Source organism: Trachinotus anak, unplaced genomic scaffold (assembly GCF_046630095.1).
Source record: "Trachinotus anak isolate AG129_WGS33_773 ecotype Australia unplaced genomic scaffold, CSIRO_AGI_Tana_v1 ptg000014l, whole genome shotgun sequence".
NCBI classification, from domain to species: Eukaryota; Metazoa; Chordata; class Actinopteri; order Carangiformes; family Carangidae; genus Trachinotus; species Trachinotus anak.
This window is the reverse complement of record NW_027273865.1, coordinates 6,334,229-6,405,421: the sequence shown is the minus strand read 5'-3', so window position 1 is coordinate 6,405,421 and position 71,193 is coordinate 6,334,229. Positions and strand designations below refer to the sequence as shown.

At 41.6% G+C, this 71,193-nt stretch overlaps 4 protein-coding genes across 6 annotated transcripts; 1 reads left to right on the top strand and 3 right to left on the bottom strand.

Annotated features, from left to right (window-relative positions):
* Nucleotides 1–14,252: 14,252 nt before the first annotated feature.
* On the bottom strand, nt 14,253–21,820 carry treh (trehalase (brush-border membrane glycoprotein)). Of its 2 annotated transcripts, XM_071496507.1 has the most exons (15): nt 21,668–21,820; nt 21,016–21,116; nt 20,792–20,939; nt 20,625–20,712; nt 20,138–20,238; nt 19,878–19,970; nt 19,563–19,679; nt 19,187–19,309; nt 19,035–19,084; nt 18,217–18,417; nt 17,895–18,112; nt 16,318–16,429; nt 15,826–15,938; nt 15,680–15,733; nt 14,253–15,321 (listed from the first exon to the last, which is right to left on the bottom strand). In XM_071496507.1, the coding sequence occupies exons 1-15, from the start codon at nt 21,748–21,750 to the stop codon at nt 15,184–15,186; spliced, it is 1,740 nt and encodes a 579-aa protein (XP_071352608.1). In that variant the 5' UTR covers nt 21,751–21,820; the 3' UTR covers nt 14,253–15,183. The 2 variants fall into 2 exon arrangements, with proteins under 2 accessions (XP_071352608.1, XP_071352609.1); XM_071496508.1 differs by lacking the exons at nt 15,680–15,733; nt 15,826–15,938 and having other exon boundaries at nt 15,054–15,321.
* A 1,636-nt stretch (nt 21,821–23,456) lies between these two features.
* ddx6 (DEAD (Asp-Glu-Ala-Asp) box helicase 6) lies at nt 23,457–33,746 on the bottom strand. The gene is made up of 14 exons (XM_071496510.1): nt 33,610–33,746; nt 32,253–32,852; nt 32,076–32,139; nt 31,417–31,521; nt 30,302–30,431; nt 29,627–29,773; nt 29,082–29,176; nt 28,844–28,966; nt 28,589–28,717; nt 28,209–28,325; nt 27,601–27,664; nt 26,606–26,707; nt 26,320–26,499; nt 23,457–25,200 (listed from the first exon to the last, which is right to left on the bottom strand). The coding sequence occupies exons 2-13, from the start codon at nt 32,447–32,449 to the stop codon at nt 26,324–26,326; spliced, it is 1,449 nt and encodes a 482-aa protein (XP_071352611.1). The 5' UTR covers nt 32,450–32,852; nt 33,610–33,746; the 3' UTR covers nt 23,457–25,200; nt 26,320–26,323.
* Nucleotides 33,747–39,948: 6,202 nt separating this feature from the next.
* cxcr5 (chemokine (C-X-C motif) receptor 5) lies at nt 39,949–42,873 on the top strand. The gene is made up of 2 exons (XM_071496511.1): nt 39,949–40,097; nt 41,654–42,873. The coding sequence occupies exons 1-2, from the start codon at nt 40,074–40,076 to the stop codon at nt 42,737–42,739; spliced, it is 1,110 nt and encodes a 369-aa protein (XP_071352612.1). The 5' UTR covers nt 39,949–40,073; the 3' UTR covers nt 42,740–42,873.
* A 743-nt stretch (nt 42,874–43,616) lies between these two features.
* Nucleotides 43,617–68,419, bottom strand: bcl9l (bcl9 like). 2 transcript variants are annotated; one of them, XM_071496504.1, is made up of 10 exons: nt 68,107–68,219; nt 53,566–53,631; nt 52,215–52,288; nt 51,546–51,958; nt 49,105–49,227; nt 48,544–48,718; nt 48,305–48,389; nt 45,550–47,950; nt 45,205–45,459; nt 43,617–44,860 (listed from the first exon to the last, which is right to left on the bottom strand). In XM_071496504.1, the coding sequence occupies exons 4-10, from the start codon at nt 51,868–51,870 to the stop codon at nt 43,668–43,670; spliced, it is 4,557 nt and encodes a 1,518-aa protein (XP_071352605.1). In that variant the 5' UTR covers nt 51,871–51,958; nt 52,215–52,288; nt 53,566–53,631; nt 68,107–68,219; the 3' UTR covers nt 43,617–43,667. The 2 variants fall into 2 exon arrangements, with proteins under 2 accessions (XP_071352605.1, XP_071352604.1); XM_071496503.1 differs by lacking the exon at nt 53,566–53,631 and having other exon boundaries at nt 68,107–68,419.
* Between the last annotated feature and the right edge of the window lie 2,774 nt (nt 68,420–71,193).

The window sequence follows — 71,193 nt, the reverse complement described above, 5'->3', positions numbered from 1 at the left end:
TTTGAGTTTGAGATGAATTTTTAGTGCTGTGTTGAAGCTTGACAGATCACAATCAACATGTAATAGAAAGTGCTGTTTTGATTCCTGCAAAGAAAACTGAGAAGAAAAATCTTGACAATTATTTGAAGGAAGATTTTTCTGTGTCACAAAGCTGCATTCTGTATTCAGTGTACGCCACCAAAAATGAATCAAAAGTTGAATAAAGAAAGACCTTGATGTGCCAGACAGTCATGAAACTCCAGTCGTTGCTATCATTGCCCAAGCCAAGGGCAACTTTATCATAAACTTATACCCAATATCTTAAAGTATCAGAGGCCATAAACTGCTGTTGGAGGGCTGAATGAGTTTTCCATATCCAGAGTAAATAACAATCAAGTCTCAAGACAGCAAAAGTGTTGTTGTGTGATATTTTGCTGCAGTGGGTAAAAGTATGGTCCCAGAACCCCTGCCGTGTCACTGAGAGAGTCTAGTCCTAATTAGTAGAAGTTAATGGACCAAACTAGTCATTTTGCATGTTTTAAACCATTTACTACATACAACTTCAACTTTATATTAGTGATAACCATTTTCCAAACAATGATGTGTTTTAGATTTTTTTATGTCTTTTTTACCTTTCAGGCTGCCATTTGTTTCCATACATGGCCTCAAAACCAGGCTCTTGAAACTTGCTTTGAGCTGTGTCATCCAGCTGTATCAAATTAATTGTGTATTAATTTGTGCCCAAAGTACATTATGTGTTAAAGCAGTGTTGACTTTTTAAAAGTCCCAGATTGTACAAAGTGAGATTTCCATGTCTTTTAGAATTAAAGTATTAAAACGCTTATTCCACAGAGAAATGCACAGAACCCATATTCAAAACTGAGCCTTATAATGAGCCATCAGGTCTTAACTCTGTAATGTCACTGCCCTCAGCCATGCCCCCAGTATGGCTCACCTGGACCCACTGTCCCACCTTGCATAATTTTCAGTGTCTATCTGAAATCTGCAATATTTTTATTTGACTCTCTGTTGAGGAATATCAATAGTGTTTTGTTCAGCTTTTCTGACTTTTAGTCTTTTTAACACTATTCTTCTACAGGTTGTTGGGTTACTCTTGTTTTGCTGTTTCCCTTTTTATCCATTGTGTTGTTTCATGCGTTACACTTGGACGGAAAACCAGCTAGTCTTCACATTTAAGGGATGGTATCCACTGCCTGGAGTCAGAGCGCTGAAAAAAGGATGAGCTGCTTGATGGTTCGTCTTTGCAGCTGCTGCCCAGACAAAGCAAATTCAATTTCAGCGCTGACTGACCATTTCCATTTGCATTTACGAGGGAGTTTTACCAAGCTACAGTAGTAGGCTACAATCTGTTACCTGTGGTTGGCCTGGCCGTGCTTCACTCAGAACACCGAGAGGCTTAGAGCCTCTTTTCTGATTGACTGACAGACAAAAAAAGAGGTGCTCTTGCTAGAGCTCCAGAGAGGCCTGAGAGGAGATGGAAAAGTTCATTGAGATGGTTTTTGGTACTTAAAAGCACAGATATCTCTTCTTATGGATATAAAACCTTTAAAAAAAACTGAATTAACTGAATTACCATGCAACATAGAAGGAGCATCAATGGATACATTATGTTCACTGTAAATGGCTTCACAACTCAAGTTTTAAGAGTCTGCTAATTGATGTACAGAAATTAATGGACTATTTATACAATTTGCAGCTAAGAAGCTAAAATGTCCATTAACACTGTCTTTAAAAGTTACGTTAATAGTTACTTTTTTTTCCACAAGAAACTCTCTAAAACAAAATGCTCTCAATAAATGTAAAAAGCAGCTTTCTATTGTATTGTGAGGCTGTTTTCCCAAAACAAACAACCCCATAGGTCGTCTCTGAGAGCAGCTTATTAAGAGCCATTGTTCCGTTTTATTGTTGGATGACCTCCAGCGGCCATAATGATGATGATGGGAGCAAAGGAGGTGTTTACCTAGCTCTCCAGCATCCTGTTATTCTGATTCTGATCCTGCCTGTTCGTGTCTTGACCTGCCTTTTTGGACTTTGGACCTTCCCTTTTGCCTGCTCCTACTGGATTTGTTTGCTACATGGATTGACTACCTGGTTTGACCTCAGCTTGTTATTAAACACTTCACCTGAACTGTTTCTGTGTTGTGCTATTGGGTTCTTGCCTGCCACTTTGTGGGACCTGACAGTACAATCTGGCCCACTGTCAGGTCCCACAAAGTGGCAGGCAAGAACCCAATAGCACGACACAGAAACAGGATGCTGGAGAGCTAGGTAAACACACTAGACAATCTGGCAAAGAACTGAGGGAAATGGACCGGTACATATACTAAGGGCTGATTGGCTGATGAGGAGCAGGTGAGTGAGGGGGCGGGGCAGGCCAGGTGAATGAAATCAGCAGGTAATGCAGAGCAGGAGGGAGTGGCAGAGTCTGAAATCACATGAGAGTTAGTGTGGCAAAACAGGAAACAGACAAATGAAAAACTAAAGCCTGGCTGAAGTTGTGACAGTATTTCCATTTTATGCTACTTTATACTTCCACTTCACTACATTTCAGCGGGAAATATTGTACTTTCTAAATTTATATGACAACTTGAGTTACTACTTACCTTTAAAAAGACAGTTTTACACATTGGGTAATATAACAAGCTTTTAAAATACAACACATTGTTTAAGATTAAACCAGTGCTCTCCAACCTTTTTGGCCCTTAAAATCTTACAAAAAGCAGTTTGTAGTCTGGGTCACATTTCAGATGTCTGGGTTGTTAACACCTCCACCAATCAGTGATTTTCCCTCTAAACTTCTCACATGGCTTCATTTCAATAATGTTCAAATTATCCAATATCTCACCAAAAATCAAAGATCAGAGAAAAATCCAAAAACTAAAAACTGATTTGTGTATCACAACCTTGTTTTTCCTTCTTTCCTCTCCCACTAATCATCTCACAACTCAGATTTATCTGCTGTCCCTGTATTTAAAACTGCATATCTTCATATACAGTTCATATACTTTACCTACAGCAGCTGCAGCAGCAACATGCTCATTACAAACTGATGCTTCAGTATTAATTGTATGATGATGTCATATATAATAATAATAATGTATCAGTCAGAGGGACCAAACTAGTTTTACTGAAGTGAAGGATCTGAACACTTCCTCCAACATTTGATTTACTACTGAATTAACTTTGGTCACCATTAATGGAGAAATGATACCATTGAGAATGAAACCTCATTAGAATGCCCCTTTTATTGCTCTAATTGTGATCATTTCTAGTGAATTGAATTTCATTTGTGTTAAACTGCTCCTAATTTTACCTGAAACCTCCTGGATCCCCCTCCAGGATCCCCTGTGGGGGTCCCCAGATCCCACTTTGCGAACCTCCCCACCCCCTATTCTCAGCTAATCTGTGAGACTAAATTATTCATATTCAAACCTGATTAGGAGCTGAGGTTGTATCACATTCAAATAGCAGTTAGTGTTGGTAACAGCCCCCATGAGGTGGTGAAAACGTCTCTCTCCCTCTCCCTGAGTTCTAGTCCTATATATTCACATCAGGCTGCCAAGGTGAGGGAGCTGAGAAGAGCCAAATAATGAAGTGTGGGAGTGAGAATGTGTCCGGGGCAGCCCTGACCACTGTTCCTCCGACTAATGGTGGCCATGTCCAGCCTCTGATTAATTAAACATCCCTTGGGGTCAGGGAGTCATGGAAGGCGATGTAATTTATCATCTGGCTGATGTGTAATGGAGTGTGGCCTACTGCAGAGTCTCTCATTAAGAGTGATAAACTCAGCCGTTGCATCCAAGGCCTCTCCACAATTCAGTGAGGCCAGGGAAGGCACGGCGCAGGGACGTGTCGTCTCACAGAACTGCTGCTATTTGCTAATGGAAACCTGACGAGTGTAATCCTAATCACCTGCTTTCACCTTGAACTGAATGGAACCATACCGGCTGTCGTCAACTTCAAGGACTTACAATATAGTCTGACTGCTTTTGGGGGATGTTTTTCCTCCAGTGGCCATTTCCAAAGTCTAGAATGAATAATATAAACACTAAATTTCAAGCACCTAAATTGCCCTTACAAACACTCCTACAAGTCAGAGTTACATTAGCTTGGATGCCAGTTACAGCAACATCCTCATGTGTGTCTGTCAGATCTCTGTTGGCAAAGATCAACTTGTGAACACTCCTCTTCTTTGATGTTGCTGTTTGTTTGGGGTTGGAATATCCAGTCATGATTTTTGAGACACTTTAGCCCCTTTGAAGCCTTACACCCAGTTTTGGCTTGTCATGTCTAAATTTCTAAACTTTTATAAACTATTTGACATAAACTTGAGCCAATAACAGACTTTTTGGCAACATGGGGGCAGTGGAAACAAGCTGTAAACAGCACTGAGTTATTATCCCTTTTTTTCAGAGATATAGCAAACATGTTAGCATGGAGTTGCCAATTTACACATCTCCAATACAGAACAACATCATCATTCGTCTGCAATTGTGTTTCTGTCTGCCAGCGAGTGCGATATTCACGCTCCTTTTAGCAGTTTTTAGTCTCCACTAACTCCTGGGAGAAATATCTGGCTGAGCAGGTAGTGTAAAGTGGGTTTTCAGAGCTTTTTCACTGAAAACATCTCCTCTCTGCAGCCAAAAACTCTGCTCTGGGAGAAATGAGAGGGACACAAATGGTGCAGTATGTAAAACCAAAATAATTAGCTAAAGGCACTATAAACCTCTGCAAAGCTTGGAGGAACTGCAGAGTCAGCTGATGATTCTCATCATGACAAGGACCCATGTTATGTTACACACTCATTTAACCAATTCTTATCATTAAAAATGTTGATTATATCTGCTTTTAACTTGCTAAACTAACATGTCAAAGATTACAATACTCCAGCTATTACATCCAAAAATGCAAAAAAGGGGATTAAGAAAAAGCAGAAGGGCTTTTTTTAACATTTCTGAATAACATGTACTAAAAACATGAACTAGCCAGCTAACAACTAACACACAGCTAACACAAATGCATACAGGCATTGGTCATTTAAGTGTTAATATGTGGCCTGGAAGCACAGATGCACCTTTTCACCATCTGGCTAATGCAACTGAACACGATCTGCAGTCAAACACAACCAAGAAGCAACAGATAGCTATCTGTTGATATACATGCACTAAATGTGTGGCTTTGAAAACTCCCAAACCAATCTACTGGCTGCCAGACCTTGTTTGTAGCTAATAAATGTAACTAATTTGTATTCAGCCTAATTCAGTCCACCTTTGTCCACTTCATACTTTGCATTCGGTGCTTCCATTATTGTGTCTACTACCTTGTATTTAGATGCTGTCTCAGAAAATTGTCTTTTTCTCTCTCTCTGGCTCATGTTCTGGATAAACAGCTGTAAGCGAAACCACAGCTAATCATCTTCCTCTGAGACAGAGACTTCCAGGCCCCAAGGAGCTGTCTAACTTGTTTAGTAACATCAGAATTTAAACATCCTTCAGTGGACTAAAGTAGAGCTCAATGATCTGACACCAGCCAACAGTCACATTTCTCTCCAAAACTTAGCTCATCTATTCTAAATAATGGAAATGAAACAATACTTCAGAGACAGAGGGATGAACTGGGACCAATATGATGTAACTATTACAAGATAAGAGACTTTGAAATCTCTTTCATCTTTGTGTAATGATGTGATGGGTGAAAATCTCACCAGTGATTGGTGGTTTTCCCCCGGTTGGGCTTGGGCACATTATCTATGATATGAATTATTGAAAATACTCATATTGGTAATTTTGCTTTTCTATGCAACCACAGATTCACCTGTTGGATCGCACGTTCTCAGCAATGACAAACTAATTAATCAAGTTTCTATTTCTCCCTTTTCATGTCGGCTCAGATCTAACTGTCAGCCCTCTCGTATGAAACTGATTACTTTGTTCATGTTTTGTACGGGTCAGAAGTGTTGCTTTTTAATATCTATTTGCACAGCAGCAAAGCACTGAGAGAGACAGAGACTTCCTGACACTCTGTAAATTAGTACAGTCTGTGATCAGCTCGTCCCTCTTGCCCTCGTTGTGTAAATGCAGCAACGTGACCTGAGGAGCAAGCCGCTGCTCATTGCCTGCCATTTTCCCGGCTTCTCCTGCTGAGCTGCGTAGGCGTGACTCAACTGAACTTCCCCCTGCCAGGCAGAGAACAGCCATGAGGCCCCGCAGCTATACTCCTGCTGGAATATCAGAGCATCTGTCCCCCCCGCGGCTTGCCTTTCAAACAGCGCAAGGCCATCTTCTCCCAGCACCAGCATTTTTCAAAGGCAGAGCCAACGCTTGGGGAATATATTATCATCACATCCCGAGCCCATCTGGTGGCGCAACACCTGGGAGGGCGTTTTTAAACTTATTCTCGAGCCCACACCAGGAGTGAAACTCTTGCACAGCAACACCACTAAAGAATCCCTCCGTCAACATGAATTAAAATTAATTTTCCTGCACCCTCTTTTCACTGTCTTTCAGAGGTGAAGAGTTAAGGTGACATCTGATAAGAAAATGGCTTTTTTTTTTTTTTTTTTGCTTCTTTTATTTGAGTTCTGATAACAGATATTAAAGAGGATGAAAAGAAGCAAGAGCTATTTCCTTGTGGCCATTGGAAAAAAAAAATCACAAAGCTGAAGCAATGAATAGCATGGTGGGTTATAATATGTCAGAAGATCTGGCAAATTTTCATTTAGAATAGATGACAATCATAGACAATAAAAGCTGTGAAACTCCAATATTTCCTTAAAATGAAATCCCCCCCTTTCTTTCCTCCTGAAGGATGTTTTGGCTGGATTTGCTGATTACATGGTTCACATAGCTTTGACAAAAGAGGAAATTGGTTTCTTCATTATTCTATTCCACGTGGACACAATGGGTCTCAAGTGGACAAAGATGGTCTTGACCTGACCTTCGTAAATATTCAGATGTTGTGCATCCCTAATGAGGGACATGAAACAAAGGGAGGAGTGACAGAAATCACCTCAGCACATCTGTGTGTGTTTTTTTTTCTGGACAGAGAATAATTTAGCTTCCTTATCACCTGGGTGTGTGTTTTAATTACAGTATGATGCAGTCCACACGTGAACACAGAAACATATATTTGTTCATTAACAGATACACAAGACTAGAGCACTGATTGTGTATTGATTACCTGAACTGGAATAGAAATCATTTGTCGTATAATTCACTTTGATTTATTTCTCGCTGTGTGAAATGAAGGATCTACGTGCAGGTATGCTGTTAGTTCAGACGTGTTGGAATACAAATCAGATGTCAGGACTGACATCAGTCAGGAATCACTTTTCTTATGCATGCTTCTGTATGTTTATACATATAAACTGTGTGCAGTTCTTCTATCCTGTTGTGTCTTCGTGTTCCCGTTATTCACGCTCTACCAATTAGATTTTGCCAAGTCTGTTGTGAACCAACGCTGCTGTCAGATGTTAAAAATGTTTCCTCTCTGCTGTTTCTAGGTGTCAGCTCTGGGCTACACTTACGTGACTCACCTCCTTTGTTCATCATGAGCCAAAGTGGAATAGAGCTCCTGGTGCTGTTCAACATGCTCGTCAGGAAGTCCTGATCCAGCTCTATCCAGCCTTTCAATTGAAGATCAACACGAGGAGGAGTGCCTTCACTCAACACAGGGTCATCAACGTGTTCCCCCACAACACACTCTGGTTTAATTGTAACTTTGGCTCTTGTCTCTATTAGCTAAAACATTGCACTCACCAGTTCTATTTGTTGAGACACTGCCAACACTGATGGCCGCCATGTTTTTTTCTTTTGTTTTTATTGAGTGACTCATTTCTCTTTTTTTTTCTTTGTTTTTTTTGTTTGTTTTTTCCCAATAATATTAGTTTTTTATGGAGCAAATTTTAGGTAGTGTAATTATCTCAGCAGCTGCTTTTCTTCCCATCATTTGCAACAGTTTTAAGTCTGTTTAAGTAGAAGTGGACTGGGTCTGAGGCGCAGTCTGTGCTCCAATGATGCAGTTATTTGGGCATCCAGCAGCAGCAAGGGTTTTGATGAAAAATGTAGAAGAGGGATGGAGAAAGTGGACATCCCCGTCTTATCTCTCTGTGCAAAGCAAAGCCTGCTGATTAGTCCTGTCACTGTGGCGATTAGTGAGTTGCACATTAGCTTTAAAGTGATAATAAATCACTTACAGATCTGTGCATTGAGACAAACAGAACCTTTTCTGCGTCTAATAAGTAAACTGTTTCGTTGCCGGCCTATGTGTGAACACTGTCTCCCTGCATGTGTTCATACTGGTCTTCATGTATCATAAATGTTGTAATGGTGTCAATTCTATCAGGAAGAGCTTTAATAATCATTTCCCTGTCTGTGTTAATTAAAATTAATAGGCAATAGCTGGAAGGAGGGAGGTATCTTTGTCAGGTATTAGCAGTGATGTGATTCTGGTAACATTCAGGTATGATGGGATTTTACAGTTGTGCCTCATTTTTTTGTTTTATTATAGTAAAATGAGGGGAAATTATTTGCCTGAAATGTTTAAACATCACCTGTGGTATATTTGATATCACTTGTTCAGGAAATGAACAACCTGCTGTATGAATATCAAAGTAGCAGCCCCTAGCTATTATGTAACACTGCACATTAGCAACATACATCATAAGATCTCGCATCTTTTGTCCTTTGTGCAACACAAGTGTGTCTTGTAAATAAAGTCTAAATATTATTCGCACAATACCCATTATAAAATTATGCATTTTTGAAATACAATAAAGCAGACGTGTACACTATGACCCTTTGTAATGTATGTTGAGGTAACATGGGACTGTTCTCAGTTTGAAATGAAAAACCCGGCACTGAGGGAATACAGTCTCTGGGAATCAGTGCACTCTTAGACGCCATATGCTCAGTTTATTCACCACCAGTGTGCAGATTCCAGTGGGATGAAATCATTCATTCTCCATGGGGTCCAGTCACTGAAGAGTATCTGTTTATGTCTCTGCACTAATGTCAAAAACACTGTCACACGTTGCTGTGTACCGGTGCCAACGACTCTCCTCTTTCCTGTTGGAATGTAAATGTAATTCTGATCTGAGTCGAATCTGAATTTTAATGTTAAATTCAACCAAAAATAAACAAGAAGGATGTTGATAATCAAGCGTGTTACTTAAACCTAGAGAGGAGAACAGTGGAGCCTCTGTGTTGGCTGAAGAGGCCTTTTTAAATACAAGTGGTCTGTCTGTCATCTTCCTCTTATTACCTCTGTATTTATCACTGGGAGACAGACTGAATGAATATCGACTAGGCCTGGAATAACAGCTTACAAAGCACAAAGTCTGGGCTATTCAAATATTGCTCCCCTGCAAACGCAGACTCATGAGCTCCACTGAATCCTCCTCCCAATAATTTAATTTCCCTCCTCCTTTCCCTCCACTCCTCCTCATGCGTCCTCACTTCTCCGATCCTTTCTCGTCTGCGGAGCTGTGAACCCGGTGTTCTTTCCCTCAGGATCTCCCACCATATGCCGCTCTATCCTTCCTACTTTCAGCATCACACTTCCCTGCTATGGAATTAATATTTCACAGGCGGCTCCTCAGCCATTTTTCTTGCTGACGAATTGGAGGTGGAAAGAAAGTTTCCGACCAGCCACAGAACAATAAATATTAAAGTGTTTCCCTTGGAAGTTCTCCAATCTTGCGATCCTTATGTACACTGTCAAACACATGCTCTCGTGCCATTTCTCTCTTCCCCTGTCTTACTCTCGCTGCTTATCTATCCATCTATCCCTCCCATCTCATCTGCTGCACCATCTGTGCAGCTGTAATAAGCAAGACTCCTCATGTGCTCTCTTTCACTCCCTTGCTTTCTCTTCCCTCCTGATTCTGGCTCATCCCCCTCTCCAGGCATGGCCTCCCCTGCCTGGCTGTTTGACTGACTTGTCTGCATCCCACGATGGAGGTACCACGCAGTCAGACTCGCTGCATGCAAAAACGGTTTAGACGCTGTTGTCACACACTACGTTCCTGCCATCACGCAGCAAGACCCGCCAGTTGACACAACGCCGCTTTCATCTTTCGGTGAAAGAAAGGCTGCAGGCGTAAAAGTGATAACCTTACGAGTGCTCTCGCTGTGGCACGTACAAGACACACGATCACTCTCAATTACTCCGGCAAAACAAAACCATCTCCCTCTCATGGCGAAGAGCATGCAGCCCCTATATCTGACAATTCAAGTCCTCACCACCAGCACACTATCGATCTGAGTCAGCCATCACACCGACATCCCACTCAGCTGGATAATGGAAAAATCAGTGTAACATATTGTGTGCGATTCTCTTATGGCTTATGGATCAAACACAACAAAAGCATCTTCCAAGACAAACTCAGAGTATATGATTAGTTTTTTTATTTAACAATGTAAAGTGTCTGGTAAGAGCCTTCCATCAATAGGCAAGGACACTGTGCCACACTGCAAATGCTGATGGGCTTTTGTGGTGTCCATAATGATCGTATGTCCACCAGAACAAAGTGGTATGAGTGGGGAAAACACAGCATATTCTTCAATACAACAAAGAGCTCTGCTGCCTCTCAGAGGCATGTTTGGGCCAGAATCCTAAATACGTTGGACAAAAGATTTAAAAAAAAAAAAAAAAGAAGAAATGTGCTTTTATCCCTCTGAGATGTCAGGATAATTTTAGTTAAAATGAGATTGTCCGACCAAAACAAGCTGAACATAACAGCTGCACAATAAGGGTATGTTGAGCCCTTTCATTCATTTATTTTTTGTATAAATTTATTTTTCTTATTTTAATTTTCAAATTAAGCGGGATTCAAAGAAAGTGTGTTTTCAGGGCTTTTGGTGTGTGTGACAAAGGCCTTTCTCCCTTATCAGTCTGTTATTTTGAGACATGATACTAGTTAGAAAAGATGTCAGAAAAGTTTTGTTTATTTCACACAGGAGTTGGCTTTAATTGTGTGTCCTTTTCTTGTTGCTTTAAAGTGGGCGAGGCGCAGTTGGAGAAATGTGGTATTTCATGCAACTGTTCGCCCATCAGTTTTTAGTTAGATATGAAATAATGCGACAACAGATGTGGAGTTGTTTGCTTGTGTTGTGAGCGCTGTCAATTAAATCCAATCAAATCACGCCCACACAGATTAGCTGAATTTTTGAATGTTGAAGTCTTAATAGCTATGGATGTTTTTATGAATTTAAATTGTTGCATATTTAATCATAAATATTGGCATAGAGAAAAATACTTTACATTTTCACCCACATTTTCACTGTGGTTTCAAATACTGACAGACTGAGATGTTGAGCCATTTATTTGAAACATAAAGCCAGAATGTATTCATAGCTGCATTTGAAAATATCTCACAGAAATAGATAAGAGCCAGCTAGGAGTCTTGTGAACTGCATAAGCAAGGTGAATTGTTTTTGATACAGGCTTTTTTTTTTTTTGAGAGAGAGATTTTTCCCTGTCTCAAGTTCAAGGTTGCAGATCAGCTGAGACAATATTACATTTTCTCCCTTTAGGTTGGATTTTAAAATCTCCTTTTAAGTGGGAGAAATTCTATAGGAATGATTTGGCCAGAGTTATTGATTATAAAAAGCCTGATATCTCCGGACAGTGCAGAATCAATATTACTAAGCTATCTCATATCTATCTGTAGAACGCCTCCAGTTAGCCAATCCTTCCAGTTTAGAGGTCAAGGAGTTGGTCAAATCTCCAAACAATTTAGCTGCTAAGCCGGAGACAAAGCAATTTTTTGAGGAGGCCACGGTCATAATTAGGGAAATATATTACACAGGAAGACAGGCGTGATCCCTCAATGAGTTATTGATTAGAGTGCATTGAATGGGAGTCAGTAGTAGCTGAGGAACCACCTCTGGCTCTCTGATTCACCATCAGAGGACAGACAGCCAGCCTCCCTGCACGTCCCCACCGTGGGTCTTCACAGACTGCAGAGATGAGGGTGGGTGGGGAAGGGGGATTATCCTGGCAGTGCGGAGCAGGGTTCCTGCAGCACCGAGCAGGACTCAGCGGCACCACGAGGACTCAGTGGATAATGAGCAGTCTTTATGATGTGTGCTGCAGGGGCTAGTGAAGGCTGAGCCAGGGAACAGTAATGAAGCACAGGCCTCCATCTAAAGCAACATAGACATCCACAGATATGAATCCACCTCTATTGTCCTCCGTGCCGCGGATTTTTTTTTTTCCACTTTCACTACTCTTTCATAAGACTTCACATATTTCTGCACAATATTCTGCATCTTATTCTCATCATGGAAATCAGGGAAAGCCTCAAATGTCACCAGCATGTACCGTACATACAGTCAAGATGATGGCGAGATCATTAAATTAAATATCCTCTTGTCTGTAAACTAAACCTTGAGATCCTGGGCTTGATTAAAGATGTGAAGCACTTTCAGGACTGAAAAACAAGTTTGCATAGGGACATGTTAGTTTGTATGCAGTGGCAGTTACTGGATGACTGGTGAGGACAAGACACCCTGACCTTTATGTCCACAACAACATGTAATGCACTTGTCACTGCTGCTTTACAATTCATGGGCCGCTCGAGGAACGTGCTTCTCAGAATAACGTCCTCACATTTATGTAATTAAATGTGCACGCACGCACGCACACACACACACACACACACACACACACACAACACAGCGTAGTTTCACCTCATCACCACTTAAGTGCCGGACAACTTCTTCCACACTTTACAGCTCAATCTCATTAACTGAACACAACACATTTCTGCTAAAACGGCATGGTAATGTGTGAGTTATCAAAAGGAGCAGGTTCTACTTGAGTTACTGCTGTCAGCCAGGGCTGAAGACATAATGACTGCTGCCCGCTGCTTAAACCTCTCTAAACACAGTATCACACACACGGCTGCTACTGTATGGGTGCCACAGTTATGCACGGCGGTGAAATAAATGCCACTGATATGACTTGTAGATGGAGGCTCGCAATAGCATATTACTAGAGTGTGATCTGCAGGGTTGCACGGGCCGCTGCACCTATTGGCCCTTTGCCCATTTAAGTTGCACAGTCAATCTGTTGTGTTCACTCAGGCTAAAGAGAGAGATGCAGTGAAATCCCTGCCTGGGCTTCGTATCTTCACAGCCAAGAGGAATCCAATTTCTCCTTTAAGAGGCAAATTTCTAATCACTGTTTTTTTGCCAATCATTTGAATATCTATATGGACTTAATTTCATGGTTGACCTGCACATCAACATGGAAGTAAGCAGAAGTGGCAAAGACAGAATGACTTCCTCTGTACAATCAGAAATGGGGGGAAAAAAATGCTGACTCGTCTTTGTTTCTTTTTGAATTAACAGTTCATTTGTGTGAGTTACAATCAAATGTTTACAATGACTTCATGAAGTTTCAGGCCCTGACTTTTTTTTTAGAGTCTGAATTCAAACTGAAGTGAGGTTACTGGTCAAGTAAGAGGTTACTTCTTTCTTTGTATTAAGGCCCATCACTGGGGTAAGCCAATGATAGGATTTTATGTTGTCACCGGCTGGACCACATTACACACTTGTTTGTTATCTCAGTTTGATTGCGGGTTAAAAGCTTACATCTATGGCAAAAACTGGAGAATCCAAATGGATATCTGTTTAGCAACAGGAACAATTAAGAGGAGAGAGAGTCAAGGGACAGACGGTGAATCGACAGGTGGTCTCCTCCGTCCAACAAAAAAGGAAAAACTGAGCTTCCCTGCTTTCAGTTCAGTTCTGAATGTTTGATTGTTATGATAAAGAAAAAGTGCTCTGAGAACGTATCATTTGGCTTCTGTATTGTTATGGGGCCGGATGTGGGCTGCCAACATTTTTGAGATTTTCAAGTGGGCCATGAGCTGGAAAAGGTTGGGAACCACTGATCTAAACACAATAACCCATAATGTCAAACTTTAAATGTCAAACTGTGTGACTGTGGTGGCCTTTAGGTGCAAGGCTCAATATTTCACAAAATGGGAAAATCTTGGTCCTGAGCATGTTTGTCATTGAGTCACGTCAGGCCGCCAGTCCCATGCTGGATTCAAATTTCTTTCACATGCACCAGGGATTCACACAAAACAACACATGCATGTAATCCAGTGTAAATTAATCTCATTGGTATCAGCCTCACTGTTTATTGTTCCTTCTCTTTACATTGTGTCAGAGCTGTATTCAGTCACCACTAATGCAAACCCAACATCCTACGGCTGCTGTTTAATATTAAAGCTTTACAACTGCAGGAGTATGGGAGGGCTTTTATTTTTGAAGCAGCCACAAGAAACACAATTTATTTTTCACCGCGATCAGCAATGTTGGGTCCTCTGCTTGTTTGCACCACACACTGCACATCTGTTCTATGTATCTATGAGGAGGAACAAATGTAATTTTCACATGCAGTGTTACGTGTCGTCTAATGACTTATGTGTTGAAGTTTTTCACAAATGCAGCATTTTGGTAACAAACCGTTTATGCGTGATAAAAGGGCTATGACCAAAACACTGCATTTTAAATAGACCAAACATGAACTGTGTGCAGGAGCTTACCACTATACAGTATAGTATTTAACATCTGACATTATACCACCAACACAATCTAAAAGTCTTTGGTCGACTTGTACAAATTGAATGAAAATGTCTTGAGGAGTCAAATAAAATAAAGGCTGCTATGTTTTAAACATCATTAATGCATTTTACTTCTCAGTTTATTTCTCATGAACTCATTTACAATGCAAAACAGAAAGCCTCAGCGGGAGTTAGGGTACAGTAGAGCAATAAACTTTGTAATTAAATTAGGGTGAATAACTTTTTGTAATGTCACCTCAATATCTGGGACAACTAAATGTTGCGATCCGAGCAGCAGCGAGCACCAACAGCCTGCATTACTAGAGTCCAGAAGTGCCTAAACGCTCTGCATCTTCTCATAATGCCAGAGATGATGTAGCCTACCTCCGAGGATAAATACTAAAATATCCATCAAAGGGACTCTGAGTTATGATAAATTATATCTTGTTCCCTCTGCAAATAAAAGTGATCAGGAAAAACATCAGATTTTTAATGTCATTCTGTATTTGTTTTGAAGTCTTGTCATTGGACAGGAGCGACGTAGTGCAGTGAGACCGAGGATAATAAAACCCAGCCTCCTGTCAGGCTCAGTTGTCACCTCTGATTCACTGAAGCATGAGAGTGGCTGAGATGACCAAAGGCAGCAGGAGACCAGAAGACACACGCCTGCTTCCTGAGGTGAGAATCGCCCCATACTGGTCCAGGAGCTGCAAGGCCACGCCATTGGTCCAACCAAAGCCCAGCTACAGGAAGGGCAACGCAGCGGAGCATAAGAGATGTTTTTAATTTTGTTTGCAACATTAGCAAAGCAGCAAAACATGGTGTTAAAATCCAGAGATGAAACACACTAAGAAAGAAAACAAGCGATTACTTTGCCAACGGAAACAGCAAGAAAATCAAAGTGAAAAGAAGATATGAAAATGCAAAATGCAAAAGTAGTAAAGAGGGGTGAGTATGTGTGCAGGGGCACGCAAATGTGTTTGTCAAGTTAAGAAGCGGAGGTGAGGTAAAAAAGAATTGACAAGGCTTTGCATGAAACTTGGAAGGACTAGTGACTATAAGCACATTAGTTTTACATCATCAGCACATGAAAGGAAATACCTGAACTTCATATTCTCCTCCACCACCGGGTTTGCCATCTCCGTTCACATCGTACTGTCAGGAGGAAGCATATCACAGAGTCTGAGCCAGCTGTGCTATCGCTGCGCAACACAAGCCCTGAACCACCAAAACCTGAAAAGACTCACCTTTTCAAACATGGCGTCATACTTAACGTACGCCAACCAGTTTGTCTTGATCCAACGCTGGGCCAAATCAAATGCAAGTTGTTTAGCATCCTCTGAAGGCAGTTTGGATAAACCTGGAAATACAAGAGGATTTCAAAGAAGAAAAGCATCTTAAACATGAGGCTGCTCAAAGGGACAGTGTTAGAAGTAACTAGTTTTTCACTGCGTTGGCTCCAGCAGACTGGATACTGAGTATGTGGCGAATTTATGGCCCTGTTTGGTCTGATTCCTGGTAATACATGCCCCCCCCCCCCCCTTAAACCTGAAGGTCAGTAGTCTTAAACTGGTTTGTTTCGTTTCTAATCCAGTGTGCTGGAGCAAGCAGAAATAAAGCACTACCCCACCACCACTGTGCATTCTCAGAAAATCTTATGCAAAACATCACAGCAACATAACAGTGAATCATCACTATGGGTTTCAGGAAACTGAGGCAGGTAATTCATGACCGCCTACCACTGATGAGCATGTGTTGTAAAGGAGGCCATGCGTTAGGATAGTCCCACTGCTGCCCAGACGCTCTCAGAGATGTTGGAACTCCGTTGGGGAACTGTAGAGCACCACTCCCCTGTACAGACACGAAGAGCAAAGAGCAAGCAGAGGGATGAAACCTGTGCAGTCTGTGTGTGCCATCTGCTGGAGCGAATGAGCACTGTTCACAGAGCATGTTACTCTGTTTCAAAGGAGTGGGGGCCCCTGAGCAGAGGGGAGGGTTCACAGCTCAGAAAGCTGGTGGGGAAATCAGATGAGCAACAGTCTCTCCTCCCTCAATAAATGTCAAGAAGCTCTTGAGCAAAATATTTAAAGGCTGAACTGTGGAGTGGGGCGGCAGCGGCCAACAGCTGTGTGCAGGGGTGGATATGTGCAGCTGTGTTGACATTTGTGGAAAAAAAAAAAGTCATCAAAGCTTACTCAACCTTATCTTGATAAATACAGGCTAAAGGGTTATTTCACACAAATAACGTAAACACAGAATTTCTCACTTACCCCCTAATGGTATCTAGCCACACAGCTTTGCTTTTGAAGTATTCTACTGCCACCCATTGGTAATTTCTTTTTTTTTAATCTGGAGCCACCTTCCACTGAAGAAATAGTCCCCATTACAAGCTCTTCACATTCTGTTCTGTGATTCATCCACAGTCACTAGAGCATTGATTGTGTAAAAACAAGTTGCTGGTAAAATTCTTTGACATGTAGTTTTCAGTGCGTGGATGGACCTCAAACAAAACCCTGCACTCTTCCAGTAGACCGGGGCAGAGACAAATACCTTGAAACCAGCTTTCAAATAAAACCAAACCTGCAGTAGAGAATCTGCAGCAAGGTTATTACCATTAACTATAACTAACGGAATAATGAAAACATTTTTGTTAACTGGAATAAAAAGAGGCTTTTTTTAAAAAAACGATAACTAACTGAAACTGTATTGAGTGTATTAAATTAAACTTAGAGAAGATTATAGAGAAAATGTCTACTCTTTGTCAATTCATGTCATACAAAAGCCAACAGTATACAGTCCACAGTATTTTTGGGGGGATAGGAAATCTATCTTTTTATCTTTTTGTGTCCAGTTTAATTTTGCTGGTTAATGACACAAACACACATCTTTTACAGTTGTCTTTTGTGGATGGTTCATCTTCATCTGTCCTAAATCAATATAATGATATGATGTTTTTATCACACAATACTTTTTCTGACCTTTTTGAATCTCATCCCCATATTACAAAAAATAAATAGAACTATGAACACTGAAACTAATAAAAACCAAACTAAGCATTCCCCCCACAAAATGTTTTTTTTAACTAATTAGAAATTTTCAAAAGCTCATTTGAAATTGATCAAAGAGCCAAAATAAAATTAAAATTAAAACTTGTGTTAACCTTGATCTGCAGAGCCAGGTACCATTCGAGATGAGTGTGAAAAATGTGCATATTTTGTAATTTGGATGAGCTGAGCCTTAAAATAAACAAAATGATCTATTCTTCCACATTTATTTGAGAATTGAGAGTGGAACGAAGCCTATAAAGTCCACCAACCTTCAGGTACTGTACCGCCTTCTCTCCCATCTCAGGCCGAGAATAGCACTGAGCCCAAACAGGTGCCAGGTTAGAGGGGTAAAACTCAAAGTGTTTCGATTGTGTCATCAGGTTGTAGTCGAACCATGCCCCCCTCTCAGCATCCCACAGCACAGACTCCATCGCCCCCAGCCTGCGGGCCGCAGCCTGGTCGTACAGTGCAGCTGAGTCACCATCACCTGTCAGGAAACAGCACATCACGATTATGTAACACCAGTTAGGAGCTAAATGCAGTATGCAGACCAAAGTTAGTTCCAAGGTCAAAGGCTGCTGATGCACTCACCCAGTATCCTGTGAAATGAAGCGAGAGTTTTCTCGTTGAGGCACAGCAGAGCGTTGAGGTCGGTGGGCAGGATCTGACTGGTGCGGGTCTCTCTGAGGGTGCCGTTGTTGTGGCCGTCACCATCGATATACCAGCGGGATGTGAAGTCCCAACCCGACTCTGCACCGGCTTTCAGATCCATCCACAGCTGCTCTTTGTGGTCTGAGGGCGAGAGGAAACATGACGTCACTGTTAGAGACACAACAAATCAGCATCTAAAATTTTGCACCTACTCATGCAGACGTCTTGTTTCTTAACAGGATGTGAGGAAGTAAGTTATGCAGCCACTGAATAACATTTTCCAATTCTCTCTTAAAGCGGAGGAAATAACTGAACGACCTTGACAATCTTAAATAAAAGGCAACAATCTTCAGAAATGAGCGAAATCACATTTTGGTGACAGAAATGTTTTACTGAACAAAAACAGAATATTTTCCCTGCAAACCGCCTTCCGTAAAAGCGTGGTCAATATGTTCTGAGGTGCTGTGAAAGAATGGATGTGTTTAATATCAAATATTTATTGCAATGTGGTACTGTGGTACAGAGCAAATTTGTTGCGCACAGATCATCCTTGAATCCAGGGAAATATATTCCACTTTTCTGCAGAGGAGCAATTATAAAATACAGCGCATTCATTCCAGGACTAAACACCTCACAGCGTTATCTGTTTGTTTTTTTTCTTTCATGGAATGAAATGACTGTAGCAGAGTAATATTTCTCATGCTCACAAAGGGGCGTTCATTCACCCACCAATGATATGAACACTAATAAGACATTACCATCAGTGAGTCCTTCAACTAATTCCAGATCATCTGTGTAGGATTCAGGCCTGGAAAGAACAAAAGACATGTTAGTGCAGGTGAAGGAACAACCCACAATACCCATCTTCTTCAGCTGTTTTTATTATTCAATAAATGTGTGTCAGACGTACCTGGGCAAGCCCACCGGCACATGATACCGATTCAGCACGTGCTCTTTCCCGTTTACTTTCACAGCCACAGAGCGGTTCTGCATCCAAAAGCCATACTCCTGCTCCAGAGCTGGCAGAGCTGCTCTAAACCAGCAGGAAGCAATGTTTCCATTCAGAATACTTTCCACCGTCTTTGATATCATTACACACAAAAGTTGGGGTGTCACGTTCTAATTAAGCATGTTAGGAAAAATAAAAAACACTGGGGGCACAGAGAGACACAAGCACTGAGGTTTTTGATGTTCACTGCGCCCTTTTTACTATTCTGGGGGAGACGCGAGGCCGCTGAAGAATGATAATGTGTCTGGCAGGCCATCAGCTCGGGCCTAAATATCACCTGAGGAAATCTTTATCCTTGGTTGCTTGATAGTAGCTCTCCACCATTAGAGTGAGGAATGGAGGCTGACTGCGCCTTTCATAGTAAATCCGTCCGCCATTTGGAATGAAGCCATATCTGCAGGAGAGTGATAGAAAAAATCTTTTATTCCCCAAATCTTGAAATCACCCCCAAGAGCTCCATTTTCCGAAGTGTACGACTCAGGCTGCTAAATGACTAATTATTCCAAATGAATGCCCGAATTATCTGCAGCGAGCTGGACTTTTTTTTTTCTTTCTCAGTGCTATAAAAGATGAAAGGTGCTGTAAGGATCACCTGTTGACAAGGTAGAGGAAGTTTTGAATCATCCCATAGGCTGTGTCTGTCATCTCTGACAGCAGGAGCCCGTTGATGACCCAGTAGGAGTCCCTGTTGGACACAAAGGCAGCTCACATCACTGTCTGCACACGGCCCTGAGGTGGGCTCTCATCAGAGACCCCAGGCTGGGTCTGGCTGTGATCTCTCCTCACTCTGACCTGGTGAGACTCGACTTTAGCTGTCAGACAGCTGAGCGACAGGCTTCATCATTCACTCACCAATAGTAGAGTTCCCTGAAGCGCCCCCCAGGCACAACAACAGGGTGTGGGGTATATATCTGTGAGTAGAGCTCTGGGTGATCTTTAACTCCGGCATGTATCTGCAGGAGAAATCAGTTTTTTTTTAAATTTAAAACTCTCAGACTCTGCTACATGTAGGTGGATGTTTGAAAATGACAGGAACATGTGTTTGAAAAGCCTCATTATTAGGGCTGCAACTGACGATTACCGTACTTTGGTTATTGATTAATGTGAATATTCATTGAGTTTACAAAATATTAGAAAATAGTGAATAATGTGCATCACCATTTCCTAACTCCCGAGATGACATATTGAAATTCTTTTTGTCTAAGCAATAGCCCAGACTCCAAATATGTTCAGGTTAATATCACAGAAAACCCTCAAAAATTCACCCTGGAGAATCAAACTTGTGAATTTTGAGCATTTTTGCCTTAATAAATTATTTTTCAATTTGAATCTTCGTCACCTTCCTGCCGAGAGACTTCCACAGATGATGGATTTTTTCAGCCCAATCACGTAGTTTTTGGTCTTCTATTCCCTCCAGGAACTTTGGCCTGCATATAAAAGTCAACTCATGTCAACCACGCACTAATTAAAATACAGTACAGGAGTCCTCAGACCGCTGGATCTCACTTGTCATGCCAGTCTGGTGGCGTCCATGACTCCAACTCAGTCCCTGGTTTCTCAAAGTACACGTGGAGGAACTCCTGCAGTTTGGCAGGTGGGACGGTCGTGTTTGGCATTTCATTTGAAAGGTTGTAAAAAGCCGACAACACAATATCTGCAGGGAACAGGAGCAAACTCATAATGTACTCGTAAACAATAAAATAAAAAAATAAAGATTTACTTTGACTTACCAGGCGCTGCCTTCAGCTTCATGTCAACAAAGTACTTGTCATCATCAAACAGTTTAGCTTCTTGTACCTGATGCAAGATGGGCCCAGCACAGTATATTTGACTGGGGTAAAATTTAAGAGTTGTGAATTATTAAACAGACATCATAAAGGCCATATGCTTATGATTACAATACACTGCCATCTTGTCGCAGAGTCCTGCAGGGAAGCAATAAAACCATATCTACATCTCTTAAAATATACAGGTGAGGCCAAAGTTCTGCTCACAACTCAATATCTGCTAAAGATCATTATACAACACATTGTTTTGTTTACTGGCTGCAGTAGGTGGTGGATTCAACACATTTTTTACATTATATATAAATATATACCTCTATAAAAAGAAATTCAAATACAGTATATGTAGGAAAACCTCTTCAAGACCAGAATTCATGAGTCACAGTATTTCATACATAACAGATCAATTACTTATGGTGACAAATACAAAATTAAAAAGAAAGTTAGACAAATAGAAAGACAAACCAATTGATCAGTCTCACTTATGTGAATTAGCAAGAACTTTCTTATGGAATCAACTAAAGTTCAAGAGGAGGTCGTCTCAAAACAGTCTCTCGCAGACACAAAATATTTGAAAGAAAAACGTCATATATCTCACCTGTCACATGGTGGTGGAAGAGCACTCTTTACACTGGCCAAAAGAGCAACTGATGAAAAGCAGAATACCATCAATCCATGCATCTTGAGCTATAAACTGAAGTGACACCAGAGAACAAGTAAGACGATCTCAGAACTGCCTCTAGGTCAGAGTTTATATAAACACGTCAACTCGTCACACCACAACAGCAGCGACATACTGACACCTAGCTTTGAAAGAACTGTGTCAGGACACTGCAGCGGTGGGGCAAGGAAAACAAAACACAGAGGATGGACACAATAAATTTCAGTGAGCTTTATTGTCAACAAAACGTCCCCAATAATATTCATGACATTCTTTAAACTTAAGTCCATTGTAAAACTAGCTTCACTGAAAAATCTGCCAATTAAGTCATGACCAATTTTCTGACCAAAAAACAAAAATGAACTCAGGCTTTAAATTCTTCACTTAAATTTGGATACTTTTTAAATAACGTGTACTCCACTTGAACATTTCATTTGAAAAAAAAGAAAGAATCCAAATCTAAGGGCAACTTTTTTTAAACCTTTTTATACCCATTATCATAACTTTGGATCATAAGATCATGTCATACTGTTTTTGTAATGCCCAAAGGCTCCTCCCCATGTTTTTACTGATGCATCAGTTATGAGAGAAATCCCTCAGAGAGAAATCTCTCTCATATCCTCCTCAACAGATAAGTGATGGAAAGGCCAATTTTTTTACACAAAAACTGTGTGGTCATAATTGTTTCACAACTATCAAGAGAGGATGAACATCTGCATCAGGGCAGCAAGTGCACTAATTTAACCACCCCACAATTTTAAAAAGACCTGAAAGAATGAGACAATTTGGTTACACAACCTATCAAATTAGTCACCGAATCTAGGGCAAGATGCTCTTGTCTCAGTCTTCAAGGTTCTCAAGTTGACAGCCACTGGCAGTAAAGCAGCGTCCCATCAAAAGGTAGCAATACACCAAACCTTGAAAGAGCCTTGATTTTAGCCTTGAAAGCATTTGCAATTACTGCCAGTGGGCTGACAAAAAAAAAAACAAAAAAAAAAACAAAAAAAAAAACAGACAGCTGCCAGGTGCCTGCACAATGAGATCCCTGTTCACTTAACTAATGCATAATTAATTTGGATACTTTTGACAGAGGCCTCCCACCCAAAAAACAAAAAAAGAATTCTGAACAGCCGAATTAGATGTGCATGTATTTCAGGGACAACAGCAGAATTAAGGGAACAGGGATCACAGTCCTAACCAATGAGAAATAAAAGGGAAGTCTTTTAACTAATCAACATTTACACTTATCTTTTAAAAAGAGCTTAAATTAAATGTGCGGTAACACTTCTCATTGATTAGAACAGTCAAGAGAGCATCTCACCATCATAAAGGGAACCTCATTCACAAAAAGGTTCTGACCAAACAAATGGTCAGAGGACCTTAATGCAAATTAAGGCTGTCATGTTGCATAAAAATGCAGAAGGTAAACCCAAAATATTTAACCCAAACCCAAAATATCAAAGCAATAGAGGGCAGAAAAATAAGCCATAAACTCAGCAGTCTGAGGTGCCCACATTTTTTTCCTTTTTTTTTTTAAACAAGCAGTCCGACTAACAGTAATTTTGTGATCCTTCATGCCCATTCCCCCTCCATGGCAATTTTTTTTAATGGTCTGCACCAACATACACTTCTCTTCCCTCTGGACATGAGTGTACAAAAAGCAGTGCAGTCAGTGTTATTGCCTGAACCCATCTCTGTGCGCTAAGTGCAGCCCAACCTGCTCAGGTTGTTTTTTTTTTAGCAAAGCATCTTTTGTTAGCTGCTTTTAGGAAAGCCAACTAACTTGCAATGCACAGAGAATGAATTCCTGCTACATTTTAGGTCAGATGGTTCATTTTGATGCATTTGGCCAACATTCTTCAAAAAGGGGGGAAAATAAAACCACAGCATTCTACCCAACATTTGTGAAGTAATATAGCTGTGCTTGAAGAGCACAGATCAACGTAACAGCTAATGCCTCCCCCCGAAAACTAATTCTTTGCCAATTCAGCTGCACTGCAGCGAGTAGAACTACATGATAGAATAATATTTTCTCTTCCAATAACAACACTCATTTTAACTGGCGATCTGAGAGTGTGTCTCAAGAGTCAGTTTCACAAGTTAAGGCTGGTGACAACAAAGATTTCATTACTCAAATGCACAAGCTTGACAAAGCCATCTGCCTAGAGCACTTGTTAACACTGGTAGCAGGAGAACGTGGGCAACAGTTTAAACAATCTCAGTTTAAGTGCAGCTTTGAAGAATTGCACTAGCCATCAAATTTGGAGGGGCTAAAAAATTATCAGTGATGAACTCTGCCTCCAAAAACATTTCATGCACAAGGTCATTTAAATGTTTTAGTTTCTAATAAATTCTGCAATTTTTAAAATTATAAATAAAGTCACAGGCCAATATTGCAGATCAAACAAACTGGCAGTTAAAGAAACAGTCTCCAGTGCTAACAAGAGAGAAGGGGGGAAAAGAGCTTTGCAGTTTGTCAGCCAGCCTTTTGAACTTGTTTAAAACAATCTTAAAATGAAGGTATTTACACAAGGTGTATGGTGCACCCCACTTCTGCTGCACGTCTCGCAGAATTATGTATGGCCATCCATAGGAAGGTGAAACACAGGACAAAAAAGAAAAAAGCATTCCCTCCAATTATGCTCCACCAAAACAGGAATCCTCATGACTCATGGTGTTGAGGGGCTGCTTATTCATTTTTAGTGTTCTGATGCTGAAGACAGAGGAAAGGGTCTGGGTCTTTTAGAAGCACAAGCTTCTTCACAAGCGACTGGACAGTCTGGCTGTCTCTTGGAAAAAAATCCAGCATCACTGTCCATGGAAATCCAAGTGTGTCCTCATTTATCAGCCAGACTCAAGTGCAGCTAAACCAGCAAAACAGATCAATCAGACCAGCCTCCCTCCTAATTATCTCCATTCCTTGCGAACGGATGACAACCAAAAACAATTATGCATTCACCTGTGTGGTCAGACATTAAATTAGTGTAAAGACTTTTCAATTAGGTGAATGTGTGTGTGGTATGAAGTGAGCAAGATGGTGGATAATGCAGAGTTATTACTTTAGAACGAGTTGAACTGCTTGTTAAGGCACTTGATACAAATTGGTTAAAACTTCCAAAATAAAACGTGGAGAATGGAGGGTGTCGTACAGGGGTCTGTAGGTGCTGGCTTTGTGTCAATGGTGGATATGAATCGTCACAATGTGCATTGATATTTTCAACTTGGTCCCATGCTTTCCTCCTGGTGCTTACGTCTTCAGATGTGGTGGTGCAGCACAGAGCCCTATAAAAAGGCAAATGAGTTCTTCCGAAAAGCGTCCATCAAAATACACATTCCTTATGGTGGCATCCAAAAAAGGAAGACAGACAGAAACTGTACATTTAAGAAAAAAAAAACAAAAAAAAACTCCAAGACAGGGGGGTGGGTGGGGGATGAAAAAAGGTACAAAGGGGAATGGAGGATGGACTGATCTGGAGAGAGAAAGAAAATTGTGAATTTAAGTTAGATTGTATTCAAGTAACTGTTAGTCAAGCTCTATTTACATTAGTCTAGGCTGCTTAAAGTCCTTCAGATGAACATACTCATTCTAACTTTTATTTATTGCTGTATAGTGAAATCATTCCCACACCATGTGTCCCTTAATATAATTGATAAAAAGAAAGTAAAGCTGGCAGAAGTTAACAATCATGATCAAATACTGATCCTATCTTTACTGTACTGTTCTGTAAATGAACCCTTTGGAATCATCTTCATTTATGTATTAAATTTAGTCTTTAAATATGGTCAGATCTTCACCTAAGTCACAATTATGTCACTAATGTTATGTTACAAATCATTGTCTCGTTTTTGTCCATAATGAAGACATCATTTAAATGTGCTTTTTCCAAAAGTATATGAAGTCCTGTCAGATCAGACCCAGTATCAGCAAATATCCAATACTGAAAAGAACTACCTTGATGAATGATCCTAGAATTAGTTCTAGACCCCCCACCCCAACAGTAAACTTGAACATGACAGAGAAAATCTATCCTGCAGCAGTACAAAATGAGTGTCTAAATCAAGGGCTCCTGGACCCAAAGCCAAACACCTTCTGTCAGGTGAGTTTTGGGCACAATCTTTCAAGTACAAAAACTGCAGCCTCGTCACAGCACAGTAACAAATAGATTAATAGACAGTTCCAGAACAACTGCAGCTATTGCTCCATTTCCTACATCTCTCCTGTCATCACTGCAGATCACATTTCTCATGTCTTGGTAACACCTTTCTCACAGGGGACATTTTTACCTGGCACAGCAGAAAAAGCATTGTCTAGGTAATGACAGCAATGATGGCTAAATTAGATTTAGTTGTGCCAGTAAGCTCTACCAACGACCCTGCGTGAGCAATAACAATGTGCCAGCACAGCAAAATGTACCACCTGCCATAAATCAGTCCAGTGATTAAATCTGCTGTTCTGGACTGTGTGTTGAAGTGGCTACAGTGACATCACTAGACAGACAATGAGGAAACAGAAAAGCAGTGAAGTCATCCTGGAATTATTCTGAAAAAGTCAGTACTTGTGTGTATTACTAGTCAGTGTCTGTACTCACTGGCTCATGGCTTGACTTCTTCGCCACTCTCACTGTGGTACTCTGCCACGTATAAGCTCTTGTCAATGATGCCAGGGATGGGCTTGATCTCTGTTCCAAGCTGCTCCTCAATTCCTTTCAGGTTGAAGCGATCATCGTAAGTGATGAGGTTGATGGCAAGACCCAAATGTCCAAATCGGCCTGGATATTAAGGAAGCGAGGGTTGAATTGTTTTTATTTGCCAAACAATAATTCTTTGTACAAAAGAGGAGGCTCAAAAAAACAAATATTGGATATGGGCTCTTACCAGATCTACCAATGCGATGAAGGTACGTTTCTCCCAGCTTGGGAAAGTCAAAATTGATCACAACATTCACAGCTTGAATGTCAATTCCTCTTGTGAAGAGGTCTAGAGGAAACAGAGCAAGAAATCAAATCCTACACCAACATATTATTTGACCAAAATGTTCCATTACCTGCAGAGTAATAAACAGTAGTTAATTTCAACCCACACAAGCCACTACAAACTGAAAGTAAAAGATCTAAACAATACAGTTTTGTTGCCAACACCATGACACAATGAATGTGAACACACCTGTATCGAGAGTACAGTGTGTACTTGCATGCATGTTTTGTCACAACCATACAGAGTCCTACTTTCGTTTCACTTTATCTCACAATCCTATCATGGTAGCAAAACTCTCCATTTACCAAAACCAAAGACAACAGCACACTCCAAACAAAACTGTGTGCTCTCATCAGCACCATGAGCCCATTGTAGACAAACCGTGGCACAGTAAAAGGATTTGTGGCAGCCTCATCTTGTTTAGGTCTCTATTCTGCCTTCTGCCTGAAATTTCATTGTTATCCTATCTATATGTCCTGCTACAGTACTACATCTTGTTGATTTGTCTTTTGTGGCTGATATTTTTCTCTGTGGGCTTATATTAAGACAAGAACCAGAGCCAGAACCGTTAGGTCAGCTCAATGCCATTATGTCATCACATAACTATTAAACAAGAACTGATATTCATAATGAAGAGGAGTCAGTTATTTTACTAACTAGACAAATATTACATCTGTTAATTCATACACATCCAGGTCACCTGTAGTCTGACTGAAAATAGTCACATCATTTGAACTATGAGCTCAACAGTGAAGTTTCATGTGCATCGCCACATAACGGCTCGAGGTGGCGCAGAGCAAGTATGGCGGTGATAACATGTAAGCAGTCTCACGTTAGCTGCCTGTTGCAAAAACGTTTTGTGCTTGTAAAAGCAGATGTACATGTCTACCACTTACCAGTGCAGACAAGGTTCCGACACAGGCCGTTTCTGAAGTCGTGGAACACACGGTTGCGATGCTCCTGGAGAGCAGAAAACAGCAAAGTTCATTTAGAAGCCACACTCACTCATATGCAAGCATCTGCATCACATTAAGATACACAGCTGCATGTAGCATAAGCCGCATAAGAACGGTACTGTTCAGTACTGCTTGTGTGTAGCTACACTGTTTTGCAGCTCAGCTTTTACTGTATATAGTCAAGTTGTACAGGCAATAACAAAGCTGTATGGTGAATACATTAATCTTCAGTGCTGTAACAGTAGATGACAACACGGGACAGTCCAAAAGCTGTTGTTTGTACATGTTGTTCAGTTACCCAGGTGTCAACACGGCTGTTTCTCATCATGAAAAAAAACTGGCAATGGCAGCGGTAGTCCAGAAATAGAGCTCTGGCGTGAACTGTAGCTGCGCATCAAGTAAAGGCACATGTATGTCTACTCGATGCACCTCTTTCATGCACACTGAAAGTAATAGTAGCAGCTGTTCTGGCATGCATCCATTGCCACCTGTGTATTTTGGTCTTAAGCTGGTAAACAAGTACTTCTGAGGCAGTACTTTGAGCTGACCTGTCTCATCTTGGCATGGATATAGAAACATGAATAACCAAGCTGGGAGATCTTCTTGGCAAGAAGCTCCACTCTCTGAGAGGAGTTGCAGAAGATTATAGACTGGTTGATCTGGAGCTGAAAAAAGAACATCAAATCCTGGTGAAATCATTGCTTGAGCTGTGAGGTTTCCAGCCATCTGTTGCAAGTATCCAATAATAAACATTTATAATGTCCAATACAATATAAAATGTTAGAAAATGCAGTATTTATGACATCATTCTTGCACAAAGTTTGCATTAAAAGCCTGCAGTTTGCTTGGACTTTTTCATTGCTCTATTCGTGACACAGCTGAAGTTAATTATAAACTGCATCATGAAGTGAACAAAGGCAACACTTACCCTGGAGAACAAGGTGTTAAGGCAATGGACCTTTTGCCTTTCAGTTACATAAGCATAATACTGAGTCACACCCTTCAGCGTAAGCTCCTCCATTAGGTTGATCTCATAGGGTTTCTGCAAGTGGGCATTCTACAACATAGGTCAAAAAGGGGAGTTATATTCTAGTTGTCCTACACATTATAAAGATAGATATGTTTATCAGCTAATGGAAAATGATGACACAAATAATGAAATTAAAATATGCAAATAATGTACCATGAACTTCTGCACGCTGAGAGGGAAGGTTGCAGAATAAAGCAGAATCTGCCTCTGTTTGGGCAAGAAGCCCAGTATCTCCTCCATCATGACCACAAAGTCCTGAGACAGAAGTTTGTCAGCCTGTTGACCAGAAAGACATAAGGAGGAAAGATTTATTGAGAGTTATTTACAGCAACATGTCATTCGTTTATTTATAAACAATACAGGTGAAACAGAACAAAAAAAATTAACTTACTTCATCCAGAACAATCATCTGCACTTGATTGACTTTAGCCACTCCTTTCTTAATGAGGTCTAAAATCCTCCCAGGAGTGGCAATGACCACATGTACTATGAAACAAAAACATTGGTAGAAAAAATTACACAAGATTTGATTTAAAGAATGGCAGTGTTATGTTCAGTGCAGCAGTATGTATATATCCATCATATGGGCCTCAAAATGCATCTACTGTATGCCTATAACCTTAGTCTTAGTCTGCTGCACAGATCTCAGTCCAGTGCCCAGAGATATAAAATATTATGCCTACTTTTGACAGGAAGCACAGAACAGATGGGGATCTCCATTTGCTTGCACTGCCTATTATGTAATAATCAATCAACGCAGACACATTCATTGACTTTTGCCTAACAGGAATGAGAGCTTAAGTGCCAACATTAATATTTTAGTCTTTAGTAAGTCATTCAAGATAGATATTATCAACACAGTATTTAGCATGGAGACAGGCACAGCAATCATCCATCTCCACATCAGGGTAATCTAATTAAAATTGTGAAGTTTACCTGTTTCATCGAGTCTCATGATGTCATCACGTAGGTTGGTTCCACCCGTGGTTGCCATTACCTTTACTCCACCCATGTGTTTGCTGACCTGGATACATATTTGGCTTACTTGCAGAGCCAGTTCTCTGGTGGGCACTATGACCACAGCTGGGAAAACAGACAGTCTTGTGAGTATTTACCTATTTATTAAGCCTCAGCCATCTTAGGCTGAATTTAGACACATGAGCAAAGCTTATCCAAACCATTAAAACAATCCAGTCACAACAATGAGAGGTAGAAACTACACTGAAGCTTGACGCACATAATTCTTTTATTACATACATTTCCAGAGTAAGGTGTTTTACAGTGAATGATCGCTTGATTGATAATTACTCTGTTTGAATATAGTCAAACATAGGGTAAATAGGGTAACTACTAACAATTATTTTCATCAAGGACTCGTCTTTAGGCCATTCGGTGTACTATCACAGAAGCTTATGAAAACCAGGAAATACTGACATTTGAGAAGTTGGAACATAAATAAACAAACAACCAACAGCAAGGAATGGCTTTGAATGATTAGCTGTGCTTGGTATAGATTTTATTCTCATTCTGTAATTTGTTTCATCTTTCATGACTGAGATTAGGCAAGACTCAAGTGTCATCTTTCTGGCATGAGTAAACTAGCTCTCTCACCTTGTATGCAGTCCTTCTTCAGGTCAATGCGTTCAAGTAAGGGAATGAGGTAGGCTCCACTCTTTCCCGTGCCATTCTTGGCTCTGGCCAAAATATCCCTTCCTGACAGTGCAATGGGAATGCTTTCCTCCTGCACAAAAAGCAGTGATAACATTAACACTGAATACTACTTTGTATGGCTGAGTAAAGTCAGCGCATTTTGGCATCTACAAATTATGTCTCCTCTAACAAAATATGTTCAAAGATTCTTTGCATTCTCACTTAAATGTATTACATGTAGAATGATTGGATGAAAAGTAAATGATTAATTTTTCAAGTCACAGTTCATTAGTTAAAAGAGCAACAGAGCACACAAAGCCAATCATGTGTGCCTGAGAGAGAAGTGAAACTTAACTGGTCATTATTTATGTAATTACCACAGTAATGGTAATTTTATTTAAGATTTATCAGTGAAGCAAAAGGAATGGAGGCTGCGGCTTAAGCACAGCGGCGCTTTGGCCTTGATGCCAAGGCTAGCATGCTAAAATGCACACAATGATAATGCAAGCATGTTAATCTTTAGCAGGTATAATATTTACCACATTCACCAACTTGGTTTAACATTTGATAAATTATAAGAAGCAGAGCTGAGGCTGACGGAAATGTCAGTTTTTTTAAGGCATGTGGTTATAAATCAAAACAGTGTAGAAAAATGAAATTTACCTGATGGCAGCCAATACAGGCAAAGTCAGGTTACACTAGAGATAACAATTCTATAAATCTGGGAACCATGAATGGCTGTACAAAATGTTGTGCCAATCAAAATACAGAGATACAGGAACTTCAAATGCATTGCATAAAATCCTGTTCACTATATTTCACATCATTTAATGTAGTGTGACAGAGTGAGACAATTAGTGATAGACTGCAATTATTTTGAGTGTTTTATTAATCAAAGTATTTCATGTTTTAATTTAGCAAAGGTACCATAGAACATTTTGGTGAAGTGTCAAGGTCAAGGCACTGGAATGGCTGCCAGGATAATACACCCAACTCTAAAATTATGAAACCATGCACTTCCTTGAACACACTGACACCTTCTTGTTCAGCTGTCAAAGAGTTGAGCCTGAATCTACCTGGATTGGAGATGGCTTTTCCCAGCCCATCTCAAAGATTCCCATGAGCAGCTCCCTCTTTAGGCAATAATCTTCAAACTCATTGCCTTTTGTTGCAGTCACATCCTGTAATTGTCAAAAAACAAGTATTAATCAAAATTGTAAAATGCTGAGTACTGTTCCACCGAAAAAGACAAGATATTTTTTTTAATACACATAATACAGAAAAGACATTTCTGTAAATTTGGAGAAGAGTAGCAAGTTTCTATTACAGCTTGAGTAGAAGCAATGTTAACCATAACTGTGAGCACATCAGTGGCACTATTACCACATAATGGTTAATGCATACATATTGCAAGGAGTTAATTTCTAAATAAAACACAAGGCAAATGCATTGTTCGACACCTTGTTCATAATAATAGTATGTACAGTAAAGCCCCATGCTTTATAAAGATAGCCAAGAAATATTTACTAGCATGGTTGAAAGATCTGCAAAATCAGAGAACTCATTGGGGAATTTCTCAAAATGCTTAATGAACACTTAATATAATAAAGACTGAAAAACAGTGACATAATTTGAAAGAGGATCTTTCAAAAGCACAAGTAACAGTAAACAGGTATCTGCAATTGCTACATTCAAATTAGATGGATTTCAGATCAGTAACAGGTCTTGTACCAACCGAAGTTTTCATCCTCATGTCCTTAGGGGGCAATTTTAAATTTTTCTTCCAGTCATCTCCAGGCCTGCAAAGAGCAAAGTTATTAAGCAAAAATCACAAAGAATTGACAATAATAATTGTGCCAACATGCATATAAACAAGTACAAATTCTTGGCTTTCCACTATCAAATGACTTACTTGATGACAGCGTTAGTTGTTGGGGCTGGCTGGGTATTACCATTGTTAATTGTGCCTTTCATCTGGTTAAGCTGCTGTTGTTGAGGGCCTCCTCCACCTCCACCTGGTGCTCCAGCAGGCTTCACTGAGCCTCTGAGCTGTCCGTTCTGATTAGACAAGCCCAAAATCACTGGGTTCTCTGTCCTGGCGGTACTCATGTTTACTTTGCTTAACTTTTCTGTTCCAATTGCAATGAAACTCTCAACAGTCTCTGGATGAAGTGAGTCCCCTTGACTGGGACCACTCAAGATTGTCTTTCCCTCTTGATACTTTAATACTTATCTAAATGTTAAGTGTCCAAATCTTCTGTCTCAGCAGGTTCTTCAGCAATATTGTTTCTTTGACATCAGGTATCAAGAAACAAAGTCCTCTCTTCACTTTTTAGAAGACTCCTAAGCATAGATTCCTGTGGCAAATTAGGTCTTAGCATAGATGTAATCTGCGAATGTTATCTGGAAAACCACACACCAGGAGGGTTTAACTAGCATTGGCCGGCTGTTCAGCTAGCCATCTCATTTAGCCAAACTGAGCCGCCGCGTCCTTACTGAGGTTCTTCCAACCCTGAAACATAAGAGACACAATGTCAAAAACCCCATTCCAGACGAAAAAATTATATACCTGATTGAACTTGTGAGGCAAAAGACGATATGTTGTACTGGGAGGCTTATCAAATCAACATTTAGCTCAATCAATAGCTGTAACAGTACTGGCTGGCCTACGTCAAAAGTTAGCCGACGCAGAGGTGGGTGTTATTTCGTTAACCTTTGCTAACAATGTAGAAACTGCGTCGTTATACGGACATTAAAGCTCATCCGTTATTACCTGTACAGTTACCCCAGACTATGCAGTCTGGGAAGACTAGTGTACAAATACACTAATACGTGACTGACCAGGAGCACGCCGCGTCTATTTAATCCACCTAACTAGAAGGCAACTAGCGTTGAGCTACCGTTCTGCTAGCCACCGACATCTGGCCAACTAGCAAGCCTTAGCGTCATGCTAATGTTGTGCGACGGTAAGATGCCGGATTCAGACAAAATTAAAGCCAGCCGGTACGCTATAACTATAGTGGCAATATCATGATATAATCCCAATGTTAACTTAAAAACAAGACTAGATATCCACCACCAACGAATATCAGCTACTCCAGCCGATTCAGTTGCCGTGCTAGGTCTGCTAGCAAGCTAACATTAACTGGCTAACGATGGCGGAATAACATTAACAGTTCACGTTAATCGTAGAAGTTACCAAGATATATATGTATAATTGATAAAGAACTACCTACAAGTAGCAATAGTTTAGATGTAAATGCATTTACCTCGGATAACTGAAATAACCGGTCTCTTCTGTGGCGTTTGAAAGGTGTAATCAATTTTTAGCTGACTACGAAACACTCTTGTCAACCAGCCGTTCAAGATGGCTTCCACTCGTATTTGAACCCGCCCCCCATCCAGCTAATCAGCTGATTTCATTTCAAATCAAGGTCTTACCTTAACCCTTAAATGGGTTCTGTGTCCTGGGGGGTATAGTCATTTGACAGGCATAGGAGATGGAGGGAGAAGCATTAAGTTGGTACATCTTCAAATTTTGAGAAACACTGAATTGGGGATGGATCAGGGACTCAGGTCATGTGACCTCATGCCAAAATTAAAAAATATACCCATCAGTTGTATCAAAATCCAAAATGGAAACATATGGGGACATAAACACCGGCCATATGGTAAGTTTTGTTATTTTCAATCTTTATTGTACTTTGGGCAGTATTTTGGTTGATAAAGTATAGGTTGTTGAGAACATTTTTATTTGTTCTTGTTGAAAAGTAATCTAATCAGGCGTTGAATGTCTTTATCCTGGAGGATCAACTGGACCAAATCACCCAGATGTGGGTGTAAAACAAGAATAGTTACAAACAGATATAGGCTATGTTTGTTTTGAGCCCTATACTCTACAAATAATAAATAATATATAGGTGTGAAATACTGGTGACTCTTTATTTTTCTCTCAAGTGAGTAATATCAGAATCAGAATCAGTTTTATTGCCAAGTATGTTTTCACATACAAGGAATTTTTTCTGGTGATTGGTGCAATTGAGGATCAGGGGGATCAGCAACAGTGGGGCTCTCTAGCCTTGTTGATAAGGCTAATAGCAGATGGGAAGAAGCTATTTTTGTGGCGAGAGGTTTTGGTCCTGAAGGACCGCAGCCTCCTGCCAGAGGGGAGTGACTCAAAGAGTTTGTGTCCAGGGTGGGAGGAGTCAGCTACAATCTTCCTTGCACGCCTCAGAGTCCTTGAGGTGTACAGGTCCTGGAGGGATGGAAGATTGCAGCCAATCACCTTCTCAGCAGAGTGGATGATACGCTGCAGTCTGTTATTGTCCCTCTCCGTGGCAGCAGCGTACCAGATGGTGATGGAGGAGGTGAAGATGGACTCAATGATGGAGGTGTAGAAGTTCACCATCATAGTCCTTGGCAGGTTGAACTTCTTCAATTGCCTCAGGAAATACATCCTCTGCTGAGCTTTCTTGATGAGGGATCTGATGTTCAGCTCCCATTTAAGATCCTCTGTGATGGTGGTTCCCAAGAAGCGGAAATGCTCCACGGTAGCCACGAGGGAGTCACACAGGGTGATGGGGATGGGTGGGGCTGGGCTCTTCCTGAAGTCCACTATCATTTCCACTGTCTTCAGAGCGTTTAGCTCTAGGTTGTTCTGCCTGCACCAGGTCACCAGACGGTCAGTCTCCCACCTGTAGGCAGACTCATCGCCATCAGAGATGAGTCCAATGAGAGTGGTGTCGTCTGCAAACTTCATGAGCTTGACAGACTGATGGCTGGAGGTGCAGGTGTTGGTGTACAGGGAGAAGAGCAGAGGAGAAAGAACGCAGCCTTGCGGGGACCCAGTGCTGATGGTCTGGGAGTCAGACACGTGCTTTCCTAGCTTCACATGCTGCCTCCTGTCAGACAGGAAGTCGGTGATCCACCTGCAGGTGGAGTCAGGCACGCTCAGCTGGGAGAGCTTGTCCTGCAGCAGAGCCGGGATGATGGTGTTGAAGGCAGAGCTGAAGTCCACAAACAGGATCCTGGCATAGGTCCCTGAGGAGTCCAGGTGCTGGAGGATGAAGTGGAGAGCCATGTTGACGGCGTCATCTACAGACCTGTTGGCTCTGTAGGCGAACTGCAGGGGGTCCAGGAGTGGGTCAGTGATGGATTTGAGGTGGGACAGGACAAGGTGCTCAAATGATTTCATGACCACAGAGGTCAGGGCAATGGGTCTGTAGTCATTTAGACCTGTGGGCCTTGATTTTTTGGGGACAGGGATGATGGTGGAGGATTTGAAGCAGGCTGGCACGTGGCAGGTCTCCAGTGAGGTGTTGAAGATGTCCGTGAACACCGGAGACAGCTGATCAGCACAGTGCTTCAGGGATGATGGAGAGACAGAGTCAGGACCGGCTGCTTTGCGGGGGTTCTGCTTCTTAAAAAGCCTGTTGACATCTCTCTCCAGGATAGAGAGAGACGTTCCTTTGGTAGGGGAGGAGGAGGGGGGTTCTGATGTGGCTCTGATGTGGAGGTTAGTGTCAGGCTTGTCCCACTGTCTTTCAAAGCGGCAGAAGAACTCATTCAGATCGTTGGCCAGACGGAAGTCGTTAATGGAGTGGGGGGGTTTAGGTTTGTAGTTTGTGATCTTTCTGAGCCCTTTCCAGACAGAAGCAGAGTCATTGGCTGAGAACTGGAGCTGAAGTTTCTCAGAGTACAGACGTTTAGCTTCTCTCACCGCCTTGCTAAACCTGTACTTGGACTCTTTAAACCTGTCCCTGTCCCCACTCCTGAAAGCTTCCTCCTTTTGCCTCCTGAGCTGACTGAGCTTAGCTGTGAACCAGGGTTTGTCATTGTTATAACTCACCCTGGTGCGTGATGGGATACAGCAGTCCTCACAGAACCTGATGTATGACGTCACAGCCTCTGTGAACTCATCCAGACTGTTGGAAGCAGTCCTGAACACTTCCCAGTTAGTGCAGTCCAAACATGCCCGCAGATCCTCTATGGCTTCACTGCTGCACTGCTTCGATGTCCTCACAACAGGTTTACACAGTTTTAGTTTCTGCCTGTATGTGGGAATCAGGTGGACCATGACATGGTCAGAGTGGCCCAGTGCAGCCCGGGGGACGGCGTGATAAGCACCACTGATTGTGGTGTAACAGTGGTCCAGAGTGTTCCCCTCTCTGGTCGGGCAATTAACAAACTGTCTGTATTTGGGCAGTTCGTGGCTGAGGTCACCTTTGTTAAAGTCACCAAGGACAATAACTAAGGAGTCCGGGTTGGTCCGCTCCACACACAGTATCTGATCGGCGAGCGCCCGCTGTGCCTCCTGCACGTTGGCCTGTGGTGGGATGTAAACACCGACCAGGATGATTGAGGTGAACTCACGGGGGGAGTAGAAGGGCCTGCAGTTTATGATGAAAGTCTCCAGGTCAGGAGAACAGTGCTGCAGCATCACTGTCACGTCTCTGCACCAGCCACTGTTAGCATTAAAGCAGATTCCTCCACCATATTGATTAATTCACCAATATACACAGGTTTTCAGGGAATTTCTGTCAGCAGTTTATGTAGTTCGAGAAAGAGATAGATCTGTACTTTTGCTTTTCGTTTAGCAGATTCAGAGGAGGGAAGTAAGAAGACAAGGAAGATGTGCTGTATACAGTGGGACAGTGTGAGGATGGCAACAGCAGCAGTGACGATTTGAATGGCAGTAAACCAAAATGAACTGGGAGGATGTTTAGGTAATGATGAGACGAGTAATACAAATTGCTATGTGGAAGATGCTGTGGTTTTGCTGTACATATTGTGCTGTATGTGTCTGTCTGCAATAATACATAATGTGGAGTATTGTGATGTATGTTAATGAGAGGATTGAAGGGACAGGAATGGAGCCTTCCCCATCTCTCTCACACTCTCACTCTCACTCTCAGCCTCACACACACACAGACACACACACACACACAAACACACAAAGAGAGTTATGTTTCCCTGACTTCAGAGGACATCACACTGATTTACTTTCATTTCCTGGAGAATTACTCTTCACCTTAACCATTCGACTTGCCTAACCAAAGCCATTACCCTGACCATAAACCTAGCCTTACTCTAAACTCAAAACATGTCTTTACCTGTATAAAAACAGGAATAATAGGTTTTGTTTATTCATGTTAATAGTCCATTGTTTAATCAAAGAGTTGATTTGTGTCCTGCTTTCAATACATACGTGAAAAAATAGTTCAATATTGTTCAGGGTTTTTTTAACCTTTTTTTTTTTTTAAACTTTTTATGCAAAACTCTTAAGAACACAGCTAATTAACTGCTTATAAAATGTTTCAAAAGTTGGCACTTGAACTAATCAAAAAGGAGAAAATGTTAACTTTAAACCTTAAATGGGCAATTTATCTCAGGAGATACAGAGTGTGAATTGGGAAATAAATAAAATAAATAAATAAATCATATTTTGAAAAAATGTTTGAAATTGTGTCATTTTACCCAAGAAAGCCATTTATTTATTTATTTATTTATTTATTTATTTATTTATTTATACATGCTTGCAAAGCACTAGCTCAAAATTATTTGGCCATAAGTTGTCCAAACAGTTCAGTTAGTAAGTGAATGTAATATGATAACAGTGAATATCTCCCTATAATGTATTTTAAGGCAGTATGTAATGAGCTTGTATGTAATGAGCTTTGTGGAACTAAAGGTACATGAACACCCTCAAATCTGGTCTTGTTAATTTCTACAAGCTTCATCACCTCATCAACAGAATCCCTGCCCCCACCCTTTTATCTGCTGTTGATTATATTTTAAATGCTTATAGGTTGTATTTGTCTAGCTACAATCAAAGTTACATATGACTAACTCTTGTTTTGACATTGGCGGAAGCCCCCTACCCGCAAAATCAAACTGCCGACTAATATTCTGATTTTTAACTGTGAATCATGTTGATTGCCATCAGTTCATATTCTTGTTTTTGAGTCATCTTATGAAAACTAAACAAACACACTCAAAACAAGAATTGTTGAAGTGAAATGTTCTTTAACTGCTAACAGACTCCTTCCAGTAGTTATAATCTACTATTTAAGACAGTAAAGCATAATTCTAACATTTTCTAAGCCTCAGCTGCAGCATCTGGTATTTAATAGCAAGAAGTTCTAAGACATTGAGTAACATGGATCTGCTTCCTATAAGATTCAACTACAAGATTTTTTAGATTGTTATAAATTTAAGAAACATAACCCACAAATGACAGAAACTTGATTTACTGATCCGTTACATGCACCTTAACAGATGCGGGTTTGTTACATCAGGTGTGAAATGCTTCTTTCCTGTTGACTCATCAAGGAAATAAGCGAGGATGAAATTCACAGCAGTACATCCTACATGTTTATAATTTAAATAGAGCAGGGTGGCATGTTCCAGTTTTCTCATTTTTCACAGGTTTGAACAGCTTGAAATTCATTTATCATCACACTGATGTAGAAGGTAAAGAACACATATGCAACTATAACTGATTATACCTAATTCCAAATCACAGTTGGTTTACCACAGCATATCATTGCTTGCAATATGAATCAAAAGTATAAACTTACTGTAGAGAAAATAACTTTATAAAATGCTTTTAAAACATTCTCATACAGGAACAGGTCCAGGCCCACTGACACTGATGGCAGCAGCAATTCAACTCTAATTAGTATGTATAGTTTTAAACTTTAAAAAGACAATAAATGATAGGCTGTATTTGTCTTGATAAAATCAAAGCAAAATATGACTAACTCTTGACGGAAGGCCACCCACACAGTGAAACCGAAGAGGCGAATAAAATCTTTGTTTTTAACTGTAAATCATATTAAGGGAAATCAAGTCATTTTCAGTAAACAGTTTCATTTCTGTGGAAAACAATCTGTAATCCCAGCTGCACATAAAAACCATATAATCCATTTTATTTATCTTTTTAAATATAAGCTGAAAGGGGGGGGTATAAGTGATTTTCTTGTTGCATTCTGAAAGTCAACCAAAAAAATGAATCATTTTGGTATTACCCCTACAATTATTCTAGTGTCTATGTTTGTATCGATGCAAGATATGTTGTTTCTGTCCCTGTCACACAGTAAATGCATAAATGTATACATACAGCGCATACATCTCCTACATAAACGATGACAAAGTATTTAAAGCCCAATACAACCACAGTCTGACCTGCTGGACCTGCTCTCTGTGGCTTTCCTCACCCATATTTATCTGGTGAACCAACCTGCTACTTAAGTAAATTAGACTTTCTGGTCATAAGCCCATCACTCTTGACCAGTATCTCCAAGATATTTTTGTGAAATTATTATAATGAGCTTAGGTTAAGTTTTTCCTCCATTATGTTTTTGTGATAAATGTCGCTGTCAAAAACACAGAACTGAGTCCCGTGACAAAGCTGGATGATGACGGGTGATGTTGCCCAAATAAATCTTAGCAGTCTGGTTTAATTGACTGTTGTTTGTCAGAAGTTAAAATATATTGTAGGGTGGAGTTACATTGACCTTACTTACTGCTGTTGCTTGCCTACTAGAGAGAGCCTGCTATGAAGCTCTTGTCTGTCTGCTTGTTTTTACTACATGCATCCTGGGCAGCAACAAAGCTACCGGCAAAGAAATCAGCAAAGCAAATGTAGAAGAAGCAGCACTAACAGGAAGTGCAACACATTTCAGCACACTGGAGTGGGAGATATACATTCAAGTGACCACGATTTACCCACATGGCTGTAACAATCACTTTTGAGGTAAGACATAGTTAAAAAACTGTGAAAGTGAAAGGTAAATTTCTGTACAACTATTGTGTCTTAAAGGGGTTTATTATATCAGCATATATAGAGGGTCATTTAATTTAATTTTAGATATTCAAATGTATCATGTGTGCACCTTCAGTTTGAAACTTCTATAACCATAAAGCAATGAGGGTTACAGTAAACAACAGGTTAAGTCTTATTGTGTTTTAGTCTGTAGTCAAGTGTTCTTTAACTGCTAATGGACTCCTTCCAGTAGTTATAATCTACTATTTAAGACAGTAAATTCTAACATTTTCTAAGCCTCAGCTGCAGCATTTAATAAGAAGTTTAATAACAAGAAGTTTTAATGCAATGAGCAACATGGAGCTGCTTCGTATGATTAAGATTCAACTACAGGATTTTTTAAATTGTTGAGAAACATAACCCACAAATGACAGAAACTTGATTTACTGATCCGTTAAATGCACCTTAACAGATGCGGGTTTGTTACATCGGGGGCAAACTGCTTCTTTCCTGTTGATTCACCAGGGAAATAAGTGAGGAAGAAATCATGAAAGTAAACCAGGGTGATAAGTTCCATTTTTCTAATATTTCATAGGTTTCAAATTGCTTGAAATTCATTTATCATCACACTGATGTAGAAGATAAAGAACACATATGCAACTATATCTGTGATTATTTCTAATTACAAATCACAGTGGTTTACCACAACACATCATCAGTCTGGTAATCTACATTCCTTGTAATATGAATCAAAAGCATAAACTTATTTTAGAGAAAATTACTATAAAATGCTGTTAAAATGTTCACATATGGGAACAGGTCCAGATCCAGTAATAACACTGACTCTAATGGCAGTGGCAATTCCACTCTAATTAGTTTCTTATAGTTCGAACTCCAAAATTTTGTTTTATTTGAACTGATTTTTCCACTTTCCATTAAAAGAGGGGAAACTGTTTTATAGAAAAAATGAATATACCTAAAAATCATAATAATATTAACTCGTCTGTCTTATTCAAAAACATTATTTTTTCTAGTTTAGTTCTAGTTGTCTAGTTTTTCAAGTTTACATGATAATACTGGTTATGGCGCAGAGTACATCCTGCCGCTAATATTACCATGAAAAAGTGGCAATTCATTTTACACAGAACACTTTGCAATGGTAAAATTATCAATATATTTGTACAACATTACCATTTATCTATATTTTATAATATGAACATAAGTGGACGTATTCTGGTGTTTTATGGTTCACTGCTTTAACATTGCAATGTGTGACTTCACCAGATATAAAAATAACTTTGTTGTTGCCTGGGAAAAAAGTCATTACTATTCATTACTGCTATTATTATACAGCCAAAGTGGAGTGTTTCACCATATCTGCTTTCTGAGTCACTGTGTAGGGGAAGTGAAAAATCTGGACTATTCATTATTTCCTGCATAACAAATTGACTAAGAAATCTGCACAAGACCATGGCACGCAAAGTGATTCTCTAACTGTGATGAGGTAATTAAATCTACCCTCACCCCCTACCTTTTATATTTTGAAGGTGACAGGCACTGGAGACCCTGACAATTCCATCGACTTCAGTGATTTTAACTTAACATTCAATCACCCTGAAGGCTACATCTGCGATGAGGAGAAACTGGGCCTGCAGACCTTCGATGCTGTGTTCCAGCCTGTGCTTCACAGCTTGATCTTCCTGCTGGGTGTGGTAGGGAATGGCCTGATGATAACCGTCCTCCTGAGACGATGGCGCCTCCTGCGCATTACTGAGATCTACCTACTGCACCTTGCCCTGGCTGACCTTATGCTCCTTTTCACATTCCCTTTCAGTTTGGTTGACAAAGTCTATGGTTGGCTATTTGGGGAGTTCCTCTGCAAGCTGATTGGCCTGATAGAAAATCTTAACCTCCTCTGTGGGAGTTTCCTGCTAGCTTGCATTGGGTTTGATCGGTATTTGGCTATTGTTCATGCTATTCCTAGCATGCGAAGTCGACGTCAACGAACAGTGCATCTAACATGTATTGTACTGTGGCTGGTCTGTTTGGGTTTATCAATGCCAAATGTTGTGTTTCTTGCGGTGACTGAGGGACACACAAACACATCTCAGCTCTCCTGCTTCTATTATAATTATGAAATCAATGCACACAACTGGGTTTTGACCAAAAGAGTCTTAGATCACGTTTGCTTTTTCGTACCTCTGGCTATCATGAGTTACTGCTACACAGCATTGATAGCTACTTTGTGCAACAGCCAGAAAAGCCAAGCAAAGCATGCAGCCATTCGACTGGCTTTACTTGTCACTCTTGTCTTTTGCTTCTGTTGGCTCCCATATAATATCACCTTAGTGACACAAACTATGGTTGACCTGAAGCATACGTCATTTGAAGAATGTAAATCTTACGGCCTACTGCAAGCAGCCCTTGACGTTACAAAGAGCCTGGGTTTGTCACACTGCTGCCTGAACCCTTTCCTGTATGCCTTTGTTGGGGTGCAGTTTCGCAATGAGTTAATTCGGTTACTTTGTGAACTGGGCTGCAGACATGTGTGTCTGCCTTTCATCAGAGCTCAGGGTCGCGGTCGACCATCCATTTCTGATGGAGCAACAACCACCAGTGCAACCTTCATCTAATAAACTCTTATACAATGTCAGCTGTAACTAAGATGCTTCTGTTCTGTTATATATTTCGCTTGTAATGAACGGAAAATGTTTTATCAGATGTTTGACCATGTATTACCCACTGCTAACTTGATTGCAAGATGTTTTATTTACCCATTCAAGAAAAAAAAAATGTTATTGTTGGCTGAAACCAGTTTTTGCTTGTATTTTAGCAACTGCTAATTGAATTTAATAAAGATATCATATATTACACAACAACCATGTCTCCTTGTCAGTGTTATCAAACAACAGTAATTGACAACACAATAACCAAAACTAAAACCACCTTAGAGATCAGTATTATTCTATTTTTTTATATTCTATTAAAACACAGTTATACAGAACAACTGCAAACAATCACAAATTGCATCTTATATACAGCAAGTATATATTATATTACACACACATACACATACACACACATACATACATACATATAATACATCATATGTATATATGTATATTAGATATACACACAGAGATATATATGTGTGTGTATGTGTGTGTGTGTGTGTAACTTCTTTGCACAACAGTTTGGTAGTTGGAGAAAATAAATCAATGATTTCAAAACAAATAGAAATTTGAGGCACTCCTCTCCCGACCGCCACTCTGTTCCCACAACAAGTACACACATCTTTGAAATATACATATTTTACAGTATTTTAGAAAATGGCTTCAGATTTGTTATTGAACCATGATACAGTGCTTTTAAATATTAAATTTTTTAATCAGTTGTAATCCAAAATTTTAAGATTATCACTGATATATTGTTTTTACATTCCTCTTTTCAAACTGCAAGAATAACATTAATGAAAAAAATTGGACACAATGGGAAGTTAATCTAGTGGACACATTTTTTCCTTTTTTTTTTTTTTTTTTTTTACAGTTTATGTGAGCTGGATCAGAATGGCATATTGGCCATGCCTCCAGGGCCATAGCCAATGGGACTGTCCAGAGACATTCCCCGCTGTCTGAGAGACTGAGGGCCCATCATACCAGACTGCGGGTGGGGGGGGCCCATCATTGGGCCCTGAGGGGACATTAGAGGACCCTGGGGGCCGAAGGGATCTCCTGGAATTGACATGCTTCGCTGCTTAGCCTGCATCATCATAATGTTTTGCTGTGCCATCAGATTGTGTGGATGCTGCTGGGAGGGCATCATGCCAGGGTATGGATTGGAAGGATGGTGGAGAAGGCTGTTGGCCATCATGGCTTGCTGTTGCTGGAGTTGCTGCTGGGGAACCATGCCTGTCCTTCCCATCATATGTCCAGGGGGGCACATGGGCCCCATGCCCCCACCAGAAACCATACCCCTAGAGCCCCCCTGAGGAATTCCCATACTTTGGCGTATCCCACCATGTGAGGGGTGAGGTGGCAGCTGCTGTTCATCCATCATATTCTGTAGGTTTGCTAAGTGGGGGTTGGATGAAGGACCGCTGTTGTGCGGCGGGCCAGAAGAAGACAGCTGTTTGAGGAGCTGCTGTGGAGTAGGTTGCTGGGATGGTGGCCCCTGATGTGGATTCTGATGTGGCTCACTCTTGGGGAAATACTGAAGAGTGCTACTGGGCTTATCAGAAGGAATGATGCGGGAGAGATCAAACTCAGGGATCCCCGTATGAGTGGGTCGTATAACTTCACTTAGATCTGGGCCTTCCCCCATGGGCAGAGAGGCAAATGAGTCTGAAGGGTGAGAGGGGCGCTGGTGAGGATGACCCTTGCTAAGCAGGTGTAACTGCTGGGGTGACAGAATATCCTCATTAGCCTGAGAGAAATTCTGTGACATTCCTCCAATAGGTGAGTGCATGGGTCCATGAGATGGTAGCTGCATGCGAGGAAAACCTGCCATTTGATTTTGAGACATGGGTGAAACATTGCAGGGCTCCATTCCATCAGGTGCGCCTCCCCCCATCATGGCAGAATTCATGGCAGGCATACCCATTTGGTTTGGGGAGGAAAGCACAGGTCCTGAGGCGTCATGTGACAGGTGCTGCTGAGCTTGGCCTACAATACCCATGGGGCTTTGTGGATCACTGTGAGGACCAATGGAGCCTTGGGAGACTAGTATCTGGGCGGTCTGGGGGTTCCCCATGTTTCCTGGTGATAAAACAAGGCCAGCATGTGAAAAAAAATCCCACTAACATCACATTAACATTTGAAAATAGACTCCCCCTTTTCACAACCCATTAGACTTATGAAATATTAACTGAATGTCTTCATATTTTCGAACAGCACTACTGCCATAAGAGGGTCCAGACTGAGAGAAGGTTTTTATAGGCAAAACAACACACATTTAAGATTTAACACATGCCATTCAGTCAGTCTTTCTCTGATAATATGAAAATATTTAAAAATGGCACATTGAACCACCTTCCTCTCTGCATACTGCCTAACTATAAGGAGTTTTCTGTCTATGTCACAATATGTCCAAATTTTCATACCTCCAATGCTAACACCAGATAGAAGAGGTCGATCAGGCAGCATCTCATCATCAGAAGTGGCAATTGTTTTGATTGCATCATGGTAGAGAGGAGTAGAACTGGGCATGGCATATTTGGACATCTGAGACATGATAAGGGATAAAGGATTCTGAGATGGAGGAGCATCGGGAGAGGAAGTAAATGGCATGCTAGGATTCATAGAGCCTGGCTGGCTAATGGGGGTAGAGTTGGAACTCCTCGGGGGAAGTGATTGCCCTGCAAAGAACATAAAAGATTATTAATGTCATAGCAATATGAGGAACAGCATGAATGATCTGATGTGTGATTTGACTGTCTAGAGTGTACCTGTCTCAGTGGAACTACTTCCTCCATTGCCCACTACTTTCCCACTGGTTGGACCACCTGGACTTGGAAGAGCTGTTTTAGGAGACGTCCAACCTGGAGAACCCACAGCCATGACTGGGGACTTCAGTCGTCCAGGAGAGGCAGATGGAGAGTGCAACCCGAGGTTGGAAGACCCTATTACCTGGGGAGACTTCATGGAAGAAGAGGAAGGAGTCCCAGCACCAGACGCAGGAGGAAGAGGGGGGTGATGCCCTGCGGAGATCTGTGAGGGTGACTTGAGTGCTGGAGCAGAGGGGGAAGGCAGAAGAGGAGAAGACTCTTGGTTGAGGGATGGTGACTTGAGCTGATGAGGAGGAGGCACTGAAGGAGAGGTCAAGGGGTTAACATTGATTGATAGATCAGAGGAGTGCCTAGGACCAAGGTCTGCTCCCCTGAGGCCTCCAGTCATTGGCATGTGACTAAGCCGTGATGTAACCCCCATTTGATTAGGACCTTGCTGGTCAGGCCCAAACATTGCAGGGCCTGGTTGTTGAAGATAGGGCCCTTCCACCTGTCCTCCAGAGAAGGGACCTTGATTGGGAAACTGAAAGGGGCCTTCAGGTCCTGGGATCATTCCCTTATTTCCTCCCCTTCCGTTCTGTGAAGCCCTGATTCGTGAAATTTCTCCAGGGCTGAACATCTCACATAAAGGCCCCCCTCCTGCAGAACCTCCTCGGAGCTTCTGAGCTAGCATCATCTGCTGTTGATGCTGAGCATTCATCTGTGGGTTAATGTTCATTGTGAGGTTACTCCCCAGTGGAGAATCCACCAAGTCTCTCATCTGAGGACCCCCTCCAGGAGAACTCATAATTTCCCGTGAACCAGGAAAGTCCATCGGATCACCTCGAGTGGAGGGTGGGCCCCGGCCCATTCCCAAATTGGAAAAGTCTGGGCCCCCAGGATTCTCCATAATTCTTGAGCCCAGATTGTCCTGTTGATGCTGTTTTGCTAATCTTTCAAGTTCAAACCTGGGAAGGCCCTGCATTTGCTGTTTCTCCATGATGCGGAACATTTCTTCACGTGTTAACAGATGCTCTGGGTCCCCCTGTAAGTGCTGAGGATGTCCAGTTGGGTAGCAGCCATGAAAAGGACCTCCACCACCTATGTCATCTAGCCAGATCATCCCCGGTCTGGCGGGCCTTTGAGGTCCTAGACCCTCCATTGATAAAATTCCCCCTGGACTACCAGGAAACCCTCCTCCTCCAGGTGGCCCTCTCTGCATTTGTCCCGGGAACCTTGGCCCACGGGGTCCCTCTTGGTGCATGTCTATCATTCGTACATTTCCACCCATTCCTCCTCCCATCATATTGCCAGGACCCCACTGCTGGTCTCCAGGCTTGCTGTGGTAGGGAGGAGGGGGTCCTCTTATCATCATGGGACCTCCATGCATGCCCATCTCATTCACCATCCTGAAGTGCTGGGGATGTGTGGGGGGTTGCATTTCCTGTTGTCGTCTTTTCTCTTGGTAGTATTCTTCCTTAAGTTTCCTCCATGCCATTTGCTCTGGGGTCAGCCCTTCTGATCCATGTAAGGGACCCATGTTGACCCCAGGTGAAGACAGCTGGTGATGTGGGTGTTGTGGTAGGTTATGGTGAGAGTCCATTTGAGGGCTGTCAAGGGCATGTCCACCAAGGGACTGTGTTTGAGAAATTATGGACTGGAGAGGTTCTTCATATTTCTTCATACCTCCCATTGGAGCCATAGCTGATGATAGCACATTGCCACTACTGCAATTTCCAGAGTTATTAGTACCATTGTCACTGTCCTCAAGAATTCCACTCCTATCACTGTTGTTGTTATTATTTAGGTTGGAGGAGTTATTAGTAGCATTATTGTTGGAGCCTCCTGTGTCTCCAGGGCCTCCACTTGCCCCACTGCGCAGAAGCAGTCTCTCTATGTCTCTCAGTGTCTGCAAAGAGCGCTCCCTATGTTCCAGCTGCTCTTTGGAAAGACCATCTGTGTTCCCTGGGCCACTCCTCTGGCCCATATCACTCTGTAGATGTGCAGATAGAATGGAGGGACTCTTTGAGGGAGAGACAGTAGCAACAGGAAGAGGCATACCCCCTGCGCCCTCCCCATCTCCAGCTCCTGGGACTGGGCCTACAGGTGTGGTCGTGCCTCCTCCCTCTGACCTATGGGCAACAATGCTATTATTGCTGGAGGCTCCTCCGGACCTGGTCTGAGAGGATTCATTATCTGAGTGTCCTGCTGATGACGGTGTCCCTGCAGGATGCAGTGGGCCTCCGACTCCTGCAGAGGATGGCCGCGGAGTTCCACTTTGGGATTTAGGGGTGCCTGTGGGTGGAGAACTACTGGAGTTTACCTTCTCAGATATGTTAGGAAGCTTCCCTGATGGGTGGCCCTGTGGCAGACAAAAGAAGAAAAATAAACAAGTTCAGACGATTTAAAAAGTAGTAGTTGTTATAATATAATATATTATTGTTATTGTTATTATTATTATTATTATTATATTATCATTTATTGCCTATCAATTTGCCTAAACAACACATAGTGCACTTAACTTTCTCAGTACAGCAGTCATAACAATCGCTAATGGAAACAGGAACAAGGAGGTATCTGAGACCAAAATAGCTAAACAAATTAACCTTCCCACATACTTGCACCTGTGTGGAACATACATTTACTCCTCTGTGGTTAAACAGGTTCAACACAAACTTAACAGGTTTTATTTGCCACTGAGCTATGGATGTCTGACCTGCTCCAACTTGGTGCGTGGAACATTTTGCTGGTGAAACAGAAGAATGGAATCGGTCTGTCCTTTCATCACTGCCTCTGCAGCACTGTCAAACATATGGAGGAATAATACAAGCTAAATGATGACTGCAGCTGCATAATTCAGCACTGAAGTGGACAAAATCAAGTTTGTTGAAATGATAAGGAAAATCTAGACATGTGTACTTTTTATGTGAAAAATCACCTGCAAATGGATCTCACCTGTTGGCTAGGCTGGTTGTGAAAACATACACCACTTGCTGTGAAGACTGAGGTGGCTCTGCTTTTAGCCCTGGTCCCGCTCCACATCCCATCACAGGACCCCCAGGTTCAGACATGGGCCCTGCAGACAGACGATCAGAGAGCCCCTGGATAGGACCTGCCAGCCCACGCTCCCCTGAGAAAAATCAGCAGCACACTGGATTAATTGGTCTAAAGTGGTCTCCTCATTTACAATTGTAATACCAGTGCATCCTTTTGTCTACATCTAAACACTAGATGGAGCTAAAACACACGTAAAGTCAAATCAGTGGAAAGGGATGGTGTGGCATTCCAGGCTGATATCCTCTTCCTTTCAGTGTAAGTGCAGGATCTGAGAGCAGCAATGGATAATTTATGGCTTTAACCTGTTGTTTTCATAGAAAATAAAATTGAGACACGGCTTGGGATTTCTATGAGTAATTCAAATAGCCTTCACAGTTATGGCCCACAATGACACAATTGTTAGAGAGGACTGCGCTACATTCAATACGTTTCTTCCCCTGTGGACGTAGACAGACTCACGGTGGGTCGTAGTGTGCGGCTTGTCTTCATCTTCCTCTGTGTCAGGTCCAGAGCACCATTCATCTCCACTGTACGGCTGTTTCTTCTCCAGAACACAGCGCCGCTTACTGCGCATAACACCCTCTATAGAATAATACACACACATCAAAACCATCATAGTACTGTCCTTATAAAGAGGTTTACCTGTTTTTTGGGGGGTTTTTTTTTTACATTTACCACAGATCGTCTAGACCTGCCACTGCATTTTCCAGAACCAGAGGCTAATGTGCTACTCTCTGTTTTAATGCAGTTTGCTTTATCCGCTGGAAGTTTAGCTTACACCTGCCTTGACAAATGTAATGCATCACTTCAAATGAACACAATGTTAAATGCCAGAATCATTTTAAATCACTCATCAAATGGTCTTCGTTAAAAACTGTAATTAACCACATCAAAGAGTCACGTTAGTAAAATATACCATAGTCATGTCATGAAAAATAATAGATGTTAACCAGAGCTACCATTTGTCTCAGCTAGCCAATTTTCTTCTTTTTTTAAAAAACACTGGAAACATGGTTTTTGCGCCTGTGTTTGAACCATGTCCTCTACAAACATGCTCCTGCTAATGTGACCAGAGAGTATGCTCATACTTTCATGGAGAAATGTGACATGAAACTCCAAAAACAGCAATGGCAAATATGTAAACGTTCTCTTTCTGTCTGTGTTAAAAGTGAAACAATCAAAAGCACTGAAATTCACAAACTGAGCTGACTAAGTTTACTAAAGTAGAAGAAGTACACACCTGAAAAATCAAAACTAAAGGTAAAGGTAAAAATAAAACTCAGGATCATTTGCAGTTCTACTCATCTTTGTATAGGCTTTCTCTTTTTTCCCCCTCATCAATATGCCATGCATGCTAATCACATCTACAGATGCAATGTTTTGAGAATCATGTGCTGAGCCTTTCTCACACGGTGCACTAATAAGTTTGAGGATGCACAAGCTGCTGTGTGCAAACAGCTGCAAGAAAAATGCTGCAGCCTTCACACTTCCACAAGGCACCCAGTTTCAGAATAAGACAACAGAATCAGCTTCTGACAGGAAATACAACAGTGGGTTTTAAACTCCAGACGGTGACAGGAAAATAAACAGACTGGCAATAATACGATTTGTGTCCCATAGGCTCTATGAACCAGTCAGTGAAGATTTTTCAGGTTCATTAGTCAACATGTTACTGACTTTGTGGCAGAAAACTGCCGTCAAATGAACACATCTGGTGAGCTTGGGTAACCACAGATTTAAAAGACTGAGAATGTACAGTAAGAGAGGAAGCCTGCAGTGACAGTACAGAGAAAATGACAGCAGAGGGAGGACTGCTGCCTCCAGAGGCCACAGAAGCAATATGAAGCTGTGTGAAAGTACACAGAGCTGACCTCTTGTTTTCTGTCAGTGTTTTTGTAACCGCCAGCTTTCTGGTTTATCTTAACAAAAAACGTCAGCCATAGAGCCTGAGCAGACCATTTGCCACCACCTCTACAGGTTTCCAGGTTTCTTAGCGGGGTGATTTTGCATTTCATTTGAATGCACTTTTGTTTTTCCAACACACAGAAATTAGATCACGGGGAACGAGACAGACAGACGGAGAGGGGAGCATGGAGGGGAGGTCAAACGGAGCCCGAAGGAGTTTGCCTTCAAACGATCCACCCTGTCTTTCATTCTCTCCCTCTTTCAGCCTCTGTCAGCCTTTGTGTTGGAACCACACCTCTCTCTCTCTCTCTCTCTCTCTCTCCCTCACTCTCGCTCTCTCTTTCAGTGAGTCAAGTTGTGTGTGTGTGTGTATGTTTTTGTAAATGTGTGTGTTTGAAGAGGAGGTTCATGTCATGCACAGGAAGCCCAGATGAGTTTCACAAAATCACATTAATGTCATCTGCAGTTTAACCCTCACGTGAACTGGTCTAAATAAGTAACAGCAAAGAAATGCAAATAAAACACCTTGTACTGAACCACAAGAACACTAATATTTACAGAGACACTCACAGCAGGGAACTGTAGGCCTTTCCACCCACTTATCATCTCCTGCTTTAACAACAACCTCTCTGCGCTTACTAAGTTTTCAAAAGCTCATGACCTGGCTCTCCCTCTGAGCCCAGATGCTTTTTCATCTGAGAAACGTCACTGCAGCACAGGCATGACACAAACTATCAAAAGCCAGGGGGAAATTCTGACGCTTCACTAAAAGGTCAGGGCATTTCAGCGCGAGAGAAAACAAGTTCTTCTGTCCTCTCAGTCCTTGCATTCACTTCCTGCTGTGGAGGCGGTGAATGCGCGTAATCTGGTATTTCGGGTAAAGATTTGGCTGATAGGAAGGTAAAGGAAGTGAACTTCTGCTTACTTAGAACAGAAACACACTGTCTATATGTCCCAGATGCTGACGCAGTTTCTTCTGTGCATGCGTGCCTTACCTCCTTTGGCATCTGTCTCCAGGGCTGGAGGAATGGCATTTCTCGATTCACCAGAGTCAATGGAGACGCTTCGCTCCCGCTTGGATTTGGTTTTCAGCATCCCTCCGACGCCGCTCACTGATTTGCTGAGTGCCTTTAGCCCAGGGTTGCCCGGGGAGATCTGGTTGGTTTTGACTCCATGGCTCCCGGCAGCGACGCACTTTGAACCGAGGTGGCCAGCAGCTGCCGGCTGCTGCTGAGCCTGCTGGTTTACCCCCGGTATTTGGGATCGGCTGTCACTGGTGACCTGCTTGCCATGATTGGCCAGTTTATTGTCTTGGTGCATTTGATTAGCTGGTGATTGAGGTGGAGGTCCGGTATGGAGAATAGCTGTGCCTCTTTGTCAGTGGAGCTCACATTGCTTACAGGCGACACTGGTGGGGAAAAGAAAAATCATCAGTATTTCAGACAAAAAATCTGTGTTGGGCCCTTAAGTTGAAAGTCAAATTGAGATGGACCACTGCACAAGCAGCGATTTGGAAATGTAAAATAATTGATCGGAAAATGTTTTGCTTATTTTTTCTAAGAATAAATCTTGAACCTTGAGCGTGTGCTGAGTGGACGATCAGCAGCACACTCCGGTTCCAAGTTATCAGGCTTTAAGGCAAACTATTTGGCCTGTTCCCTCACCTCATCTCACCCAGATGTTCAGATGACACACTGCCATGCTGCTCTCCAGTACACTTCACTGACCACACATGGACCTGGGGGACAACAAGAGAGTAATATCATCAGTGGAGGCAGATAGCAACCTTTACAGTCAGTGCTATCTGTCAGTGTGTGTGTGTGTGTGTGTCTTCAGCCCGTGGGTCAACATCAACTTCATGAGCAGAGACAGAAAAGAGAGAGACGAGGCCAAAAGATTGACAAGAGAGCGAGGCCACAGTCGCTGTGAGTTAACTGTCCCTTTAAGGGGAAAGAGAGCAAAGAGTGAGCCCAAGCTGGGGGAGGGACCTGCAACTCAGAGAGAAGTAGCTCAGCAGCGTTTTAGGTCCCTCCCCCTACCAAACACTTCACAAACCACAAAAACACCACACATTCCACAACACTGTCTGTAGCAATACCTGTGACTCCCTCCCTCACTTTCTCAGCTTCACACTCAGAGTTTAAACACAGACAGACAGAAAAGTCATTACCTGCTTTTTCAGATTTCAGTTTAGGCCTATTTAGATTCACCACAAACTAAAGTGTTCATTGGTATTGCCGGTATTTGTTGTTAATCTAGTTCAGAGTGAAAGCACAGATGACGAGGCCTTCACCTCAGCTCTCCGCCTCGAGCTTTACCGGTGAAGCTCCCAGCTGAGCAGGATTCAAGCTCAGCATTAAGAATGAAGGACTCTTATCAACACATGAGGCTTCATTCTGGGTTCAAGTCCATAGCTGCAAGCTGACGCCCTCATGACACCGCCACCTGCCTGTGTCCATAACCCCCAGCTTCTGATTTTAACCTTTTGGGACTGGGGGGCTCTTCTCTTCTGTGTGTTGAAGAATTTGCGTGCAGTTTCACAAAGTAGTCATCTTGCCGTCTCTCCCTCAAAAGCTGCTTGTGCACAGAGCATTAAACAGCTCTTCAGTATTTGCAGGTCTCAACAAGACCCTTCCACACCTGTTGCTAGTGAACAATAGTTGGTCAAAACAGTCATCAGAGCCGGTTCAAAAACATCCAGCCCAGATATTTGGCTGACATAATGCAGATCTCGTGTAAATATTTCCACTGGGTTCCATTTTTGGCCAATGACACAAGCCAACCACTGCACACGGCACAGTCGGTCAGGTCAGCTGTCCCCGCTCCAACAGAACCATCTGCACCACTCACTCACCTTGACAGGTAATGGTAAACACAATGCCGCAATTAGTCATTAACTAACACCGGCTTGAGTCAGCACAGAGAGGTCCCTTGTTCGCTGGCTGAGGAGTTCATCACTCATTAACTCAAACGGGGACAGTCAGACATCAGCCCTGTTGACAAAGTGTGACTCACTTGCTTTGTGCAAAACAAAGAGGAGGCAGATTAGTCGCGTGGTGAGACGCTGACCTTCGAGTGGACCTGTAAGAAAAGATAGTGGATATCAAGCAGACTGGCAGTCATCTATGTTGTGTTTGAAGAAGTCAGGTGCAGCCCAGTTTGGACTGTAAAAGCACTTCACAGCAGGTAGTAAATGTTGTCTCTCGCTTTAATAAACCTGGAGTGGACCTCACTCTGCCATTATCCCCACTCCATGCCACATCTATGGGGCCTACAGTTAAGCAATCAGCCACAAGGAACATCACAGCGACTTTAGAACAGCGAACAGCTGAAGCCTTTTTCAGACTGGTTGAGTTGTGAGTGGATTTTAGGTTCTGTGAGGTGATAACATATTTATTACAACTATTCAAACCAATCTGCCCTCAATGAACATCATGAGATGTAATAAATTATGCATCTTGACCTTATAATGTTTAACTCATTTATTTACCTTTGTTTATTCCAGTGAATCCCACTGAGATAGAAATCTCATTTTCAACAGACACTTAACTTAAAGCATAATTAAAACAATTGACCATGTAGCCTGAACTGTTCTAATAACTGAGCAGGCTTCAAAAATTATTTTATTTGGAAGAATCTCAAGACCCAATTTGTGTTACAACATTTGGAGAAAAGTGTTCCAGTGCACTGCAGACAGGAGGACACGACTAAAAACCAGAAAAGTTTATATTAGATTAGACCTGTGACACGGGAGGTCTGGTTTAAGATTTCAAAAATAATAATTTGAGAGTACAAACATTATAATATAATATACTTGAGTAAACAGTTGAAGTATTTTGAAGGTACAAGTTATGAACACACAGCTGCTCTCCTTTCTATCATACCTATTATGCAACAGCTTAAAACAACTGGTTGCACCAGTGATGATTGAGGTGTGTCACTGTGAAGGGTGTGAGCATGTTGTACCTCATGTTTGTGTTTCATGTCGATCAATTTGTTTCCATTTTTACACCGAGGTTGAATTACATGCACTGTGATTCAGTGCTGTAAAACTGAATCACAATATGCCCAGCGCTTTCTATTGAGCAGCAGCACAGGCACAAGCTAAATCTGATTCTCATTGTTGTTTATAAAGAAGCGCTGATTAATCAGAGGCACCTGGAGCACCACGACTAAACTGAACTGATGTCATCTGCATTCATTAGATCCTGACCTCGACACAGCGACACAACCACACAGAGTAATGATTGGTGCTTAATTATGGTGACATTTGAGTGATGAATTGGATCAAATCAACCTGACTGCCGTGCAATTAATTTGCAATAAAATCAAGGTTGTAAAATCACAGTTAATGTCCCTTAAGGGAGGTGCTCTCCCTTTCCCTCGCCCTTTATCCACTCAAACAGTTTCTGCCAAACCAGGTGCGAACATTCATTTTCAGTCTAGCTCTTGTGTTCATGTTGACAGGGTTGCAGCTCTCCATCTGCCTCACAGGCTGTAGCTTTCCTTGTCAAACGGGGTCTCCTCTAGTTTCTTTTTTAATGGTTTCACAACTTGTCAATGGCAAAATATGTTGTTCTCATATATTTGCATTTGCAGGTACAGAACACTAATTGCACTTTTTCACCAGAAAGGAACAGAGGTCAAATGACCGATATCCAAGATCAGACATAAAAGTCTTTTTGAAGAATTTCTCACCCAAGTTGAGCTGATCAAGGGGCTTCAGGCCCCCGCAACCCCGAAAAGGAGGCGTGAAGCATCACCCACCAATTACTGAGAAAACACATTAAAAAGAAACCGTGTTAATAATTTCTCGCTCTGCTAAAAGCCCGAAAAATAATTACAGCCAAACTAAAGCAGGATGACATTTTGACTCTTGGATTTACTCAAATGTACACTGCCCAGTAAATAACAAGACTCTGACCTGCAAGCTCACAGCAGCTCGACAAAAATAAGCACTTAATAATAAGGCACGAACAGATGGGTGCAGGACTGCAAAGTACTCTGTTGGTTCATTGTAACAAGTGTAAGTAAATAATGCTGTATTGTATTATTAGACCAAGGCAGGTCTTTTTTTTTTCTCAAAGTCTACTGCTCTATTAAAGCTGTTAAAATGCTCAAATTAAACCTGTGAAGTCTCTAAAGTGGACTGAGGTAACAACAGTGGTAGATCCAAGATTTAAGGACCAGCTGTGTCTGTCCAGGGCACAGCGAGGACGTGAGGACGAGAAGCTGAATGATGCAGAACCAACGAAGGAGATGCTCATCATGTGGTGACACTCTGTTTAATGTCGAGGAGCAGACGCTGGACACGAGCAGAGCAGAGCCCACTGTCAGTCCACTGAAGGGGTGATCTGCACATGCAGATGCAAATCTTTATTCTTATATTAATAATTTGTGTGCATGATTTACAAGGAACTATTTCTTGTCATGTACAATAGTGTGTTTCACTGGCAGCAACCTCAGTATGTCACTGCATGTCAGTCCAAAATAAAATAGAACTGTATTAAACCCATTTGTGGCATCAAGAGAAAAGTGTGTCAAGGAGACAAAGACAAATGGAGTCAGTGAAATAAAGGCATCACTCAACTAAAACATAGGTGCTAGCTTGCTGCTGACACTCTTGAGTGCTCCTCCCTGACTGTCCAGATTACAATTTATAACTTCAGTCTGTACTGCTGAGCAACTGATGGTATTCATTTTAGGAAATTAATGAATGAATATTAGGGCTTAACAATTATTTGAAAGATTATCGAAACTGCAATATGTCCAAGTGCAACATCCAAATGGCAGGAGCTGCAATTGTTTTGATAAAAAGGTCAAATGTGTCACAATACGCCATAAATGAAGCATTGTGGTGCTATAGAGATGCCCCGACCCACAAATCATATCCTCCAGATTAAAGGGATCATCCTTGTTTGGTACAAGCCCCAACAAAGATCACATTATCATCATTTTTTACATTTTTTTAATTGAAAATGAAATTAAAAAAAATGAACACTCCACCTGAATTTTGAAATCTGCATTTTGTATATCGTTTAGCCCTGATCAATATTAATAAAAAATATATCTAAGGGCACAAATGGTTACAGTAATTTAGGGACACACAATAAAAAAATGTTAGCCTTTATACAAACCTCTGTGAAGCCTGAGTCATCTGACAAGAGCAACAAACAAGTGTTTCTGATCAGCCATTTAAATCAAACACACGTGTAGTGCTCTGATCCAGACTGAAATAGCGTCTCTTACGTGAACTGTCTCAATCAAATGTGTCAGTGTACTAATGCTGTGAAAATTAGGCTCTTAGCTAAAACTGAAGTAGTCTAATACAACAGTGTTGCAATAGATCAAGTGTCTGTTGAAACTGTTTCTGTTGAGGCTGTATTAAAGACGTGGCAATGATTCAGTTTGAGGCTTACAGTGCATCAGAGTGACGTGTCATATTCAGTCTACCCTTAAAGATGTAAACAGGACAAAATACTATAAACATCTCCAGGGTTCGATCCCCGATTCCCTACAGCATGAAATATGTGACCTGGCAGCTGAGAGACAGACGCTGATGGTCTGCTTACTTCTTGTAACTAACCCTGACTACAGACGGCTTTGTGCCTTAAATTGAATGTAATACTGTTACATTCATCAGCAGCCTGGGCTGTGCAGAGGGTGCACAGCAAAAGACATGGAAAGAAAAACAGCTGCCAGCTCCACTTAAATCTCCAGCATGTCTCACACCACTACTGAACTGAACATTTTTCACCACCAAGGGCGTCACTTCAAGGTGGAGCCAGTTCTAAAAAAAGATGTCTCCATCTGAGGCAGCAGAGATAATGGCTGTTTGCTGGGATCAAATGCTATCAAACAAGGTGGTGCCTTTGGTTGCAACAAAACAAAAAAAAAGTTATTGTCTTACACCAGGCAGAGCGAGGTGTGTTCAGTTAATACAGACGTGCGGACCATTCAACTCTTATTCATGACAGTTTATTACTGCTAAACTTCATGATGTACAGTCCAGCTGATACCTGTTGATTATGTGGAGCATTTTTGTGTCATTCACACTTTAATCCTGACTACCACACAATGATCCAATGTCTTCGGTGTCTCAGCCTCAAAGCTCCTCACAGTCCAAATCTCTGCTGATATGGTTTTGCAATATCCACCACCAGTCGCTGTTAGCTCCCTCAGCTCTCTGTTGACTTACAGCAGCGGCTCATTCTGCCTTATTTGCTAAATCTGCTCGACAGTTGTGGTTCATAGAAAATGAATCTGTCTTGTGGACAAATTAACATGTTGTTGTCCATTAAAGGTCTTCCCCTCTGTGGTCTGAGTTACCAGAGCTTTTATCAATAACAGCTCAAAAGAAATGATCTAATTGGCTGTTTTTTAACCATTTATTTCAAACAGGGGAGCCAGTGGTAAAACAGAAATACATGGGCTTGCATTACCACTTTCATGCCTTGGTGTGCACTGCTTCGACTTATCGACTTCGTTCAAGGTCCAATAACAACAATCAACAAATGTGTTAGGGCATAAAATCGTCTCCATTTCCCTTTTCTCTCATTTAACATTTTCACAAGTTGTTTTGGGAAACAAATTCAATTTGACTGTTGGGCCTTGTCCAGATGCATCCAATCACCGCTCCAAACAAATTAGGGAAATAATTCAATGAGTTTTAAAATCCATAGCATATGGTCTTTCCATATGAAGCCAGTTCATTGATGGCCACAATGGTAAGTACATATACACACAAAGCAGTCCAACACACACATACGCATGCCCCCGCATTCCTTCACCATCAAGGGAACCAAAGATCAGTGTTCTGAGTTAAGGCCTAGAGGTTCAATAAATGATTTCAATGAATATGCCAAAAGGTGTTTGCCTTTGACTGTGGAAAACACTGATGTTCTGTTAATTTTCTTCAGCTGACCATCCAGGGGTGATGTATTCTAAAACTCATGGGTGATTTGCAACTGTAATACGTGTGTGTGTGTGTGTGTGTGTGTGTGTGTGTGTGCGTGTGTGTGTGTGTGTGTGTGTGTGTGTGTGTGTGTGTGTGTGTGTGTGTGTGTGTGTGTCAGTTTGCCTACGGTAAGAGGTTGAGCTCCTATTTAGTCCCATTGGGTCACACAGTACTCTGTATTTTTAGAGCGAGCTGGTATTAATAGACCCAGAGAGCCCTGGGAAGTCAGGGCCAGGAGTGAGAACAAAATACGGAGCCAAGTCCAAAACACAGGAGCCACAGTGCTGCTCTGTGGATCAACACCAGTAAACACTGAGGCCAAAGTGTTTAACAGTACTGATGAATGAATAATGTGTATGACGCAGGAGGCCACACAGTCACACAGAGACGCACAGTTGGGACTTTTTTTTTTGACATCAGCTGGTTAACAAACTGCATTTGCACATGGCGCCAGTCGAAACGTAGCCTTAGAGAAGGAAAATTAGTTAAATGTGCTTGGCCACGCTGCGCGGTGACTTAGGATAAGGCCATGGCTAACACAACGTGTATGACTGTTAACAAAATTAATCCTCAGTGAAGGACTAATCGAAGTCAAAACATGTCCTGCCAAGTTCTCCTTCAGTTTTTATTAATATTAATGGAGATATAATGGTACAGCCGCCACAAACATCCATGTCAGGTTCACCAGAGGACATTTGTTAGTTTCTGGTTGTTGGTTTGGGTTGTGTGACGATCTGCTGGATGCTGGAAGTTTAGCTTTGTCAAAAGTCTATGAAAGAGGTCATCTACTGAAATGCAACAGGAACCAAACATAAGAATTATGTTAATAACACTGTTCTGCAGGAATATTACAGCGATTTCTCCAAAGAGCTGGTGGACAAATGACTGATTAAGAGAATCACCACCTTAGGATAACTATAATATGTTTTTAAAAGGTCTTATCCACCCCAATCAAAAATAAATTTAGTTAAATTGGCTCATTTAAGTTCTCTCTGATTAATGTCCGACATCGGTTTCCTGAAACGTCTTTTTGTCTTCACTGCAAATGAGTTCTCACCACCTAAGGCACAGTTTCCACTCAGCGTTATCATCAATATGTTACAACATATTTCCATGCTTCATCTGAATGTCTCGCAGACATCCTCCAGAATGACTGCATGTACACACTGTGCATTTCACTGATGCTTTATTTTGAATAAAACCTGCAGTGGGACTTTTTCAGCAGAAAACTGAGGCTGAAACTTGTGGTTTTTAAAATGATGACAAAGTCCCTGATTCTGAGTTGCATTTCCAAGAACAATCCACTCAGGACTTTTACACTCACAATCCTGAGCTGCACAAACATTTCCCTGAATCTAATTCTGCAGTAGAAAGGATGAAGTCTTTAAGCACCTCAGGTGGCAGACAATTCATTTTCCACTGGCCACAAATTCACTACTTACTTAACTACTTAAATTAACTACTGACTGAGCGGTTTTGTTTGTGTCAGGATGCATAAAAAAGTTAACACACAGCTCTAGTTTAGCAGAACCTGCTAAAACCGAATAAGACAAAACACCTCTGACAGGTTTTTGCTCGCCTGCTTTGATGTTGCCTGTCTGTTATGTGGGTTGTGTGGCTGCTGTAACGACTCCTTTCGTGTCCACACACAAAGGTTTGAAACAAGCCCAAAATTGTCACCCCTGTCACCACTGACCACTTTTCACTGAGTTAGACTTACTGCACATTTCACTGAGTATCTGCTGTGAATCTACCTGTGGGCCTTCTTCAATCAATTAATCTGCTCTAAATTGGACCAGGATGCATTTTATGAAATGTAATGTGACATGGACAGCTTTAAAGTCTTTCATGTTGCAACTTAGAAATAACCATTGAAGCAGCTGTGAGAGAACAATTTGCCTGCCACACACACTGTGATACAGTGTAATAAAATTAGGGGGGAAAAGCTGTGAATGGGATCATTTCTCCAAACTGTCTTGCTACCATAAAAATGTATTTTTAGTCAGTGGTTGGGCTCAACACATATCAAAAATTGAACCTTACAATACTTCAGTATATAAAGCTAACAAATATCTCAGAAGACTAGTGGCTTAAAGTTCCTCTCCAGACATGTTGTAAACTGCAATTAATATTTTGTTTCACATGGTCTCCCACTGGGTCTGGAAGCACATCTACGTACTTCCTCATTGAGAAATCTGGATCAGGCCTTGTGCCCCGCACACCACCGCTGCTTGTTCCAGCAGTGCATCAAGATGGTTAGTGGAGGAAACATCAGTAAGACTCAGCCACATGTTTGAGCCTCGGGTGTTTTTGAGGAGTTTATTCTGACAAAAACCGGCAACTAGAAGACGTTTCGGATCGGTAAGAGTAGTTATTTGGTTATGTTGTTTGTTAGCTTGTAACTGGCAGTGGCTGACACAGTGTTAGTGGCTGTGCTAATGCAAACGCTCACTCCCTCTACTGACAAGGTTTCAGTGACCGGTGAAAGAGCAGCTTGTATCATGATGAAAAAACACATATGAGCCTCAGTCAGACCCAGACTCAGATGAGGAGTCTGTTGTGACCAAAAACAGTGATTAGCCGAAGTATTAGAATGATTAGCATAGTTAGCATCTTTTATTTATTTATGTTGTTTGTTAGCTTGTTGCGAGCAGTGACTGACACAGTGTTAGTGGTTGTGCTAATGCAAACTCTGGCTCTCTGTACAGACAAGGCTTCGGGTTTATTTTTCCCACCTCCCGTCCCTGCAAGTTGACGGGATTGGTTCCTTAGGTTTTATGATGTATGACTCGCTGGCTGAATCTGTTGTTATGAGACATTGGATTACTGCAGTGCCAAGGTGGAAATACTCAGTCATGGTCTGACTGATTATTTCACTCATGATATGTCTTATATTATATAAAAAACATCATATAGACATTTTAACAGGGTTAAAAACTTGATTTTCATTGGAGGGGGACTTAATTGAAACTGAAAAAAGGTCTCTCTGTTTCTCCGCAGCAACACAGAAAAGAAAGCTAAGACTGGACAACTGTTGGTATAAGGAGTTTAATTTACATTAGACCTGTGGACAGAAAACACAGTAGCGTACTGTCACTGTCTCCTGTGGTTCAGCTGTTCTTGATTGAATTAAAATCACCGCACTTCATGTTTGAGAGGAAAAACACAAAGTTGAAATTTAAGGCAAGCACAGAACAGTTCTGTCAGCTGTGCTTCTGTCGTAGGGGTGGAATTGATTTGCAAGCCATGCAACTTTAGCAACATCAACAAGGATGATGACAGGCGAGCAGTGCTAGGTTTAAAGATGTTGAATCAGCCATCAAGCCTGTGCCAACTTTCACTCAAGGAGAACCAACTGGGACCAATAATGTGAAACTGCTTCCAAGTGACAGCTATCAGGACATTCTGAGTGATTATTGGTGCCAGCACCCAATAAATTACAGCCTTTAGACTCTCTTTGATGAATGACGTTACTGATTTTTCAGACTGCTGCTTGATTCAAATCCAATGTTTGAGAAAAATATTTAGCTCACGGGTCTCTTAACAATGTGACCACTGAAAGGTCACTTAATTAGAGGGCAATCCTCCATGTCTGATAACATACAGCACCAAACCCCTGAGGACCTACTGGCCATCTTGGAGAAATTATCTGGTATTGATGCAGCCAGTGTGAAAGCTTTCTGCACTGAGGAAGAACATTCAAAACTCATAAGTTTTAACCGGGAGAAGGCTATATTTGTATGCTGTCGAAGGCTGTAGGCAAGGAAAGCACACAATTGGAACTTGTTCAAAATTCTTGCAGGAGGAAAAAAATAGAAAGTATACTGCATGTTTGACATTTTTTGGTCAGAGCACTCCACTGGGCCAGCCATGAGTATAATAGGCAGGGAAACCCTGTTCATGGATTATTGATCACATTCAACTCCGTAGCCATACCTATTTCTTGCTCTTTATAATCTTTGCCATGGCATTTTTTCTCCTCCCTCATTCCTTCAATCATTTGCTTGTTCTTCTCTCCCAACATCCAGTTTGTTTTTCTGCAGCCTGACGTTGTAGGAATGTATTAGTCTACAAGCATAACAAGAGGTTACTGCAGGTCAACATCCATTTGAACCAACATCTAAAAATGAGAGGGTTTTTTTGAGTTGGTCAAAAAATCTATCATGTTTCACCTTTGATAAAAATAAATGAATAATTAAATTTAAAAAAGGAAGTTCTCTTTTGGGAGAAGTTAATCCTGACTGTGCATAGCTGCCTTTTCTGCACTCACAATTCTCTGTCTGCTCATTGTACTTGTTGGGGGTAAACTAACTGCAGTGCATTGTGGGATAGTATCACAGGTGACAGCCAAAAAAATAAAATCTGCACACTAGGGGGGTTGTGGCAGGTTGCTGTGGCAACAAAACATGTCACTGGGCTGAGTAAATATAGGCTAACCAGTAGGCGATGTGCAGAGAGGAGGGCCTGCTACAGCGGAAAGGCCACAGAAAAAAAAGAAAAGAAAACTGAGACATTTGTGAATATCTCAAAGCATCGCTGTCTTTTGATGTAACAGGCCTCTCTGAACAGTGACAACAAAAAAGATGACCTAAGATGCACCTTCCTTTTTACACTGAGGGAAAGCATTATGAATCATACAAAAAGTAGCGAGCTATGGAGGAAAAAAGATATTTCAGCTGAAAGATCCTGATTTATATGTGCTTCAAAATGGATTCTGCACATGTTTGTGACATGTGTTCTGGACTGGACAGACTGGGAGATATTTGCTGAAGGCATGGAAATTTGGGCAATTTACATGGGATTTTTTTTTGGCTACTCCAGACAAACACAGATGAAGACCTCCGCAACAGGCTGGAAATGAAGTGGTAAGAAGCCTCTAGGCACCTCGTTCATGGCTTTGCCTCAGCTCAGGGACACAGAAGTACTGGGCTCATTTTGTACAGAGGGTCAAGGGTTGTATCCTCTCCAACACATTCTGGGATGAAAGCCAACTAGATCAAGGAAAAAGATCAAACTGCAGCCTTAGTGCAGACAGAAGGCAGGCAGTACGGCACAGAGGCAAGTTGGAAAACAGACGGCTGATGGACAGAAGCCGTTCAGTGTCAAGCTGAATACACACCTCCCATTCTGCTCCGGAGAGGACGACCAGACCTTCCAGCCAGATGCAGCGTCTTGGTTTTTCCCAAAGATCATCGCCATGAAAAATTAGCATTAGAATGCACTGCACTCATGGTTTATTAAACAATATATTCTTACATCTGACCCTTTCTGCAGATTAAACGAATTAACAAACTAGAACTAAAAGTGCAACTGTTGTTCCCATGGGGAGCATTAGGGGTTGTACACAGCATCTTCTTCCCAAAACAACACTGAACTAACCATAAACAGAGGCCAAAACTTTAGCCTAAAAATAATCTGACCCCAACTGAAATATCTTGCATCAGCCAAATTGTGAGACAGAAGGACTACGATGAGAGAAATGCCAGAATTGACATTTCAATTAGTTTTAGCTGGTCACACCTGAATAACAAGTGGTGAAGGTACAGTAGAGGTAGCGAGGCGATGGTTGAAGCGATGATGCAAGAGGAGAGAAATCTGGGATGAAAAAGAGATGAAAGAAAACCAAGAGGAAAATTCACCTGGATTTAACAGGCAAACTTGTAATTACTGGAAAATATATGAACAAGGTGGGAAATTACCTCCAGATCATCAAAGTGTTTGCACATGTTTAGCCTCCGCTGGCTAATTTACAGCATCTACCCGAGTAGACACTCTAATGTAAGCACCCTTATGCTGAAAGTTATGGGGTCTTTTTCTAAAAACATGTTTGTGAGATAAAATAGTTGGAGTGTTTCAGAAATTTGATTACTACGTACCCACTGTAAGTAATGGTATGATTACAACTACACAGAACAAGAAAGCCAAAGAGGAGAGAGGTGCTGACAGATGCAGCAGCTGAATACAGAATCCCAGTTAGAGCCTGTTTGTGCATTCATATGTCATACAATTTGCAAAACACACTGCGTAGAGGGAACAATGGCATACACTGTTAAAGCCTTGCTGTGCTCCATGAGACCCTCGCAAAAATAAAATACCATTGTGCATTCATATACCAGGCAAACAGGCATCTACCAAGCTGTGCATCCACATACAGCACCAGCGAGTTACTTGGCAATTTTCTACACTCGATGCATAAATTAAAAATGTTACTTAGTGATTCTTCAACAGCACTCTACTCCCACGGTTCTTTGGTGATGAGAGGGAGATTATTTAAAGTTAAACTGGTATCAGACACAGATTATACAAAACTTGGACAAAACCCAAGTTTTGTAAAATGTGTGAAGTGAGCTCAGTCCAGGGCAGACAAAGGACCTGAAACAGACACACAGTAGGGCTGGTAAAAACGTTATGGTCCACTGATGTGGTGGCCCATCAGGATTTGTCCCAGTATGCACAATGGCCAGTCTGACTATGATGGGTTTTGTTGTACCTGTTGTAGTGCACAGGCGTAGTATGTCAGCGGGATGGAGTGAATATAGATAGGTAATAAGAATCTATCTGACTTTACATTAGCCGGTTAAATCCACCTTTCTCTCTCTCCCACCATTTTGCTTCAGATTGGTGTCACCACTTCATCCATCATTTCAAATTAAAAGCCCACTGCAGAGTCATGTAATTGCAACTTCCTGACATTGCAGCGATGCAATATTTTGCACTGGTGGACCACCGCTACAAAATGTATGAGGGAAACACTGGCCTTGGATTTCACACTGTCACTGGTCAGAGCTCAGGCCTCATTGGTCATTAAGCCTTTGATCACACCCACTGTTGGTTTAGTATCTAGAAAATTTCACTTTAATTCATTTTCCTGTCTGAGTCATCTCGTTTAACACCTACATGTTTCAAACTTTCAGACAAAGGTCACACAGACACATGTTGGTCTGTGTGACCTTTGTCACTAATTTACAGGATATTACAATATGGTCTTAATAATGGAGTCAGAACATATCAAGATTCCTCTCCAGGTAACCATTACGATGTATGATGAACCTGACTGTGCTAAATCAGACATTTTCTAGTGTTTGCATCAGTTTGGACACATGAAGAAATATCCTACTGTAAGTATCCACTGAGACTTCATTTGTTACATGACGCTTTCCAAGTAAGTGCTGACAAACAGAGGTGAACATCTGTTCCCTTCTTCCCATGAAACTGTGTACAGTATCTGAGGGTTAAATCCTGAAGCTGGTTCAGATTACATCCTCACTTCTACCAAGCAGCACCCCAGTTTGCTTGGATAAGGACCAGGACCTGCTTGTTCACAAGGTCTCAGTGTGGTTCAAATGGCATTGTTCTCACCTGATCCAGCAAAGTAAAGAGCCTGAATACTAAAGCTGTTCCCACTATGTCTGGTGTGACTAACTTTATTCATGTAATATAAAAGGTTGAGGACCAGTATCAGTGTGGACAGAGACTATATGCAAAAACAATGCAAATCACAAACACATAGAAAGGCACAGAACCACAACAGACACTGTAATGTGGACCAGAATGCGAGTGTCATAAAAAATGCTTTCACTTCAACACTTTCTATTTGGTGATTAGAGCGGGGGCCTTGCTTTTTTTTTTTTTTTTTCTCTAGTCCAGTACTTAAGTGTCTTAGTACATTCTGTCATGTGGAAACGTTCTCAATATCACATTATTCTTTCATAGCTCACCTTAGCAGCGCTCGCTGTAACTCACCCCAAAGTTCTCAGATCACCTAACCAGATAAGAAACACTTTGTCAGCAGCTCACCAAATCTGTCTCTGCTTGCACTGGAGCAGTGTGTGTGGACATGCAGTGGCTGCCACACGCTTATTCGCTCAAATCAACACTAGACAAAGCAAAAGAGGCAGGAAATACACTTTTCATTCACACCTAGAATATGCGTGCATGTGTATATATATATATATATATATATACGTGCGTACTCTTTGCCATGCTGCTATAGATACATTAGCCGTCACCTATTCTGTCATTTGTTTTGTCCACACTATGTGTATGTGCACAATTACTTACTAAAATGTCCATATCGTTTATCAAGAGTTGAGCACTAGATGGACTGAAAACAGAATAATATTTGGTCTACTAAGCCCTAGCATAATTAATTGATTCACACAAAGGTTCCATCATTGTCCACTACAAGCTCATTTACAGGGGCCCCTGAGGACAAAACCCACACAAAAACACAAAATAAAAAAGGCTTCCACAAACACCTACAGGTAGGCAGTGAAGAGTCCTTTAAAAAAGTCAGAAAAGAAAAAGACACTCTGAACCAAATGATGAAGGAGATATTTCACTTCCAGTGGAAAGCAACGCACAGTGTTCTGTAGCCCTGAAAGACAATTCAGATCAAGTTGCAAACTCTGTTAGGTGCTATATATAGCTCACCAGGATATTGTAGATACACACACAGCATGAAGCGCCTGTGCACACACACACGGAAAGGCCGTGAACCAACAGAGAAAAGCTGAGTATCTCTTCCTGTGAACTGGTTTAAGTGCAGCATTATCACACCATATACAACAGGGTGAACCAGCGGGGTCATGGGTTGTCATAAGTTTACTGGACTGGGACCCCCCCCACACACACACACAGAGAGAGAGAGAGAGAGAGAGAGAGAGAGAGAGAGAGAGAGAGAGAGAGAGAGGAAAAAGGGTGTGTGAGTGAGAACATTTAAGCTACACCACTTTCACAGGCTTTATTATCGCATTTTATTTAAAAAATCTATTAACTAACTTCTAATAGTGGCACTAAAACATTAAATGTGACAACTAACTTTACGCAACATAACATTTCACTTGTCATAGCTTGACGTCCAGCTGCACGGTACTGAGGGTAACTGAATCACAGCGAGACAGGAAATAACACAACATATTTTCTAATGACACACATTATCTCCGTGTACGGTCGGTACCGCTGAGCCCGGTGACAGGGAAGCGGCTGAGTGTTAAGCAGCGGCGGTATTAACAGCATGTTGGTCTCCACATGCCCACGCCGAGTCCGTACTGAAGTGACAGGTATCGTCACGCAGCCTGTCACCTACTGAACACGGTTTAGCTGCTTAGCACAAAACCATTCAAACGCTGCTTTGGCTGAGTCTGTCAGATTAGCTAGCTGACAAGCTAATAATGGTAATTTACACATCTGGACTGAAATGTTCTCGTCGGCAGACCGAGAAGGTGAACACGTAAAGTTGAGCAAGCACCGCATTGTTGTCAGGAGATTTTAAGGACACATGCCCCTGATGTGAACCCCAGCGCTCATGAGCGGAGACTTGCTGCGCCAGCCAGGTCCACAGGCTAACTTAGCATGCTAATTCATGTCTCCGCTAGGCTACTTGCTCGTAAGCCGACGTTGCCGTAGCACACATCTGCAAGCGAACCAATGCTAGCTAACGGGATTTGAACTTTGTTATTGGCTTGCTAGCGACCAGAAGACTTCATAAAAAGAGGAGAAAGTTATACGAGTCCACACATAAAGAAGACTGCTCCGACATATGAGAACAGCTAGCATGCTTCGGCAGTGACAGTGTTTTGAAATGCTGTGTACTCTACCCCATTTGGCTGGTTGTCTGAGATCAGAAGAGGCCGATGTCAGGTCTGACGGCCAGTCGACATTCCCCGGAGTGGCCGCCGCCACCGCTTGCTCCGCTCGCCGTAACACTGCGCAAGATGATCCCGATCCCGATGTTTGATAAGAAAGGAGCTGGTGCAGTTTGACGGAGGTTCAGATGGTGATAAATAACAACGGCGTGTCTAGGTTGAAGTTTCGGTTGAAATCAGAGGACGTGTCACCTTGCAGCGGTTCATGACTCCCACTATTCAAGATGTAGAAGGGCAGGACGTTGCATTTCTCTGCGAGTCCATTCACTCCCAGCCGCTGACAATAATTAGTGTGGCCACACGGGCATCCGTATGTCACTGTACTGATATGTCACACTGGACTTCTGTGCTGGCTGAGAGTTGGATTTTTTTTTTTTTCACTCTTAAAAATGATTGTGTAAATATTCATCATATTTTCAGACAATGATGTCCACAATGAAATCTAGCCTTGCAGACTTATAGATGCCATTCCTTAAACTTGGGTAAATCGATCAATCAATCAAATAATCAAACAGCAGATAGTGTTTTATTTTCTTCCGATTATCCGATCCAGCAAATGCCCCATTCACACAGCTCTCAGATCACATCTCTGATGGACTCGGTTGCCATCCTGCAGTAGAAGGCTGTGTGACTTCAAATTCAGAGTAGAGGTAAATCAGAGACACTGTAAACTGAGCTCAGACACTTCATGTTCGGGGAACCATTATGAAGTTAAGTCAGAGTGAGTATCCAGTTGTTGCACTGGTAACCCTGTTCTCTTTTTGTCAGATGAATACTCCCTCTGGTGGTGTGGGTAGCTTGGAAACATATCCTCAAACTAGGGATAAAGGCTTTTCTTGATCTGCGATCTGTTCTCAAGGAGAGGCTGACAGAGCTCAACATGTGTTTTACTCAGGAAAGTCCATTTGTACGCTAAAGGATATTTACAGTAGGCTATATCTTGGAGCAGCGAAAGACATCTACACCTTTCTGGTGCTTAGCTTGACTAAAGTAATTGTCATAAACAAGGGAACATGAGACTCTAGTAGGAGAGCACATCTTATGCACTGTCATCGTCCAGATGTTTCCACTGCTACAAGAATTTGAAACTGCAATGGTTGCGCCTCCAACCTAGGATTTAGGTTTCTAGGCCACCCACAAGAATTTTTGTGCTCAAAGAATGAATAAGAAACCTTACTCAGTTTTTTTTTTTTTTTTTTGAAGCCTACCAGTTGAATGTTAGGGAACTCACACAAGTTCCAAATCCTTGGGGAGGGAGCACCAGTGATTTACACTGGAAGGGAGATGAATAAAACAGAATTGGATCAGGGCCAGAGTGGAGCAGTGTAAATAATCACACTCCACAGAGACGACTTGCTGCGACCCCCTGACCTGCAGACATGGAGCGAGAGCTGGCAGACCGGCCAAAGTGGTGCAGGAGACCAGCCACCTTCTGGATGACCTTCTCCTTCCAGACAAGGCAGAGAGGACTGGCATTAATCAGCTGAAGACGTGCCATCACACCTGTTGGCATCAGACATTTTTAATTATTGAGTAATTAAATAGCTTGAGATTTTAATTATGCCATTAGGTAGAGATGTGCACTGCACATTATTCTGTCAGCAAATGCCAAATCATAATGGAATAAGGTCAGACTGGATTTAAAATGAAAGCATTTTTTTATTTAAATAACTAAATTGAAGGATAATCAAATATATATGGTTATTTGATAGAGGCATCTCATTGTTCTCATTGCTCCTTCTTGCTTTTCTTCTTTTCGAGTGCTGTATGCTATTATTGTGCTGTATGCTATTATTGTGTAGGCACACTAACAATTGTATTTTTCAATCAAAGGAAAGAATAGTCTCATGCACATTGTTATGATTCAATCATTTTAGGCTCTAGGCATCACTCCTGCCACACAGGAAGGCCTGGGGATATTTAAGAGTCAGTAAAACAGCCCACAGAGTATTTAGCGTTTGTATATTATGATAAAAATGGAAAAAGATGCTGTGAATTCTATCCCACTGTAACCCCCCCTGAGATATGTCTTATCTGTGTCCATTATTCTCTGCTGGTATATGGCAGAGCAGAGGAATGAGCTCAATTAGGTGAGGAAATGAGAGGAGAGGAGGAATTTGGACCCCGGTGTTTGCAGAGAAAGAAAATGAAACATCGGAGGAAGGTCAAGAGAATGTAAGAAAGGAGCAGTGGGGAATGAGAGAACAGAGGAGAGAGAGGAGGGAGATAGAGAGAGTGAGACAGAGAGGATGAGAAAGTGAAACTATGTTGTCATGGAAACTGGCATGGATCTGAAGAGCAAAACAAGAATGTAAATTGGTTTACCCTTAGGGAATGTGGCGGCGCTACAGGGAAGAAATAAGCAAGCAGATGTATTTAAGGGAGGACCCTCCACAGCATCATATCTAAATAAAGAGATCTGGAACAAAAACAGATTTATAATAGTAATGATGAGGCTATGGTTATCGATCTTTAAATATAGAGGCTTAATGTATTAACTCTCAGCGTCTACTAGATCTAGACAAAGAGAGTTGTTGCCACTACTCATCTCTTTTGGCAGAGCAGTTAATTACAAATGACTAATTAAAAAAAATGCATCCATCTGAGAGGTGCAGAGGTCCGTCTGAGTGGGCGAATTACTTAATTTGTGGCTCGGTAAGCCAGGAATGTTATTTTACATTTAGTGATGGAGATGCACGTTAGCCCTCTCACATTTATCATTCAAGAATATTACAGGTGGCAGGATTCAAGCCTGAAAGTCTGGTTTCCGTCTTTATAAAGCCACAGGTCAGGAGCAGCAGGAAGTCCACGCGGACCCACTGGGCACAGGGACGGAAAAAGAAAAAAGTTCTGCGTAGCCCATCATTATTTCCCCTCTCACCTGTGTGCTTTTTCACACTGCCTAATCCTTTGTCACCACTTTGCTTGCTAACATTCTTCTTTCAGTCGACTGCTGGAATCCCATCATTACATTTGAGTTTAGAGTCTGCAAGGGATGATATGAATGTTGCCAAGAAACGAATGGTTTCCGTGGTGACA

Bases quoted from the DNA above. Each gene is read 5' to 3' on its own strand.
- treh (XM_071496507.1), bottom strand. From the start codon at position 21,750: ATGCATGGATTGATGGTATTCTGCTTTTCATCAGTTGCTCTTTTGGCC. The intron at 20,713-20,791 runs GTGAGATCCAGC...TTTTATATGCAG, and splicing joins CCACCAGACTGGCATGACAA to GCCAAAGTTCCTGGAGGGAA. The intron at 19,971-20,137 runs GTGAGTGAATGA...TGTGTCCAACAG, and splicing joins TTCAGGGAACTCTACTATTG to GGACTCCTACTGGGTCATCA.
- ddx6 (XM_071496510.1), bottom strand. From the start codon at position 32,449: ATGAGTACCGCCAGGACAGAGAACCCAGTGATTTTGGGCTTGTCTAAT. The intron at 32,140-32,252 runs GTAAGTCATTTG...TGCTCTTTGCAG, and splicing joins ACAACTAACGCTGTCATCAA to GCCTGGAGATGACTGGAAGA. The intron at 30,432-31,416 runs GTAGATTCAGGC...CTTTTTGTGCAG, and splicing joins AAAAGCCATCTCCAATCCAG to GAGGAAAGCATTCCCATTGC.
- cxcr5 (XM_071496511.1), top strand. From the start codon at position 40,074: ATGGCTGTAACAATCACTTTTGAG. The intron at 40,098-41,653 runs GTAAGACATAGT...TATATTTTGAAG, and splicing joins CTGTAACAATCACTTTTGAG to GTGACAGGCACTGGAGACCC.
- bcl9l (XM_071496503.1), bottom strand. From the start codon at position 51,870: ATGCACCAAGACAATAAACTGGCCAATCATGGCAAGCAGGTCACCAGT. The intron at 49,228-51,545 runs GTAAGGCACGCA...ATTATTCTATAG, and splicing joins GGAGACAGATGCCAAAGGAG to AGGGTGTTATGCGCAGTAAG. The intron at 48,390-48,543 runs GTGAGATCCATT...TATGTTTGACAG, and splicing joins ACAACCAGCCTAGCCAACAG to TGCTGCAGAGGCAGTGATGA.